The sequence below is a fragment of the Anolis carolinensis genome, unplaced genomic scaffold (assembly GCF_035594765.1).
Source record: "Anolis carolinensis isolate JA03-04 unplaced genomic scaffold, rAnoCar3.1.pri scaffold_10, whole genome shotgun sequence".
Lineage (NCBI taxonomy): Eukaryota > Metazoa > Chordata > Lepidosauria > Squamata > Dactyloidae > Anolis > Anolis carolinensis.
In genome coordinates, this window is record NW_026943821.1 from 22,285,308 (window position 1) to 22,346,255 (window position 60,948).

Genomic DNA, 60,948 nt, shown 5'->3' on the forward strand with positions numbered 1-60,948 from the left:
AACACTTCCCAAGTGTCTAGGACTGTGTGATGTATTTTCGGATAATGCGTGCAGATCCCAGCAAGGTGGCCTTTTGCAGTTGGCAGATTGTAATTTTGTCGATGTCTATTGTTTCCAAATGCCGGCTGAGATCTTTTGGCACGGCACCCAGTGTGCCCATCACCACCAGGACCACCTGCACTGGTTTCTGCCAGAGTCTCTGAAGTTCAATCTTGAGGTCCTGATAGCGGCTGAGTTTTTCCTGTTGTTTTTCGTCAATGCGACTGTCACCTGGGATGGCAACATCAATGATCCAAACCTTTTTCTTTTCCACAACTGTGATGTCTGGTGTGTTGTGTTCCAGAACTTTGTCAGTCTGGATTCGGAAGTCCCACAGTATCTTTGCGTGCTCATTTTCCAATACTTTTGCAGGTTTGTGATCCCACCAGTTCTTTACTGCTGGGAGGTGGTACTTGTGGCATAAATTCCAATGAATCATTTGGGCCACATAGTTGTGCCTCTGTTTGTAGTCTGTCTGTGCAATTTTCTTACAGCAGCTGAGGAGATGATCAATGGTTTCGTCGATTTCCTTGCACAGTCTGCATTTTGGGTCATCAGCTGATTTTTCAATCTTGGCCTGAATTACCTTTGTCCTGATGGCTTGTTCCTGGGCTGCAAGGATCAGGCCTTCTGTCTCCTTCTTCAGGGTCCCATTCGTGAGCCAGAGCCAGGTCTTCTCCTTATCAGCTTTTCCTTCAATTTTGTCAAGAAACTTTCCATGCAATGTTTTGTTGTGCCAGCTGTCAGCTCTAGTTTGTAGTGTGGCTTTCTTGTACTGGTTTTTTGTCTGCTGTGCTTTGAGGAGTTTCTGATTTTTGACTTCAGTCAAAGCAGGTTCTTCACTTTGCTTTACATATTTTGCCAGGGCAGATTATTATTATTATTATTATTATTATTATTATTATTATTATTATTATTATAAATGGAAATGAGCACCAACCCCCAGAGTCGGACACGACTGGACTTTACCTTTACCCTACATGAGAAAAACATGAAAATAGCCCCCAACCAGCACTCCAGTGACCCATCTTACTCTCATTTCCAAGGAAAACAGAGGTTTTGATGTGTGTGCTGGTGATAGTGGTGGACCATTGGGTTGGATCTGGGGGGGGGGGGTGACATTGGTTCCTCCCTGCATTTGTCCACCTCTTACATAAATGCTGTTTGCCACTCTTCCCTTGTGTGGCTGAGAAGATGGGGAGTGGGCTCATGGAGGAGGAGGAGGAGGAGGAGGAAGAGGATGTCAAGGGAGGTGTTGAGCAAGGAGAAAGAAGAGGTCAGAGGTCCCCAGCGGCCCCTCCGGGGACACGCTCCCATCCTTCATCCAAACATTTCACCTCCTGAGCTGCGAAGAGGCCCCGGGGGGCAGCTATCCATCAGGCCGTGACTGACGTCTCCGAAATCAAGGGACCTGCCAATCATCCCTGTCAAAACCATGGAGCCTCCAGCTGTTTCGGAGCGAACGCAGGCCCACCTCGGATACAGATTCCGCGCTCTTTCCAGAGGTGGATTCCAACCTTGTGCATTTGGGAAGATCTGGGCCATGGAAACCCCAAAAGAAGGGGGATTTGCATTCCTAGAAGATCTCTTTCCCGGAGCCTTGTCTATTCTGCAAATTTCCCTCTGGTCTGTGATGTTTCCTTTCTCCTCCAAGGTCACGTCCTAGTTTCCTGTTTCCTTTTTGGAGTATCTTCGCTTGGCTTTCTTTGCAAAGTCTGAATTTCACTTTTTTGCCTTTCTGTAAAGGAAAGAGATGCTCATCCCAAACAGGGCTCAAGTTAATGAATGGTATTTTACTACTAGTGCATATACCTGCCAGGTTCGAATCCCACCCAGGGAGAGTGCGGATGAGCTCCCTCTATCAGCTCCAGCTCCATGCGGGGACATGAGAGAAGCCTCCCAAAAAGGATGGTAAAAACATCAAACAGTCAATGTCATTGAGTCAATGGTCAACTGAAGAGCCAACTGTCAATGTCATTGAGTCAATGGTCAACTCAAGAGTCAATGGTCAATGTCATGGAGTCAATGGTCAACTCAAGAGTCAATGGTCAATGTCATTGACTCAATGGTCAATTCAAGAGTCGTCAATGTCATGGAGTCAATGGTCAACTCAAGAGTCAATGGTCAATGTCATGGAGTCAATGGTCAATGTCATGGAGTCAATGGTCAATTCAAGAGTCCATGGTCAATGTCATGGAGTCAATGGTCAATTCAAGAGTCCATGGTCAATGTCATGGAGTCAATGGTCAACTCAAGAGTCAATGGTCAATGTCATGGAGTCAATGTTCAATTCAAGAGTCCATGGTTAATGTCATTGAGTCAATGGTCAACTCAAGAGTCAATGTCTATCAGCTCCAGCTCCATGCGGGGACATGAGAGAAGCCTCCCGCAAGGATGGTAAAAACATCAAAACATCTGGGCGTCCCCTGGGCAACGTCCTTGCAGACGGCCAATTCTCCCACTCCAGAAGCGACTCAAGTTGCTCCTGACAGGAAGAAAAAGAACTGTCCTTGCTCAGGTGTCAGAGAAACTGCTGCCTGCTTTCTCCCTTCTTCATATCTGAGAAAGCCTACTTCATAACATCCGCATGGCAGCGCTCTGGCAATTGTGGCTCTAGACCCACATTAGCTTTGTAGGTGCCTTGCAAAGAAAGCCGATGAATCGCACCTGAGAGGAAGCCGCATATAAATCATGTGCAAATTTTAGCTCTGCTGCCAATGCGCTGCAGTCCAAAGAGCTCCCTTTGCTTGTGGGCCAAAGAGTCACTAACACCAAGGAATCCAGGACGAAAGGGTTTTCGGCCAACAGACAGACTTAAGCAGTTTACAGCTCTGCCAATTCCCTTTCTGATGGAAGCATGGCTGCGGCACATCGGCTACCCGAACAATGCTCTATTGCCTCCGCTCAAAGCCGGATCCGAAGCCGCACACACAAAATATAAACGTAGGTGAAACTGTCAGTTTTAGAGGGATCCCATAATGGAAAGCATCCCCAACAGCAACATCAATGATCCAAACCTTTTTCTTTTCCACAACTGTGATGTCTGGTGTGTTGTGTTCCAGAACTTTGTCAGTCTGGATTCGGAAGTCCCACAATATCTTTGCGTGCTCATTTTCCAATACTTTTGCAGGTTTGTGATCCCACCAGTTCTTTACTGCTGGGAGGTGGTACTTGAGGCATAAGTTCCAATGAATCATTTGGGCCACATAGTTGTGCCTCTGTTTGTAGTCTGTCTGTGCGATTTTCTTACAGCAGCTGAGGATATGATCAATGGTTTCGTCAGCTCCCTTGCACAGTCTGCATTTTGGGTCAACAGCTGATTTTTCGATCTTGGCCGTAATTGCCTTTGTCCTGATGTCTTGCTCCTGGGCTGCAAGGATCAGTCCTTCTGTTTCCTTCTTCAGGGTCCCATCCGTGAGCCAGAGCCAGGTCTTCTCCTTATCAGCTTTTCCTTCAATTTTGTCAAGGAACTTTCCATGCAATGTTTTGTTGTGCCAGCTGTCTGCTCTAGTTTGTAGTGCGGTTTTCTTGTACTGGTTTTTTGTCTGCTGTGCTTTGAGGAGTTTCTGATTTTTGACTTCAGTCAAAGCAGATTCTTCACTTTGCTTTACATATTATTATTATTATTATTATTATTATTATTATTATTATTACCACCTCCGGTGAGCACTGTGAACCTAAATGACTAGGGATCTGGAGCAAATTTGGCACAAATACCTGATATGCCCAAATTTGAATACTGGTGGGGTTGGGGGAAATAGACCTTGATATCTGGGAGTTGTCGTTGCTGGGGTTTATAGTTCAGCTACAATCCAATCGCATTCTGAACTCCGCCAACAATGAAATTGAACCAGTCTTGGCACGCAGAGGACGACAGATGGAGAGATCTAAGACCATCAGAAACATGTGTTTACTGATGATCTTTGACAACCCCCAGGTTGAGAAACACGGACCTAGGGCATAAGCACATTGGATGGTGACGTAGGAGATATCTGGTGATGTAAGAAGGGTGATGTCTCTTTGTGATGCCATTAAACAGGATGCCACCACAGCCGAGCAGAACATGCCACTGCAAAAAGGCATGTGGCCATATCTATTTTCCTCATTTGTTAGACTTGGTGGGTTTTTTTAATGGTACAATGTGGTGGCCTTCTGTTTAATGACACCACCCATAACATCACTCTTCTTACATCACCAGGTATCTCCTACGACATCACAAGGCTCTCCGATTTTAAGCCACCTAAGACCAAATGCTCTTGTTCCATTACTATAGCTTTATTATTCATTGGTTGCTTTATCTTAATCATATCTCGCCTTTTTCCCTATATAAGACCCAAGGCAGCTCTCTGTGTGCATTAAAACAAAATACAGTTCCGAACCAATGAAAATAATATATTTAAAAACTACGTAAACTCTCCTGTTGAGAATGTGAATTTGAACCGGTTTTACGTGGCTGTAAAATATTATAACGGGGTGAAAAGTGTAACATTATATAAATGTGGAAAAACATTACAGCAACAGTTAAACTTCTGTTCTGTTTTCCTTCGCCAAATGGAGATATCCAAAGCAAGCTGTTATGACCAGTCCATTGGCTTGAAAAAAGAGATAGAGGTTGGAGGCGCATATGTATGCAAGCCTGCACATGACATCTGTCGCAATATGATGCTGCTCTCTAGCGGTTGACAATGTAAGCAACAGCAAAGATATTGTATTCCAATATTAACTATTATGTTCCCACAAAGTGTGTTTTAATGTATGTAATTAAAGATATGCATTATTATGTGTTGACATTATGTGTTTTAATGTACCCTATATACTCGAGTATAAGCCGACCCGAGTATAAGCCGAGGCACCTAATCTTACCACAAAAAAACTGGGAAAACATTGACTCCAGTATAAGCCGTGGGTGGTAAATTTCAGAAATAAAAACATATACCAATATAATTGCATTAATTGAAGCATCAGTAGGTTAAACGTTTTTGAATATTTACATAAAGCTCTAATTTGAGATATGACTGTCCATCTCTGATTAAATCATTATTCTCATCTTCTTCAATGTAAATGTGCTTATGTATGCTTTTAATAATAATAGAGTAAAATAATACATGTAATAATAATAAATACAGGAAAATAATACATGTAGTAATAAATAGAGTAAAATAATAAATATAATAATAATATCAGAGTGAAATAATAAATGTATTAATAATAATAATAATAAAAATACAGTAGAGTCTCACTTATCCAACATAAACGGGCCGGCAGAACGTTGGATAAGTGAATATGTTGGATAATAAGGAGGCATTAAGGAAAAGCCTATTAAACATCAAATTAGGTTATGATTTTACAAATTAAGCACCAAAACATCATGTTTTACAACAAATTTGACAGAAAAAGTAGTTCAATATGCAGTAATGCTACGTAGTAATTACTGTATTTACAAATTTAGCACCAAAATTTCACGATGTATTGAAAACATTGACTACAAAAATGTGTTGGATAATCCAGAACGTTGGATAAATGAGACTCTACTGTAGTAATAAATAGAGTAAAATAATAAATAAAATAATAATAAGATCAGAGTGAAATAATAAATGTATTATTAATAATAAAAATAAAAATAGAGTAAAATAAATGTAATAGTAGCAACAAGAATAGAGAAAAATAATAAATGTAATAATACCAATAATAATAGAGAAAAATAATAAATGTATCATATATTCTCGAGTATAAGCTGACCCAAATATAAGCCAAACAGGACCCTCACCCGCGTATAAGCCAAGGGGGGATTCGAACACCTTTGGGTGTGCCATGAGTCTAAAATGACTTATAGGCATGTGACAAACAACTTTAGGAAGGCTTTTGGAGTGAATGTGGAGGACTCCTTGTACTCCAAGTCAATAATGGCAAATTTAATCATTACTGTCTGGACTTTCCGTATTTTCGTTCCCTGCGACAGCAAGGTTTGCCCCTTATTCCATAAACCGTGGCCATAAACTGCAATAGATTTGCACGTTTCTCAGGTTGTGCATATGCCTTCATTTCTCCAGCCATGTCCCATTTTATAGCATCCAACCTGGGTGCTCCATTGTAAGGAGGCCGAGACACTCGCCCATTGAATTTCAATTTCCCCGTTGGACTCCAGGCCATTTATTAACAAGTGCAGACATACGCCGGGAGTCCGAGGATTCACCGAGAGCCCCTTTCCGCCTCCTCCACCCAGAGCCGTGATGAATGGCGCATCCCTCCCCGGTGTCAGGCGCAGATTAATACCAGGGTCTAAATGGCCCTGACACCGCTGGGAGGCCAAACATTTCGTAGTCATTGGAAGAAGAGACACAAAAAGTCAGAAAAGGCCAGAATGCAGTGCTCCACATTCACTTAAATCCCTGAAATATCAAAACAGTCCATGCAATTCTAGGTTATAACAATAAATGCGTAATTGTTATAACCTAGAAGATCAAGGGAAGTCATGTTATGCTTTGGTTGGATATCTTCACCTGGAATGACCCTGCGTCCAGTTCTGGGCAAAGCAATTTGAGGTTATTGACAAGCTGGGATATGTCCAGAGAAGGGCAAGGAATATAATCAGAGATCTGGAAGCCATGAATCTTTATGAGGTTCTGGATATATTTAACTTGGACAAGAGAAGCGTAAGAGAGGACATGCTAGCCATGCAGATCCCAGTAGGGTGGCCTTTTGCAGTTGGCAGGATATAAATAAAGTTATTATTATTATTGTATGACACAGCAAACAAGATAGATATGCTGGATTTTGTTTCACAAAATCACAAGTCGAACACTTCCCAAGTGTCTAGGACTGTGTGATGTATTTTCGGATGATGCGTGCAAATCTCAGTCGGGTGGCCTTTTGCAGTTGGCAGATCGTAATTTTGTCAATGTCTATTGTTTCCAAATGCCGGCTGAGATCTTTTGGCACGGCACCCAGTGTGCCCATCACCACCGGGACCACCTGAACTGCTTTCTGCGGCTGAGTTTTTCCTGTTGTTTTTCGTCAATTCGACTGTCACCTGGGATGGCAATATCAATAATCCAAACCTTTTTCCTTTCCACAACTGTGATGTCTGGTGTGTTGTGTTCCAGAACTTTGTCAGTCTGGATTCAGAAGTCCCACAGTATCTTTGCGTGTTCATTTTCCAATACTTTTGCACGTTTGTGATCCCACCAGTTCTTTACTGCTGGGAGGTGGTACTTGAGGCATAAGTTCCAGTAAATCCTTTGGGCCACATAATTGTGCCTCTGTTTGTAGTCTGTCTGTGTGATTTTCTTACAGCACCTGCTTGATTGAGTCCTGTAATGCAGTCTCCCTCTTTTCTTGCTGTATTCATCTTGAGCAAGCACTATTATTTTCTATGTCTGTGTTGTCTCATTGTATGTCCAAAGTATGACAGCTGCGTCTAGGGAATATTGATTTCCTTTCCAACTCATTTATTAGTCTTTCTGATAGTCCACTCTACATGCACAACTCTCCTCCAGCCCAGATCCGCTTTGTGTTTTAGTACAAACTTGAAAGGAGTAGTTGAAGATGTCCAAAACACATCCATCGCCTTGGAAAGCTGCTTGCAGGTTCAGACTGGAACCCAAAGTAGATTAAAACGTCCAAAGATCACCTTCAAATAAGTGAATCCCTCTAAAATGCCCCCCAACATCTTCTAAGGATCACGTCTATATATATAAAAGAGTAATGAAATTTTGGCCTAGGACAAATCAACAAAACTACACATCCCAGAAACACTAAACTTGGCAGCACAACCCCTCATCCATGCCTCTACGTTCATACAACAAAAAGCTCCAGCTACTCCAGAAAACGGCCAGGCTTTGAGAGTGCAAGGCTATTCACTGCTATTCCACCTGGCCAACAAAGGATTCCCATAAGCCACAGCAACGCGTGGCCGGGCAAAGCTAGTCTGTTATAAAAATAGTTTTGGGATAGACCTATAAACATCCTACAAACATCTTAGGTTCCAAATTCTTGACCCATCTTTGTTGCCTTCTTCTGGACATGATCACAAGAGGAAAAAGATAGAATAATCCAAGAAGAATAAGAAACATACACTGGAAAAGCATCCTTTTTGCATTACCATTCTCAACAGTTTCTCGCTCCAAAACTTTTTTTAAATAACACAAAAGTTCTGATTCTTGAAGATGACAAATTCATCCCGCTCTGCCCTCCGGATCCCAGTCACATATTATTTTTTTCAGCCGTCATAGATATCAGAAAACACTCGCCAACCAGAAAGAACTCGTATGTCCATTAAGGCCTTCTATGGCTCTAAGCGAAACAAAGCAAGCTATATATGTATGCGACAACCCTTGATGTGGTTTTCTGGCTTTGTTTTTGATGAAGAAGAAAAAAATAAGAAGCCGAAAGGAGAATGGGAAGAGGTTGGTTTCCTCACCTGCGTGCCACGAACTTAAATACATATTTCATGGCTGCGGGAGAAACCGTAGCCATTCCTCACTGGAGATATTTCAAGTAATGAGATATTTTACATTGCAGTGGATTGGTTTCCTCTCTTTTTCTTTGTGAGAGAGACATAGGTTGCCTTGCCTTGCCTTTGGGGCATAAATCCTGTCCTTTAACCCCAAGGGTTTGATGGAAAGTGATGGAAAATCCCGGTGGAAGGAGCAAACATTGTCCACTCCGAAGCCATTTTTCACCCCTTGAACACACCGATCATTCGTTGCCTGGGTCCATCTGGCTTCTCAAATAGCCTGTCTCTTTGATAAATAACAGAAATTAAATTAGACAAGACAAACAAATAGGGTTTTCTGCCCCCTTCCCTCCCCTTCTCCTTCCCCATCTTTCTTTTTTTTTTTTAAATAAATTTTATTGAAATTTCAAATAAAGTTTACAGCGAAAGTGTGAAAACAAAGAGGTTTTTAGGTGAAAAGGTGAGGGATGTGGATAGAAACGAAGAGAGAAAAAATAAGGGGAAGGGACAAACAACTCAAAAAACCTCAAAAATGGACAATCACCCAATAAAATAAGAAGAAAGAAGGACAAAAAAAATTATATATAACAAACCAATACTACAAATAAAACAAATAATAAAATTGACTTCTATCTCTTACACAGATACCGTAGTATCACTTATCCAAGCTAAACGGGCCGGCAGAAGCTTGGATAAGCGAATATCTTGGATAATAAGGAGGGATTAAGGTAAAGCCTATTAAACATCAAATTAGGTTATGATTTTACAAATTAAGCACCAAAACTTCATGTTATACAACAAATTTGACAGAAAAAGTAGTTCAATACGCAGTAATGTTATGTTGTAATTACTGTATTTACGAATTTAGCACCAAAATATCACGATATATTGAAAACATTCACTACAAAAATGGCTTGGATTATCCAGAGGCTTGGATAAGCGAGGCTTGGATTAGTGAGACTCTACTGTATAACAAACCAAAACTACAAATAAAACAAATAATAAAATTGACTTCTATCTCTTACACAGATACTTTATATCTTCTTACATTTGATCTATTTCCACTGGATATTCATTTAAATTAACATCGTCATTTGCTTTTCTCTTAGAAAGTTATTTTTATCAAGTCCCAATTTGTTTGGCTTTTTGGTATGGCATTATTATTTTTTTAGTAAATACGTCAATTTGTCCATATTCATAATTTTCAACACCTTATATAACCAACAGCTTAGCTCAGGGGTTTCTTTCTTTTTCCAATGTTTGGCATATATCATTCTTGCCGCTGTGGTGAGATAGTTAAACAGAATTTCTTTCTTTTTGTCTTTTTCAATATTGAGCATCCCCAAAAGGAAATACTTTGGGTCCAGCTCTACCTTAATTTGCAACATCTCTTGTATTTTTTGGAGAATTTCCTTCCAATAATTCCTTCCCCATCTCTTTCTTTGCTTCCATCCAAGCGCTGCTCTCTCTCCAAAGCAAGGGAATCTAATGGAGTGCCTTCTTCTGGACCTGTCAATGTGATGATTGGGAACGTGTTTGCAATGTTAACCTTTAACACAGGTTATAAGCAGCGCCTGGCCCCTTTCCCCTGAGCCTTTTAATCCCTTTTTCACTTTCTTTCCTCTGATCTGGAGGTGCTAACAAGGCCAGGCAGGTAACACTTTCCCAGCAATCGAGGGCTCCCATTTCCCAAAAGTAGCAAAAGCTTCCCAGCCCTGCTCCACTTCAATAATATTATGTAACAAAAATTGAAAAATTGTCTGTTCCTGGTTTGGAAGTGTTATTTCCTGTTTAATTGTGGGGCACTTATTTTAAAAGTACCGTATATACTCAAGTATAAGCCAACCCGAATATAAGCCGAGGCAACTAATTTTACCACAAAAAAACTGGGAAAACTTTGACTCCAGTATAAGCCGAGATACCAATAAAATTACATTAATTGAGGCATCTTTGAATCTTTACATCAAACTGTAATTTAAGATAAGACTGTCCAACTTTGATGAAATCATTATTTTCATCTTCTTCAATGTAAATGTGCTTATGTATCCTTTTAATAATAATACAGTAAAATAATACATGTAATATTATTAATAATAATTACAGTAAAATAATAAATATACTTGAGCGCCCGCTGTTAGCTCCAGCTCCTGCCAACCTAGCAGTTTGAAAACATGCGAATGTGAGTAGATCAATAGGTACCGCTCCGGCGGGAAGGTAAGGGCGCTCCATGCAGTCATGCTGGCCACATGACCTTGGAGGTGTCTACGGACAACGCCGGCTCTTCGGTTTAGAAATGGAGATGAGCACCAACCCCCAGAGTCAGACATGACTGGACTTAACGTCAGGGGAAACCTTTACCTTTACCTAATAATAGAATAAAATAGAGTAAAATAAATGTAAAAGTAACAACAATAAGAGTAAAATAATAAATGTAATAATAATAATTAATAGAGTAAAATAATACTCGGGCTGTGGCGCAGGCTGGAGAGCAGCTGCAATGAATCACTCTGACCAGGAGGTCATGAGTTCGAGGCCTGCTCAGAGCCTATGTTTGTCTTGTCTTTGTTCTATGTTAAAAGGCATTGAATGTTTGCCTATATGTGTAATGTGATCCGCCCTGAGTCCCCTTCGGGGTGAGAAGGGCGGAATATAAATGCTGTAAATAAATAAATAAATAAATAAATGTAACAATACGAATAACAATAGAGAAAAATAATAAATATACTACTTGAGTATAAGCCGACCTGAATATAAGCCTACCAGGACCCTCACCCGAGTATAAGATGAGGTTTTTTTTTTTCAGTCCTAAAAAAAGGCTGAAAAACTAGGCTTATACTCGAGTATATACAGTATGTCTTTTTATGGCCTTGAGTTTCATCTATGCATTTTAACTATGTAGTGCCCCGCTTCAAGCTGCAAGGAAAGGCGGGTAGCAAATAATATAATAGTAAACATAATAGTAATAATATGGAGATTTGAATTTTGCCCACACATTGCTCTGCAAGCTTAGACCTCCTTTCTTGTGCCAGATAAAGCCTGCCCTTCATCTCTGTCTCATCTGCGGCCAAGAGCCAGAGGAGGGCTGGAGAGGGAACAAAACCAAGGGCTGTGGCACCAGTTTCCCAGGATCGCTGCCATTCAGAAACGGATGTTTGGCGAAGCTTATGATATACAGTAAAGCTATGTTTTGGGCATCACAGAGCTTTGGGATAGAGCAGCTTGAGGGCCGTTCAGCGGCTGGTGTTCTCCAACATCAGCCCTCATTCAATATAAGCAAACTCCTCACTGTGTTTCTCTTTCCTTGGACCTACTCGAATCGCTCTCATTTCCCAACATCTCCCTCCAGCGGCTGAAATAGCAAATGAGTGAAAATTTGAGAAGCAAATAATGCTGAGAACATGCCCTAAAGTCATTTTTCTTTCACTATTTTCACCTGTGAACTTAGTATCTTTTTTGGCTCAGTATGTATCTGGAGTAAACACGGTCCACATACTCATCATGTCCGATTTTAATTTTATATATTAATTATATATTATATTTTACATGCAATATTACTAATAATATTACAATATATTGATATAGTACAATATAGTAATTTATTGCCAGTATTGTACTATGCTAATAATATAATATTGTATGTAAATTTGCCATTTTATATCGCACTTTATTGTCCATTCAACTGTGAAATTTCCTTTCCCCATTTCGTAACACTCTGCACTTTGCCTGGGATCTACGACTTAGTCTCCTGTTTTTAATACTGTATCCTGCTTGTTGATTTTAATGATTGTTTTTATTGATGTTGATGTTTTTTACTGGGATAATTGTTTTATTGCTTTGTTACTGTTATTTGTTTTATCGGGCCAGGCCCCATGTAAGCCGCCCCGAGTCCCTTCGGGGAGATGGGGCGGGGTATAAAAATAAAGTTATTATTATTATTATTATTATTATTATTATAAATTTAATTTGATACACACCATGACCAACTTTAACTACTAGTGGCAATGACAGACTACGATGAGAGTTGTAGTTCACTGACATCATTACACATTTTCTAATGGGACTACTCATAGAATCCAAAACCAATGACTGCTTGTAATAGTTATCATTATTAAAGTTCTTTTTAGGAGTCAACCCAAGATTTTATCAAAGTATGTTTATTGTATGTGACCTCATTTGTTTTATGATTTGTTTTATTGTTGATTGATTTGTTTTATTATTGAGTTTTTACATTGTCTGTTTTGTGTGGGCTTGGCCCCATGTAAGCCACCCCGAGTCCCTTCAGAGAGATGGGGCGGGGTATAAAAATAAAATTATTATTATTATTATTATTATTATTATTATTATTATTATTATTATTATTATTATTATAAAGACCTAACCCAGGCATCACTGGGAACCTAAGCTAGTATATAATAGTATATAATACTATTATTGTATACTATTTTATATTAAAGCATTATATACAGTAGAGTCTCACTTATCCAAGCTAAACGGGCCGGCAGAAGCTTGGATAAGCGAATATCTTGGATAATAAGGAGGGATTAAGGAAAAGCCTATTAAACATCAAATTAGGTTATGATTTTACAAATGAAGCACCAAAACTTCATATTATACAACACATTTGGCAGGAAAGGTAGTTCAATGCGCAGTAATGTTATGTTGTAATTAATGTATTTACGAATTTAGCACCAAAATATCACGATATATTGAAAACATTGACTACAAAAATGGCTTGGATTATCCAGAGGCTTGGATAAGCGAGGCTTGGATTAGTGAGACTCTACTGTACTACGACAGAAAGCTCTGGCGTGGGCTGGTCCATGAGGTCATGAAGAGTCAGAAGTGGCTGAACCAATAAACAACAAAATACTAGTATATAATAATAATAATAAAAGAAATGACAGTATACACAGTATACAAAACCACCTGCACAAGACACAACCTGCTTTACTCATCCCGAAAATTAATATACTCTCCCACAAAATCTTAATTTTGGGCATCATAAATTCCAACTTCTAAATATTAAAAGGGACACCTTTATTAAGAAAGCACCTTTCTAGCATATCGTAAGACGTAGACAACCAATTTTATTATTTTTTTAAAGACACACACTCACATACAGTATGCACTCAGGCAAACACATCAACACAATAAATTTACAACGTAAGAATAACCTTAAGGCCTTGGAAACACATTCCTCCAAGGCCTAAATCCAATGCAAGAGTGAACAGACAGGACATTAAGCATCAGGCAGGATGTTGCTCTATAAACATTGAAGTGCAACCCATTCAAACTGGCGAGTAATTTCATTCATCTTCCAGATTTCAAACCCTGTCTCAAAACTGACCAGAACTGGAAACAGCATCTCTTTGCTCCAGAACTTCATTTTCCATTTAAAAAGTTTTGAAGTGTTTATATAAGCTTATGGACAGCTCAAAAGGAGTCACAACCGATGCAACGAGACTCTTCGTTTTTTTCCTTGACACAAATCCAAGGGTTTGTTAAGAAAAATAAAAATAAAAACCTGCTCTACAGTACACAGTTGTCTTCACAGAAATCAATTTGGTGGGGAAATAAAGAAGAAACTGTCCCATTTATCTAGCCAAGATGCTTCCCACAGCACTGGAGAAACAGGAGAAAATATATACCAGTTTCTGTAGTGGTCAAAAAGCATGGAATCATGGGCATTTAATCCAGTCTCAAAGCAAACCACTTCTTGGGAGACTAAAGCCAAGGGGAGACCAAGGCAGAGAAAAGCAGGCTCACAGTTAATGCTGGATTTGATGCGTAAGTCCAGTTTTCCCTTGTTCTCCTCTTTGTGCATGAGAATCGAGTGCCACAAACACCATCTTATCCATATGCCATTGTGTTTTCCCCATAGGTTAGGGATTTACACCTGGGAATGCCTTGCTTTCGTATCCCTGGGAAATATAGAAAGCGGATGGAATTGGACCGGATTCGGTGGCAACAGACTGTAATGTTTATCTCTCCAAATACTGGAAGATACTCCGGGTTTCTTGCGCTAAAGTGCTGTCGAGACGCAGCCGTTTGGGAGAAGGTGCTGCAATGGGAACGGGAGCTCTCTTCTTGACCTAGAAGACAGCCAGAGAAATAAAGTTTAGCTTGGAGAAGAGAAGGGTGAGAGGACATGAGAACCATGTTAAAATAACTGAAAGGACACCACAGGCCCGGGCTGTGGCGCAGGCTGGTGAGCAGTCAGTTGCAGCCAGCTGCAACAAATCACTCTGACCAAGAGGTCATGAGTTCGAGGCCAGCTCGGAGCCTGCATTTGTCTCTGTCTTTGTTCTATGTTAAGGCATTAAATATTTGCCTTATATGTGTAATGTGATGCGCCCTGAGTCCCCCTTGGGGTGAGAAGGGCGGAATATAAATACTGTAAATAAATAAATAAGGATGTCCCATTGAGGAAAGTTTGTGTTTCTACTACTCTGGAGACTAGGACACAATGGAGCAATGGATTCAAACTGCAGGTGAAAAGACCTACCAAAGTTTGGTGATAGATGCACTCAAAGCACATTTAAAGGTCTTCTTCCAAAGGCATTGAAGAAATAACATCACTCTGGGCCCATATAATGAGTGTCTGCCAATCCGCTTGCCAGCTAAAAACAAACATGCTTCTCCCATCTTGCAAAGTATCCTTACTCAAACATACTCCATTCGGGAAATAATAATGTAAACGCAAGCCTAAGCAACTACCTCCCAGTCAAATAAACCAGACTTCTACCTGAGGCTTGGGCTTCTCTGTTGCCTCTTTGCTCTTAACCGGGGAGAGCGTCTGGAAGACAAAGTTCCGCGAGTTCCTCGGGGCGTTTGGGTTGAGGCCCGACATGGCCGCCAGCTTCTGCAAGACTTCTTTGGGTCGGTTCAGCAGGGATCCGTTCTTCAGCTGTAAAAAGCAAGGAGAAGGTTAACTGGAGGCGGATGGTGCAAGCAACATGAGTTTACCGAAAAGAGGGAGCAAGCTTGTTTTCTGTTGCCCTGGAGACTAGGACTTGGAGCAATGGATTCAAATTACAGGAAAGGAAATTCCAATTGCACATCAGGAAGAACTTCCCGACTGTACGAATTGCTGTTCAACAGTGGAACTCACTGCCTCAGAGTCTGGTGGAGGCTCCTTCTTTGGAGACTTTTAAACAGAGGTTGGATGGCCATCTGTTGGGGGTACTTTCATTGTGCTTTTCCTACATGGCAGATTGGACTAGATCACCCATGTGGTCTCTTCTAACTCTTAAGATTCTATGAAAATATAACATTATAAAGCAATTCAACTTGTGAATTTTAATCTGCATTTTACCTATGTGTATTTGTTATATGTATTTTAATAGTGTTTTCTTTCACCTCAGTTTTACGCGTGTTGTACCCCGCTTCGAGCCACAAGGAGAGGCGAATCATAAATATATTATTGTTACTGTTATTTGATTTATCCTGTTGTAGTTCACCGGCTCTGCTACTAACCTGAAGGTTGCTGGCAGGATGGAATACTTCAAATGGATTTCGGGGAAGCGACTTAGACTCCTGAACAGTTGCTGAAGGGTTGGCTGGGAGGGGAGGAAAATGCGAAGTAAGCTTTGAGTCTAAAAGGATTAAACGCTACGCAGAACAGATGTCCCCATGAGTCCCACCCCATAGGTTATTTTGGCACCCACAACTTTCAGAAAGAAACAAGCCTACCTTTATTTTGCAGGGACTTAGCGGTGACTTTCCTGGCGAGCTTCATGAACTGGCTGCTCTCCTCATCAATATCTTCCTCTTCCCCTTTCTCTGACTGCAAAGAAGATAATTAGACGGAGGAAGTAAATGCAAATGCTGAAGATGCAAGAATGGAAACAAAGGCAATTTCTGCGTTGGCTTTTTAATTAAGTGTCTCAAAGACCAGAGCAGTCGAGAACTGGTTCATGGGGCCGGGCTGTGGCGCAGCTGGCTAGTAACCAGCTGCTATAAATCACTACTGACCAAGAGGTCATGAGTTCGAAGCCCGGGTCGGGTTAAGCCTCCGACCATTAATAGCCCCGGCTTGCTGTTGACCTATGCAGCCCCGAAAGACAGTTGCAACTGTCAATTAGGGAAATTTAGGGACACTTTATGCAGGAGGCTAATTTACAACACCATAAAACTGCCAGCAAAACACGAGGAAAGGAATGAGGAAGTACAGCCACTTCTGGACGGTGAAGCAACAGCTCCCCCTGTGGCCGGAATCGTGAAGCTGGAAAAATGTTAAAAAAATGCCTCTGAGTCTGTCTAATGTATGTTGTTTGTCTGTTGGCATTTAATGTTTGCCATATATGTGTTCATTGTAATCCGCCCTGAGTCCCCTTCGGGGTGAGAAGGGCGGAATATAAATACTGTAAATAAATAAATAAATAAATAAATAAATAAAGTCCCTCAGCCAGGTTTGAATCCACAATAATATCACCAGGAAAACAATACTTCCAGTAGGAAACAGTGCACAGATCATATGTTTCCCACCCTCCGCTTAGTTTTGCATTGCTTAGTTTAGTGGAAATGGCAGCAATAGGTTCGAGGCCTGCAGCCTGGAGTTTATTCATGGCCAATCAAGCACTGTTTTAATTCATACCCACATTTGCCGGTGCAAGCAAATAAAATCTTTTGGAAGAGCACCTAACGATGTTGATGCTATGACCATAAGAGGAGCCTTTGCAAAGGGGAAGATATTCTTAATTTGTCCTGCTGGGATAAGGTCTGGCAAAAGGGAGTGAATGGTTCAGGTGTAAATGTTCACCTGCTCCCGGAGCCACTGCTCCCGCTCAAAGCGCTCCTTCCTCCATTTGGCCTCCGTCTCGTCCAGCTGGTCCTCGTTCTCAGGGTCCTCCTCGCCTTCTCCGTGGAACAGATCCATCTGAGAGGAGTCATCTAAGGGACACAGAAAGAGAGTCAGTTCTAGCTACTCCAGTCTGAAAACCAAAACAAACCTATAACTACAGGAAAACACTACAGCAGGAAGGAGAAGACCTGGAACAGGGTACAAACTACAGCTCCCAAGTAGAGTGGCGATAAGAGGAAGAGGAAAAAGGAGATACATGTTTGGGAGACGTCTAGGACATCTTGTTTTTGGTTTTGTTGTAGTTCAGCCCTTGATTGTGCCTGAACCTAATGTCGCTGAGGAAGTGGATCATGGGATTTCAGCAGATTTTAAGTCCTGAAACTGAGCCGTCTGTTTCCAGAAGTTGGTGAAGGCCAGTTACTGTATAGTTTCTACTGGTGTCTCTAAGCATACTTCTGTTTCTAAAATAGAGTCTGAGTCCTGAATAATCCCAGATCTGATCACATGGTCTGCATCCCCTCCCACAACACAGAGTTAAGGAAAACTGCACACCAATATACACATATACAATACAGTAAGCAATCTGAACTTGAGTATAAGCCGACCCGAATATAAGTCGAGGCACCTAATTTTACCACAAAAAAATGGGAAAACCTTGACTCCAGTATAAGCCGAGGGTGGTAAATTTCAGAAATAAAAATAGATACCAATAAAATTACATTAATTGAGGCATCAGTAGGTTAAATGTTTTTGAACATTTACATAAAGCTCAAATTTAAGATAAGACTGTCCAACTCTGATCAAATCATTATTCTCATCTTCTTCAATGTAAATGTGCTTATGTATCCTTTTAATAATAATAGAGTAAAATAATACATGTAATAATAATAATAATAATAATAAATACAGGAAAATAATACATGCAATAATAATAATAATATCAGAGTGAAATAATAAATGCATTAATAATAATAAAAATAGAGTAAAATAAATGTAATAGTAGCAACAATAATAGAGAAAAATAATAAATGTAATAATACCAATAATAATAGAGAAAAATAATAAACGTACCATATATTCTCGAGTATAAGCTGACCCAAATATAAGCCAACCAGAACCCTCACCCAAGTTTCAGTCTTAAAAAAAGGGCTGAAAAACTAGGCTTATACTCGAGTATATACAGTATATGCATAACAAATAACTCATAGAGGCTTGAGAAGGTTTTTATTTCCAACAGGATCTTTCAAGATACCAATACTTTACCTATGTTTTTCCACCTGAACTTCCTCATCCTCCCAGGACCGTCGCTGTGCAAGTCCCCGTCGGCAAGGTACCGCTCCTGATACAAGCGCAGCTGCCGTTTGTCATCGTCCAGCATCACCTTCCTGTGCAAGAAAAGGAGGCTCAGATTAGTCTGCACTTCAAAGAGAAATTGTACCCCCATTTTACATTCCATATATGGCTGACCCCCTCTGATACTGACATGTGTATCTTATTGACTTGATCCTGCAGTTCCACATCTGTGGGGAGGGCCTCATCGAGGACTTCTTCTTCGTATTCGTCGAGTTCTTCGCCATCGTATTCATCCTCGCTTCCCACTTCGCTCCCAGATAACTCAGCCTCGTTTTCCATGAAGTCCTGCAATATGCTGAATGGTTCAAGGGGGAGATGGGAAGAGGAAAACAAGGTGAGTTCTAAAGGAGTTTAAAAAATATGGCTGGCCATGGCAGACCGAGAATCCATCGTGCTCCAAACTGCCGAGGGGCCGAATATTCAGCTCTAGAGTAAAGTCTCTTTCAGTGCTACAAAAGATTTGATGTGCAAAGCTTCAAAGTAAGCCTTTCGCTTATTGCTAAGGGAGTGTTCTGAATCTTGAGCCTCCATGCTCCATAGTCTTAGCTAGATGGTATGTCAGATATTGCTGGACTAAAACTCTCGGCAAGCCTCATCGTTGTCTATGATACTTAAAGCTGTGTGGAGTCAGCAATATTTGGAGGGCCATCTCATTCCTATATTTAGTTTTCAAAAGAGCTTTATCTGGGCCAGTCATTATTGATGTTGTTTATATTTGCTTTTAATCTTGTTTATGTTTTGTTTTATGGGCTTGGCCCCATGTTAGCCGCCCCGAGTCCCTTTCAGGGAGATGGTGGCAGGATATAAAAATAAATAATAATAATAATTTTATTATGACACAGCAAACAAGATAGATATGCTGGATTTCGTATTATTATTTGAAACACAACAAGGTGAGTCCACAGCAGACATTATTATCATCATCATCATCATCATGAAGCAACCCCAAGCTCCCAGAGCATAGTTTGTTAATCTTTCTCAGGCAAGATATTGGAAGTGTCTACCATTTGCATCATTCAAATGTATACTTCTAAGCTGGTCTCCTTCGGCTTCTGCATTTCTTTACAATGTATCAAAACTAGAAGGACTTATTATTATTATTTATTAGCAACATTTATATCCCGCCTTTCTCATCCCGAAGGGGACTCAGGGCGGTTTACAAGTTATATGTACATACAATATATTATATTATTAGCATAGCACAATATAAGCATTATATATTACTATATTGTACTATACCACTATATTGCAACATTATAAGTAATATTACATGTATTATTACATTATATTATTATTATCAATAGTATATGTATATAAAATATATTATTAGTATAGCATAATATGAGTATTTACTTACAATTTCTTCTTTAGTCCTTCTCTTCGTCTCAAAACTTCCTCTTCGTCATCAACTTCTGATTCATCCTCACCCTCTTCGTCTTCTTCCTCCTCCTCCTCACTCTCTTCCTCCTCCTCCTCCTCTTCTTCTTCCCCACATTTGCTCTTCTCATCCTGCCAATCCAGAAAATATTGCATTCAGAGGTTCAAATAATATAACAGATAATCCTTATTGTTCTTTATTACTCTCTGCCATGTCGATATCATAGAGGCACCAGATCGTGAGAGCTAAGCAAGGTCAAATTTAGTTAATATTTGGATAGGAGACCACTAACAAATCCTTGGAGTAGTAGGTTAGACTTCAGAGGAAGGGACTGATAAAACCATATCTGATTCTCCCTTGAGTAAGGAAACCCTATGAAATTGAGATGCTATAAGTCAACAGGGGAAGTTGAAGGCATACATACATACAATTTCAATTATTCTTTTATTTAACGAACATCATTAGCAGAATTGAGTGTCAGTGGGATTAGAAGAGGAAATCTATAGGCCTTAAGGTTGTAAAAATAGTCTTAAAAGAGCACAGATCTAATTTTCTGAGATCTTAACACTGTGTCGAGTGGGTTGCTGTGAGTTTTCTGGGCTGTCTGGCCATCTTCCAGAAGCATTCTCTCCTGACGTTACTCACTTCTTCACTGTCAAAAGCAGTTACAAGCTGGAAGTCTTTAAACTCATCCTCTTCTTCCTCTTCCACTTCCCTGTAAATAAACGAGTGTGAGGTGAAAAGAGGGGAAATTATGCTTTTGGGACATCTGGAATGTAACAGCAGTCAAATACTCTAGTTGCAGTTTCTATTTAACCTGCCTCATCTACTAAAACATGACAGAAAAAAAGGTAAGAATGGGGAAATACCACGAAAGGGAGTCTCCTTTTCATGAAAAGTATCCAAGATGCCGCAGCATTCAAACAAAACATGGCTCATCTTGAGAGATGAGGAATGAATTACTTTGGCATGCAGATGCAACAGTCTGTCAATTAAAACTCATTTTCCGGATGTGAAAGGAAAACTGTCAGGGGATGTTAAACGCTGCCCATCTCCAGCCTCCAAATCCTCACCTCTCTGTTGAAAATGACCCAGAGCAAAGGGCTACAGCCTCAGCCATGGGGTCCTCGGTACGACCCTCTTTTTCCAGGGGTGAAGGTCTGGAAGAGGCTCGGACGGGAGAATCTGGGAAAGCAATCGGAATTGAGAGGTCAGGCAAGGGGGCTGGGAGGGCCATGAACAGCCTCTAATTTGCCCCAGATAAAAAATGAGGGGATCCACAAATACAGTGGTAGATTGGTCTCAGAAGCTTTTATAACAACAACAACAACACCCTCCCTTTAGATGCCTCCTCCATGCTCAGCCTTAATTTCGTCCTTATATCTAGATAAAGTAGTAGGATTTTAGAGGCCATATGCTGATTTATTACGGTACTTAAATATCACTGCTTTTCTTGTACACTACCTAATGGTGTGAACTTAATAATAATAATAATAATAATAATAATAATAATAATAATAATAATAATAATAATAATCCTAGACACTTGGGAAGTGTCCAACATATGATACAATACAACAGCCAGCAGAGTGTCTGCTATGGACTCATCTTGTTGTGTTTCAAATAATAATAATAATAATAATAATAATAATAATAATAATAATAATCTTGTTTGCTGTGTCATACAACGTCGTTGTGTTGATAATAATAATAATAATAACTTTATTCTTGTACCCCGGCTCCATCTCTCTGAAAGGACTTAGGGCGGCTTACATCAGGAAAAGAGTCCATAAATTTAAAACACAATATAATAACATTGTTATAAAACAACATAACATGACAATTATTAAAACCAAGACATCAATTGCTATGTACAGAGGGTGATTAGTACAAAACTCTGAATAAAGTCCACGAGTAAAATAGAGAACAACCTAAAAAACGATTACTACAGCACAGCCTCATCGCTTAACCTGCCAATGTATTCAGATCTTTTGGTTCGGGTCACACCGACATCTAAGCTAAAATGCTCACTGATGTGTGTTTCACATGCAAATTGCAAACCCATTTCAGCAACTTTAACTAACTGTGGATATTCCATATCCAAGAAAATCATCCAAACCCCAATGTCAAACCACTCCTGTTGGTCCCCTCATTCTGTCTGCAATTATTATTATTATTTGTTTGAATTTTATATTCCGTGGGCAGAACCTACTGAACACCAAGGCTCGCCTGTTTTGAGGACCGGCACTCTGAACTCACCTTGAGTTGCAAACTTCCCAGAGCAAAGGTTGAGCAGTTCCTCCATGTTTGGCTTCTTGCTGCTGTAAGTGCTACGGGGCTTGTTCTGGGATGCAAACTGTCCGGAGCAGAGGTCCAGTAGCTCATCCATATTGGCGTCCATTGCGTTTTCGTCCATGCTGGCCAAAGGCAGGGGGTTCTTGGGTGACTGGTATTTGCTCCGTTGATGGCCGACATTCAAAAACCTGAGAGCAGAATCCGTGAGGGGTTTTTATAAGATGGTACCGATATCAAAGAAGTCTCAAATGGCTTAGTGGCATAAGACAGAAATCTGTGGAATGCATTTGTTTGCTAACAGTCCTCAGACACGGGAGAAATGCCCCACAAATCCTCTTTCAGAAAATACTTTTGCATTCTCAGATCCAGCATTAACTGGAAGCTGATAGCAGCACCTTCCGTAATATTTTGCAACAGTAAGTTTCCAGCTTCTTTTTGCTAGCAAGAAGCCAATCACAGAGCTGCAGGTGCGTTTTATTGCTCTCTTTATGTGTTCTATAGACTTAAAGATCATGCAAGACAATTCTAGGCATTGTGTTGTCGAAAGCTTTCATGGCTGGGATCACAGGGTTGTTGTATGTTTTCTGGGCTGTATGGCCATGTTCCAGAAGTACTCTCTCCTGACGTTTCGCCCACATCTATGGCAGGCATCCTCAGAGGTTGTGAGGTATATCACAATCCTCAGAGGTTGTGAGGTATATCATAATATACTTCACAACTTCTAAGGATGCCTGCCATAGATGTAAACCATCAGGAGAATACTTCTGGAACATGGCCATACAGCCCGGAAAGCATACAACCCCAATTCTGGGCACACTTACTCAGTATAAGTCCCACTTGTGCTTAATGCAATATTGTGTGTGTGTGTGTTGTGCCAATTTATGGCAACCTCAAGATGGACCTACCATCTTAAGCTTTGTTGACAAGATTTGTTCAGAATGGGTTAGTCCTTGCTTTCCTTTAAGCCTGACAGGCCCAAAATGGGTTTCAGCTAGGTTTACAAGGCAGAGATTTGAACCCTGGTCTCCAAAAACCAACTCCCAAACTACTGATGCAACCGTAGACTTAGTCTATGAAAGCTTATACTACAATTTCTTTCCTTCAGTCAGTCTCAAAGGTGCTGCAAGATCCCTTTGTATCCTGGGACACTCTTTTACGATTGCCACCTTAATTATCTTTTGAAACTGCTACCTAAGAAAGCCAGTTTTTCCCTGTTGACTTACCCATCCGCATCGAGCAGCTGGCTTTGAGTGTCATCTTCTAGGGAGAACTGGAACTGGAACCTCCCAGCGGCTGGAACTGGGCTTTTCTCTTCCGGTGTGCCGTTGTAAAGATCCAGTGAGTCCTCGATGGGGAGGGAGGGCTCGGACGCCTTTCCTGAACTCTACAAAGATGTCCCAAAAAGGAGAGTTAGGTCCTCAAAAAAGGCTGATTAAAAGGCTTACCAAAGAGAGACCAGAATTTAAATTAGGAGGATGAGAAGAGTATTATTTATTAAAGACATTTATATCCCACTCTTCTCACCCCAAAGGGGACTCAGGGCAGCTTACAAGTTAAATGTACATACAATATATTAGATTTTTAGCATAGTACAATATAAGCATTATATATTACTATATTGTACTATACCACTATATTATAATATTATTAGTAATATATAATGTAATATATAATATATATTTATAATAGTGTATTATTATTATTACAGTTGAGTCTCACTTATCCAAGACTTGCTTATCCAAGGTTCTGGATTATCCAATGCATTTTTCTAGTCAATGTTTTCAATATATAATGATATTTTGGTGCTAAATTAGTAAATACAGTAATTACAACATAACATTACTGCGTATTGAACTACTTTTTCTGTCAAATTTGTTGTATAACATGATGTTTTGGTGCTTAATTTGTAAAATCATAACCTAATTTGATGTTAAATAGGCTTTTCCTTGATCCCTCCTTATTATCCAAGATATTCGCTTATCCAAGGTTCTGCCGGCCTGTTTAGCTTGGATAAGTGAGACTCTATTGTATATTGTATTACAGTATAATATTATCAATATATATACAATATATTATATAATTAATATATATAGAGTAGAGCGGAACAATACAGAACCATAGAATTGGAAAAGACTACAAGGGCCATCCAGTTTGATCCCCTTCTGCCAGACAGAAATACACAATCCAAGCCCTTTCAACAGATGGCCATTCAGCCTCTGTGTCAGGATCAGATTTCTCATGTTGGGGGCAGGGCGGTACTATAAATCCTCCCTGGACAGTTCGAGGTCAGAAAGAGGTGAGGACTGAGAAGAGCAGCTTGGACTGAGTTGCCGTGGACCTGAGGGAGTACCTTAGACGCAGTGCTGATGAAGCTCGTCTTGAAAAAGCCAGGCGAAGGTGAGCGCACAGCTCCGATGGCCGGTAGGAAGCCGCCACCACGCGCCACTTGCTTGTTCCACGGCTGATAGGAGGGGATCATGGAACCAATGAGCTCAAAGCTGCTGTTGTGGCTGTTCTCCTTTGCCAAATTGGGCATCAAAAACGAATCTTCATCTTCTAAGGGAAGGGGGACATTGGATAAACTGATTTTAGATTAAGCATAATAAGGCAACACATGACAAATAAGACTGCAGTTGCTTCCAAGACTGATATTTAAAAAGTTTGGGTGGCTTCACCGTGTCAACACTGTTCTCAGAAATACCCAAACTGCACTCAATAAGCCCACAAAAAACTATCTTCTGAGCACCCTAATGCCATATAACTTACTTATGTTATTATTATTATACCATTTTGCTTTCCTAAAGACACTCAAAGCATCACTTTCATATTAATTTCAAGCCCAAAAGAAGAGTTTCTTAGATTCACAAGTAACGTTGTTTAAGCAGTGAGTCACGAACCCGACAAAGGCTGTTTGACTTATAGGCACTTTATGCTGGGATTTCCTCCCTGAAAAATCCAAATATGTTTATTTATTTATTTACTACATTTATATCACGCTCTTCTCACCCAGAAGGGGACTAAGAGCGGCTTACAAATCAAATGAACATACAATATATTATTAGCATAGCATAATATAAGCATTAAATTACTATATTGTACTATATCATTATATGGTAATATTATTAGTAATATTACATTTAATATATAATATATAATTAATATTATTGTATTATTAGTAGTATAATATTGTATTATATTATAATATTATCAATTTTATATGTATATACAATATATTATATTATATAATTATAAATTATTATAAATTATATATATATATGTATATGAAATTAGCATAGCATGTTGCTGTGGCACATGTTATGTTCTACTATCTCAAGATTTGGTAACATAACAAAGGAGTTAAAAAAATCTCTAGAAATATTTTGCATAACAAAGAAGGGCAACTATTCAAAGCAATTGACAGTTGTAGACGGCAGCAAGTGTTTTACCCAGTTTCTCTGGTCGTTTGCCCCCAGCTTCTTCCATCTCGGTCTTTTCACCCGGAAAAGAACATCTGTAAGAAAGAGACTCATCAATTAAATAGTATATTTCACTAAGCTTCTAAACACCTGTTTAGGAACCACCATGTCTCCTTTGTCAATATAACAATATAATAATATATAATACTAATTTTATGCTATACTAATATAATACATTTTATATACATATAATATTGATAACAATATTATAATGTAATACAATATAATAATAATACACTATTATAATTTTATATTTATATTACATGTAAAATTACTACCCTGTTTCCCCTAAAATAAGACATCCTCAGAAAATAAGACCTAGTAGAGGTTTTGCTGAATTGCGAAATATAAGGCCTCCCCCGAAAATAAGACCTAGCAAAGTTTTTGTTTGGAAGCATGCCCAACGAACAGAACACCAGAGCATGCAGGATCGGTAAATGTACGTACCATAGAGTGTTGTACATGGAAATAATGGCAGTAACAAGAAATTCTTGATAGGATTCACAGTTTGTCTGGTTTGTGATGACAACTACTGTACAGTATATAATAAATGTTCATTTTTTGTTCAACAATAAATGTGAATTCTTCTTCATGGAAAAATAAGACATCCCCTGAAAATAAGACCTAGAACATCTTTGGGAGCAAAAATTAATATAAGACACTGTCTTATTTTTGGGGAAACACGGTAATAATATTGCAATATAGTAATATATGCTTATATTGTGCTATGCTAATAATATAATATATTGTATGTACATATAACTTGTAAGCCGCCCTGAGTCCCTTTTGGGGTGAGAAGGGCGGGATATAAATGTTGCAAATAAATAAATAAACAAACCTCTACATCCTCCAGTGTGACTCTGTAGTCAAATTCCTACAGATTTGCACTGGAGAACCTAGAGATTCCTAAGAAACTACATGAATCAAATCTATAAGTTAAACCCACAATCATGGAGGAGGGCTGACTGCAAGTGGTATACAAAGAAATTAATATGAATGAACAGAACTATTGTGAAGATGCTGTTGGTACTAAGGCAACAGGCATCTTTTAGAAGATGAAGTTTAGGTGTACACCCAATAGATGTAAGTGCGTGATCCAACCAACCCTGTTTTTGAGGAGTTGTCCTTGAACAGCAACAATGTTGACTCTGTGGAAGGAGGCTTTGGAACAGCCCTACACTGGACAGGCTTGACCACTGCTTCCCCGTCAATGGACTCTTTGTCAGTTTCTTTGTCTCCATCTTGCTCTTCCTCCTCCTCCTCGGCTTCATCAAGGATATACTCAATACCCTGACAGAATAAAAGCCCACACAAACCAAAAGCAAAAGTGAGCAAAAGAGAATCGTTCACGATTGCTCTGCTTATAGACAAAACAGATCTGTGCTCAGTTGACATTTCTAGTCATCTAGGTATTTGATAGATCATTACTTCGTCCCACTTCCCAAAGGATATGTTCTTAAACATGTGATGATACACAAATCGATATAAAATTACATCTCAGGGCTTAGTCCAAGATAAAGGGACACAGGGGCCCTTCCTCACAGCCCTATATCACAGAATATCAAGGTAGAAAACCCCACATGATCTACTTGAACTGGAATATATGGCAGTGTGGACTCAGATAACCCAGTTCAAATCAGATATTGTGGGATTTTATGCCTTGATATTCTGGGATATAGGACTGTGTGGAAGGGCCCAGGACTGTAGTTCAACAAGATGTTAAGCAGCAATAATAATAATAATTATTATTATTATTATTATTATTTTATTTTTATATCCTGCCCCATCTCCCCGAAGGGACTCGGGGCGGCTTACATGGGGCCAAGCCCAGGTCACAAACAATATAAAAACGTAACAATGAAGCAATCAATCAACAATAAAACAAGTCATGAAACAAATGAGGTCAACATACTATATACAGTAGAGTCTCACTTATCCAACGTTCTGGATTATCCAATCCATTTCTGTAGTCAATGTTTTCAATATATCATTATATTTTGGTGCGAAATTCGTAAATACAGTAATTACTACATACCATTACTGTGTATTGAACTACGTTTTCTGTCAAATTTGTTGTATAACATGATGTTTTGGTGCTTAATTTGTACAATCATAACCTAATTTGATGTTTAATAGGCTTCTCCTTAATCTCTCCTTATTATCCAACATATTCGCTTATCCAACATTCTGCCAGCCCGTTTATGTTGGATAAGTGAGACTCTACTGTACTATGATAAAATCCTGGGTTGGCTCCAAAAAAGAACTGGGCCAAAAAAGTGCAAGTAGTATCAAGTAGTGTTGTTATAACAACAACAACATCTTGATATTATCATTATTATCATTATTATCATTATTATCATTATTATCATTATTATCATTATTATCATTATTATTATTATTATTATTATCTGCCAAAAAGCATTGCTACCTCCCCAAACTATACCTCCTATCATTCCATAGCACTGAGTCACAGCGGTTCAAGTGATACCAAACTGCATTAATTCTACAGTGTAAACCAGGCATGGGCAAACTTTGTCCCTCCAGGTGTTTTGGACTTCAACTCCCACAATTCCTGGCCTCAGGCCCCTTCCTTTCCCCCCTCAGCCGCTTAAGCGGCTGAGGGGGAAAAGGAAGGGGCCTGAGGCCAGGAATTGTGGGAGTTGAAGTCCAAAACACCTGGAAGGACAAAGTTTGCACACGCCTGGTGTAAACACACCCATACTTTGTAGCTTTCTGTATGAGGAACCTCAACGGCATGGCTCTTGCAAGGGATGGAGAGAAGTGAAAAATAAAGTTGGGGTTCAGGGATCAATGGTTGGATGTTTGGATTTCTGCACTACCCCCTTTTTGCCTGGAAAAGAATGGCTTCCTGATCAGCCGATCACGTCAAAGGGAGGTACACACACCCACACACAGAAACGATCCTGTCTGCAAAACAGCCAGAAACATTGCCCAAGCAGTTGTACAAAGAAAAGGAACACCAGCACTTTGTGCCTTTCTCTGGGCAGCTTTAGGTGCCTTTAGGATATTAAAATATAATGATCTGTTGGACTTCAAAGTCGCTCTTTCCCCCGCTCTTTCTCTCTCTGGCAAAGGGCCAATACGAAACATGGCATAAATCCCCAAAGCTCTGTTTGGGGACAATTTGTTAGAAATCAGCAACTCACAAAAACCTGCTGAAACAGGCAAATAGAAAAAAGAACAGACCTCCCGGTTGCCTTCCTCCTCCTCCTCCTCTTCAGACTCATCTGTCATCTCTTCCTCCTCCTCTTCCTCCTCCTCCTCCATCATCTCCTCATTATCCAGTTTAAACAATGCTTCTCGCTTCTGGCGTCCTTCCATCCGGCGGAGCTTCATGGCCTCCTGCAGGTGAGCCTTCAGCAGACATAACTTCTCACCTGGACAGCCAGGAAGGCATAAATATTACATACATATTTCATATATTTATACACACACACCGATTGTACTGCTCAAGGCACACATTTTAATGAAGCTGCTCACAGTTAAGTTTAAAAACGGAGGGCAATATGTTTTTGAAACAGGGACAAAAAAGTTGCATGAAGTGCTGATGGAGAGAGTCAGGGAAAATGAGCTTATAAGAAACAGATCAGGAAAAGCAGAATATAAAGAAGAGGAGGAAGAGAAAAAGGGAGAGAAAAGGAATTTTCCAACCACATCTCTACATCAACACAGACCTGTCTCTAGCCAAAGATAGCTCACAACCTTGGAGCAATCCAATATTCCAGACCAACATTCCCCTCCCTCCTGTCATTATTTTTCGAGAGAATGGCAGTCTCACATATCTGCAACAATTCTATGCCTTAACAAACATACATTTGGTAAACACCAACATTAAAAACATAGAATTAAAACATCTAAAAACAATTACATTATTAAAGTCACATAAAACATCTAAAAACAATTACATTAATTATTAAAATCATATTGTAAGCCGCCATTATTATTATTATTATTATTATTATTATTATGCCCAGTGGCGCAGCGTGTTAAAGCACTAAGCTGTTGAACTTGCGGACTGAAAAGTCAGCAGTTCGAATCCGGGGAGCGGAGCAAGCGCCTGCTGTAGCCCCAGCTTCTGACAACCTAGCAGTTCGAAAACATGCAAATGTGAGTAGATCAATAGGGAAGGTAACGGCGCTCCATGCAGTCATGCTGACCACATGACCTTGGAGGTGTCTACGGATAACGCCGGCTCTTTGGCTTAGAAATGGAGATGAGCACCAACTCCCAGAGTCGGACATGACTGGACTTAACGTCAGGGGAATACCTTTACCTAATAATAATAATATACCTTGCAACCCTGCTCCCTTGAGCATACCTGGCTTTGTGGGAATGGCATCTTCTGCAGACTCCGCAGCCAAGATCACAGGCACCACGTCTGCTTTCAGCTCCTCTTTGCCTTCATTAGTCGTCTCTTTGCGGATAATGTTCAAGTTCACCGTCCGCTCCATCTTTGGTTTGGCTGCATGAAAGGTGTGCTTCACAAAACGTTCTTTCAGGGCTTCGAGCTCTGGCTTTCTCCCTTTATTTAAAAACAAAAAAGAGGCAGAATAGTACAATGGGCCCTGGGCATCAGCTGAGGTTTGGTTCAAAGGAGACAAAATCTGTGGATCATCAAATCTCATTACAATGGTATAGTAAAATAGAAAAGGGGAAATTTCATTTTGGGATTTGAGTGTGTGTACATATTCAGATTTAAGTTCTTTGAATCCAGGGATGCAGAATAGGTGGATACAGAGGGCCAGCTGAATTAGAATAACTTGTTTCACATTTCTGTATCCTTCAGTTGATGTAAAGCCAATTAGATCAATAGGTTAGCAATGAGCAGGAGCCTTTCCTGTTAATATTTTGACCATTATGGCAACCTCTGTTTGGGTTTCCTTGAATTCCTATTGGAGTGGTATGGAGATTAAAACACTACTAATATGCATATAAAGAAATAGCAGATTTTATAGTAATACTACCACAACCCCCACTGTCGCAATCCTTTTAACAGAAGCTGTTTTAATCAAGAGGATATGGCAGATTCACCAATGCACTGCTGACCCATCTAATGTCATATAACAATGATGATGATAATAATAATATGAAATCCAGCATATATATCTTGTTTGCTGTGTCATACTATGTCTTTGTGTCAATAATAATAATAATAATAATGTATTTATTACCCACCTCTTCTTGTGGTTCGAGGAGGGGTAAAACATGATAAAATAAGTAAGTAGCAACAGTTTAAATAAGGATCTAGCTCGAAAAAGGGACTAGACCAGTCATGGGCAAACTTCAGCCATTTGGGTGTTTTGGACTTCAACTCCCACAATTCCTAACAGCCTACCAGCTATTAGGAATTGTGGGAGTTGAAGTCCTAAACATACGGAGGGCCGAAGTTTGCCCATGCCTCGACTAGATTCTGGCACCATACCTCTGTTAGGCTTAGGTTCATCGAGATCAATAAAGGAATCATCCTCAAAACACAGCCTGGGTTTGACAGTGAGGTCCACTCCCAGCTCCCGAAGCCGATCCAGTTTAGACTTCTTTGCCTTTTCAGCAGGAGGCACCAATGCAGTCTTTGGTGGCTCAATGGCCTCTTTGAGCTCTATGCAAGATTCTTTTAGTGGCCCCTCTCTGTGTTGAAGGGTACTTTCTTCCCTTTCATTCTCCGGTGATTCGGAACATTCAGTGAGGATTTGGTCATGCTTTTCTTGATTGTCGGATGTTAATTCCTCTATGAGGCACTCGGTTTTAGAATCACTGTTCCGTCCATTTTGCTCAAGGCATTCTCCTGCTGATTTTGCCACTTTCTCAGTGGAAGATCCACCTTTTTCTGGAAACGCAAGGCTAAGGGGAGTTGAGTCTTCCGGATCAACTCTCTCTCCCTGTTCCTGCATTTCTGATTTGCCGAGCTGTTCTTTCCCACCAGAGTTCTTTGGAACCACACTTTCTTCATCACGACTCGGTTGATATTTAGTTGATCTATCAAGAAAAACAAACTCTCATCACCTCCCTCTGCCGTGAATGCTGTCACTTGAACATGTTAGAAAATGGTACTAAATAACTCATGGAACTCATTATTACCTTGCAAAAAGAGTAAGGAAACACTTAATTCCACAGTATCCAGACACAGCAATAAACAAATTTATGTTGCGTTTGGAGCTGAAAGGAAAGTCCTCACCAACCTCTGTTTATTATTAGTCTATTTGAAAACAAGCATAACTTACTTCAGTAAAGTCATTGCACTTCCCTGGAAGCTGGGACGAGGTTTGCGTCTGAAGAATTCATGGACGCTTTTGGCTTCTGGAAGGTGATATGGGAGTGACACAGCAGCTTCTATCAGAAGGGAAAACAAGGAAAACTCTAAAATCCAGACAGTGAATAAAGAACAACATTCAGAAAACCATGGAATTCCAGATATGATTCCACGGTTCATGGATTCAGAGACAGCTAACATCTCCCAACAAAGGATTTCCCCAGGCAGTAAACAGCCATCCCTTGAAACTGAATAGGCTTATCAATGCTAATCAAGTTGATTAATTACAACATTCACACTTGCCTTCAGCAGACAAGAGTTCTTTCTCCCACCTTCCACAGATATATAAACCTCCCTTGCCTAGCTTCCAATATACCTCACAACCTCTGAGGATTCCTGCCATAGATGTGGGTGAAATGTTAGGAGAAAATGCTTCTGGAACATGGCCATACAGCCCGGAAAACTCACAGCAACCCAAAATTAGGATACTTTGCGGAGTGCAAAGAAAGAAGGCATAGATCACCTTACTGATATGGCTACCTTTGTTAAGAAGTAATCTATATCCATCTACCTATATCTATACAGGCTTAAGAGGCTGAGGGGGAAAAGGAAGGGGCCTGAGGCTGTTAGGAATTGTGGGAGTTGAAGTCCAAAACACCTGGAGGGCTGAAGTTTTCCCATTCCTGCCTTAAGAGTGTTGTCATGGAGACTTAGGTCTGTCAGGTGTGCTTACTACCTAAGGGACAGAGGAAGTTCTGCTTTTTGGTTTAGTCTGGTGACAGAACCATCCCTACAATCATAAAACAATTATTTTTATGAATCAATACCAGTACAAATGCAAATCTGAGTAACAGCAGGTATCTAACTCATTAAAAAAAAATCCCCAAGCATCTTAACATGAACATACGATGTTACTTTATGTATGTTAGACTATTGATCTGAGCTGCAGTTATCCCCAGAATCTCAATAATGTTTTTTCTCTTATTCAAGTAGAAATTATGGGAACTGAGTGCCTCAAGATCTTCTGGATTCACGTGAAGATTCTTTGTCGCCGACCTCTGGTTCTTTTCCAAGTTAAATGTAAGTCTTACCTCTAAGAAGTCGCTGGCTCTCACTGTGCAACCTCTTCATTGCTTCTTTGCTTAATTTGGCAGATTTGCGCTCCTAAAATAAATAACATGGGGTGAACACTCTCACAAATGTAAAGCAGCTTTTAAAAATAGGAAGCCAGCTTGATACTTAAAGATAACTAAAAATAAGGCATACTGACGATGAAAGACAATTACACTCTTGAAGTACCCAAATTCAAAAATCAGAATGAAAGCTAGAAAAATTACCTTTCTAGGTTGCTTTAGCAGTGGTTCCGCATTGTCATCTATCGCATGCCGGTAATCTTCGGTTTCAGAAAACAGCTACTTGGAACAACATAGAGGGAGGGGATTCAGTAAATTCTCAGATCTCATAAAACAGCTAACGTTGCTTATAGATTTACTCTGCACAATGTTAATTTCCTTGATCCCAAAGATCTTTTAAGATTTTTGTAGCACTTGTGACCCATCATAGCTGGCTTTGGCTGAGTACATTGGTCTACCACGCTTTGAAAGTGCTCCCCACCTTTGCAAGAGCCCAAAGGGACATTTCCTAAGACCCTCCACTGAATACCATATATACTCGAGTATAAGCCGACCCGAATATAAGCAGAGGCGCCTAATTTTACCACAAATAAACTGGGAAAACATTGACTCAAGTATAAGCCGAGGGTGGTAAATTTCAGAAATAAGAATAGATACCAATAAAATTACATTAATTGAGGCATCGGTAGGTTAAATGTTTTTGAATGTTTACATAAAGCTCTAATTTAAGATAAGACTGTCCAACTCTGATTAAATCATTATTCTCATCTTCTTCAATGTAAATGTGCTTATGTATCCTTTTAATAATAATAGAGTAAAATAATACATGTAATAATAATAATAATCAATACAGGAAAATAATACATGCAATAATAAATAGAGTAAAATAATAAATGTAATAATAATAAGATCAGAGTGAAATAATAAATATATTAATAATAATAATAATAATAATAGAGTAAAATAAATAATAACAACAATAATAGAGAAAAATAATAAATGTAATAATACCAATAATAATAGAGAAAAATAATAAATGTACCATATATTCTCGAGTATAAGCTGACCCAAATATAAGCCAACCAGGACCCTCACCCAAGTATAAGCCGAGGGGGGGCTTTTCAGTCTTAAAAAAAGGGCTGAAAAACCCGGCTTATACTCGAGTATATACAGTAGATTGACCTCCCTGCATCATCTCAATGCTTATCCCACCCCCGCACAAATATGTAACTAACTAACTGGTAGTTTAAGAAAACAAAAGAAGACTAACATTTGGCACATATATTTTAGGGAGATTGGGTAAACGTTACCTTCTGTTTTCTCATTTTCTCCTTCGCTGCCGCCTTGATGGACTCAAGCGACTCTTCATCTTGAGAAAGGGGATCCCCACCTTCTTCCTCCTCCTCCTCCAAGCCGTTCTCGAAGAGGTCTTTGTCAGTCAAAAGGCACCCGCTGTCATTGAACGAAAGCTCCGTGCCGTCCTCCTGGCATCAGAGAAACATAACTCAAGGCTCTATAAACTGTTTTCCCCCATTCAATGTATCAGCTGTGAGATGTTCCCCAAGCAAGAGATATTTCATCACCCAACCCCATCTACAGTCTGAAGAAACACATCGAAGACTAATGCTATATATGGCCACAGCAGCGAGAATCATCTCTTTTCGAAGATGGAGAGAACCAACTCCCACGACACAGGATTGGCTCATAAAAATGTATGAACTAGCAGAAATGGACAAAACTTACAATGTTGATGAAGGAGAAAAGCCCTAATCAATTTCAAGAAAGACTGAGGCCTATTTATTATGTTTCTTCAGCAAAGATGGTTTTTTGAATTAGAAGAGTGCCATCTCATGGGGAAAGGGGGTTCATTATGTTCGCTGTGCCTGATTATTAGTTATTGCTTGAGTTTTAATGTATTATATGTTTCATGATTTTGTTTATATATTTTAAATAAGCGCCCACTGTTAGCCCCAGCTCCTGCCAACCTAGCAGTTCGAAAACATGCCAATGTGAGTAGATCAATAGGTACCACTCCAGCGGGAAGGTAACAGCGCTCCATGCAGTCATGCCGGCCACATGACCTTGGAGGTGTCTACGGACAACGCTGGCTCTTTGGCTTAGAAATGGAGATGAGCACCAACCCCCAGAGTCGGTCACGACTGGACTTAACGTCAGGGGAAACCTTTACCTTTACTATTTTATTATGTATCGTCCATGTGAGCCACCCAGAGTCCCTTCAGGGAGATGGGGTGGGATATAAGAATAAAGTTGTTATTATTGTTGTTGCTATTATTATTATTATTTATAGGGTGCGTTCATGGTTTTTCTTTCAGTGGGCAAAGGATTTTAACTCTTCCCTTTTAAATACCATTAATATCTCATTCTATTTGAATGTTTGTATATTTTTAGGTTTTAAACTGCATTGCATTTGGTTTTACTTTAAGCCGCTTTAAGTCTCTTTTGTAGAGAGAGAAAGGAGGGTATAAATAAAAATAATAGTAATGTGGAAAACTGAGAATAAAACCATCAGGCACAGGATGGAAAGCCCTTACACTAGGTACTTTACATTTGTAGTCAATGTTTAGTGGTTCTAGTAGTGGCATGTTTTTTTTTATATTAGGAAATGTGTTTCAATTGTTTTAGTCTTTGTATTTTGGTTTGCATTATTGCTTTTTATATCTAGTTATAGATTTTGTGTCAGTTTTTTAAAAAAATAAAAATTATTAATTAAAAACTGATGAACTATTTCTTTATACTAGTCCTTATTTTTTGCATGCATTGAGCTACCGCAATGCTGAAATGGGGCACACAGAGGGATTCAAATAAATACCTGAAAATATATTTCTTTAAATATCTTCTCCTCCTTTCCAACATACCTTTCGTTCTTGTGTTTTTTCCTTCTTCAAGACCTGTCTAATAACCTTCATTTTCTTCTCTTTCTTCATTCTCCTTCTCCTTGGACTTCCTTTCTCTTTTCCTTCAGTCTGTTTCGCATCATGGGTTTTGTGCCGCCTGTGCTTCTTCCTATCCTTCTCAGAGCTTTCCAACAGCAGCTTTGGTGATACGTTTTCTGCATCACTGTCATGGACGTCCTTCACATTTTCAACACCTGTAGCCTCTGATTTTTCAGGCATGAGGTCTTCTCTTTCACTGTCACTCTCTGGGAGCACCTTCTTACCTTTTACTCTCTTGACCACGAAAATCTCTTCATCTGAATCTGTTAAAATATAAAGATTATAACCCTTATGCTTATAGCCCTTTTTTCATAACATAAATTATACCTTACTTATTACCCTCTCTTTGTTACCGGAGACTATAAAACCAGTTATATAAGAAGACCAGTGCTAAATTCAGTATGACTTTATTAAACTTTATTGGATAATTTAATTGTCTTAGAGTTGATTTAGATTGTAGAATAAATGCAGTTTGACCCCACTTTAACTGCCATGGCTCAATGCTGTGGGATCATGGGAGCTGTGGTTTTACAAGGCCATTAGACACTCCACTAGTGTCACAACAAACTACAAATCCCAGGATTTCATAGCATTGAACTATGGTAGTTAATATGGTGCCAAGCTGCATTAATTCTACAGTATAGATGCTGTTTTATTGCGTATAATCCACAAGAACATAAGCATTTTAGTTTTTATTTCAAGTCGGTTTCAATACATTATAAGAAAAGTTACTTCTTGGCCCTATTGTCCAAAAAGATTATATCAAAGCTATGCCCACAACAGTGCAGCAGTATAGATATATATATATTTCCTAAGGGACAAACAAGATTAAATAAGACTGTACATATGCTGGCATAAACAAGCTGGAACGAGTCTAGTCCCTGCTGTGAGATTCTCAAACAAAAGGTATAAGATCTTTCAATTAAAGCTCCATGTTTTCTATATGATTGTCATGGATTGCCCACCCAAATACACACCTCCATCTTCAGGAGGTGCCCTTCCCATCTTGATGTGTGCCGGGGAGCTCATTTCGCAGCTGCCTTGTCCGCTGTCCGAATCATTACCAAAGGCATCTTGCGATTTCGAATCCTGAGCATCTGAGCAACACTACAATCAAAACAATATTTGTAAGCATGAAAAGAGAGATCAAGACATGGCAATGTTTTTAATATAATAATAATACAATATAATAATAAGAATACACTATTATAATTGTATATTAGATGTAATATTACTAATAATATTGCAGCATACGGTAGTTGTATAGTACAATATGGTAATATATAAAGCTTATATTGCGCTATGTTAATAAAATAATATATTGTATGTACATATAACTTGTAAGCCGCTCTGAGTCCCCTTCAGTGTGAGAAGGGCAGGATATAAATAATATTGATAATAATATTATAATGGGATACATTACACTGCTAATAATACAACATAATAATATTAATTATATATTATATATTAAATGTAAGAGTCTCACTTATCCAACACTCGCTTATCCAACGTTCTGGATTATCCAACACATTTTTGTAGTCAATGTTTTCTATACATCCTGATATTTTGGTGCTAGATTCGTAAATACAGTAATTACTACATAGCATTACTGCGTATTGAACTACTTTTTCTGTCAAATTTGTTGTTAAACATGATATTTTGGTGCTTAATTTGTAAAATCATAACCTAATTTGATGTGTAATAGGCTTTTCCTTAATCCCTCCTTATTATCCAACATATTCACTTATCCAACTTTCTGCCAGCCCCTTTATGTTGGATAAGTGAGACTCTATTACTAATAATGTTACCATATAATGATATAATACAATATAGTAATTTAACGCTTATATTGTGCTATGCTAATAATATATTATATGTTCATTTGATTTGTAAGCCGCTCTGAGTCCCCTTTGGGTTGAGAAGAGCAGGATATAAATGTAGTAAATAAATAAATATAAATGTTGCAAATAAAGAAAGAAATTAACAATAGCATATGCTACCTATGGAGGCCTTTAGAGTCTCTTTCTCTCTTTTTAAGCAGGGGCTAGATGGCCATCTGTCTGGAGGGCTTTGATGGTGCCTTGGGTTCCCTTCCAAGTCTAGAATGCGACGACTCAATGCCAGAACTCGATAGGAAAATTGCCCAGAGAAAATAGATACATATATAGAGAGATGTATATGTATATACATCAATAAATGGGGCAAAAGGGTGAGAAGAAAACCACAAAGGCCTGGTCTCTTGAGCTCAATACTATGGACTTGGGAGTTGTAGTTTGAAGAGGTCATCTTTGCCCCAGAGTGCTGGTGCGTTACCAAACTATAGCAATCCCTTCCAATGGGGTCGAACTCACCTCCATGGTCTCCTCTTCCTCCTCAGCAGCAGCAAAGGCAGCCGCCATGACGCCGCTTCGCCAACAAACTCGCCAATGAAGCGCTCCGACCCAATTCGAGTCTTCGCGCCTTCGCTCAGAGTTTGACACCGCCCTGACCAATCAGGGCTCACTGTCCCCTGTCGCTCATCTAGTCCTGCTCACTCATTGGTTAGTATTCTGAGGCGCACGTTCTATGCGCCAATGGGGATAGACAGTTTCGGCGGAGGCACCGCCTTCCAGGCTCGGGCCTCGCCCTCTGCAGAATTCATAGAGATAGATTGGGGGAATGGAGACAGTGACCTCGAAGGCCTCTGAGGCCGGAACTTCCGAGTTTTTTTTTAATAACAACAACAACAACAACAACAACAACAGTCCTAGTTCCTTGGAAGTGTTCGACTTGTGATTTTGTGATACGAAATCCAGCATATCTATCTTGTTTGCTGTGTCATAATAAAATAATAATAATAATAATAATGTGTTCGACTTGTGATTTTGTGATGCGAAATCCAGCATATCTATCTTGTTTGCTATGTCATAATAAAATAATAATAATAATAATAATAATAATAATAATAATGTGTTCGACTTGTGATTTTGTGATACGAAATCCAGACTTGTAATTTTGTGATGCGAAATCCAGCATATCTATCTTGTTTGCTGTGTCATACAATAAAATAATAATAATAATAATAATAATAATGTGTTCGACTTGTGATTTTGTGATACAAAATCCAGCATGTCTATCTTGTTTGCTGTGTCATACAATAAAATAATAATAATAATAATAATAATGTGTTTGACTTGTGATTTTGTGATACGAAATCCAGCATGTCTATCTTGTTTGCTGTGTCATACAATAAAATAATAATAATAACAATAATAATAATGTGTTTGACTTGTGATTTTGTGATACGAAATCCAGCATGTCTATCTTGTTTTCTGTGTCATAATAAAATAATAATAATAATAATAATAATAATAATGTGTTCGATGTGATTTTGTGATGCGAAATCCAGCATATCTGTCTTGTTTGCTGTGTCATAATAAAATAATAATAATAATAATGTGTTCGACTTGTGATTTTGTGATGCGAAATCCAGCATGTCTATCTTGTTTGCTGTGTCATAATAAAATAATAATAATAATAATGTGTTCGACTTGTGATTTTGTGATACGAAATCCAGCATATCTATCTTGTTTGCTGTGTCATAGTAAAATAATAATAATAATGTGTTCGACTATCTGTCCATTCCATAATAGTCCCATTGTTGTTGTCTTGCCATTTTATACCGCACTTTATTGTCCATTCAACTGTGAAATTTCCTTTCCCCATTTCGTAATACTCTGCACTTTACCTGGGATCTATGACTTATTCTCTTGTTTTTAATACTGTATCCTGCTTGTTGATTTTAATGATTGTTTTTATTAATGTTGATGTTTTTTTACTGGGATAATTGTTTTATTGCTTTGTTACTGATATTTGTTTGTTTTATCGGGCCAGGCCCCATGTAAGCCGCCCCGAGTCCCTTCGGGGAGATGGGGCGGGGTATAAAAATAAAGTTGTTATTATTATTATTATTATTATTATTATTATTATTATTCGACTTGTGATTTTCTGATACGAAATCCAGCATGTCTATCTTGTTTGCTGTGTCATAATAAAATAATAATAATAATAATAATGTGTTCGACTTGTGATTTTGTGATACGAAATCCAGCATATCTATCTTGTTTGCTGTGTCATTAAATAATAATAATAATAATAATAATAATGTGTTCGACTTGTGATTTTGTGATATGAAATCCAGCATGTCTATCTTGTTTGCTGTGTCATAATAATAATAATAATAATAATAATGTGTTCGACTTGTGATTTTGTGATACGAAATCCAGCATATCTATCTTGTTTGCTGTGTCATTAAATAATAATAATAATAATAGTGTGTTCGACTTGTGATTTTGTGATACGAAATCCAGCATGTCTATCTTGTTTGCTGTGTCATACAATAAAATAATAATAATTATTATTATTACTGGGAAGAAGCCTTAAGCCAAGGCCATTGCACCTGGCACCTGAATGGACGCCTCAGCCCAAAAGGGGCGGGGCTTAGGGCTGTATTGACAGCTGCGGAGGAAAGGAGAGAAGCACGACGACGGGGGCGGGGGCGCGCACGCAGGCACGCACGCACAGCGCGCCCTGACGCACGGCGACGCAGCTGAGGGCCCTGAGGGGAACGGCTGAGGCGTTTGTGTCCCTTGCTCGCTTCCTTCGTGGCGGGGGCGCGCAAAGGCGGGTGTGCGTGCGAGCGAGCCTGAGGGAAGGGAGAACCCGGGGCTCCGTCGGTGGAGCCCGAGGAGGCAGAAGGGAGCAGAGCGCGAGGGGTCGCCCCTCACCCCGAAGCCAATATTCCCGAAATCAAGCGCTACGCGGCGGGGGCGGCGGGGCCCGGGGCGGCGGCGGCGGCGGGGGCCGGAGGAGGGCCCGGCGGAGACCGCAGCGAGGCCTCCAACGCCGCCAACGCCTCCGCCAACGCCGCCTCCGCCGCCATGGAGGCCCTGGGACCAGGTGAGCGCCAGGAGGGGCCTGCAGGTGAGGCGGAGCGGGCCCTCGCGCCCTCGTCGTGCGGGCAGCAGCCCAGTCGCCCTCCCTCTCCCTCAGAATAATAATCATAATAAAACTTTATTTATACCCCGCCACCATCTCCCCACGAGAGACCCCAAGCATGGGCCAACTTCGGCCCTCCCTCCAGGTGTTTTGGACTTCAACGCCCACAATTCCTGAATTGAACTACTTTTTCTGTCAAATTTGTTGTTAAACATGATGTTTTGCTGCTTAATGTGTAAAATCATAACCTAATTTGATGTTTAATAGGCTTTTCCATAATCCCTCCTTATTATCCAACATGGGCCCGTTTAGTTAGGATAAGTGAGACTCTACTGTATTATAAATATATATACATATATTATGTGTGTGTATGTATATATATAATGTCTGTATGTATCTATCTCTTCAAAAACAGATAATAAAGACCTCCCTCACTCTGACTCCCTTAATATGCATAAAACAGTATATGAGTATGGATGCAGATATGTATACACATTAATAAATACATGAAATACATAAGATATTCATATATGTGTGTATGCACAAATACTTCATACATATGCGTTTACAACCTATGATATGCACTTTGCTAATCTACTATTACAACCTCACTGTTTTTAAATTCTATGTTTTAAATTCTACCGGCTGTTAGGAATTGTGGGAGTTGAAGTCCAAAACACCTGGAGGGAGGGCCGAAGTTGGCCCATGCCTGATATTGACATGAATGCTATATATGTGTGTCTGTGTATGAGGGAACTTTTAATGTATATTGTACACACATAATAATAATAATAATAGTATTTCTTTCCCGCCACCATCTTCCCGTGAGAGACCCCAGGCATGGGCCAAGAATTGTGGGAGTTGAAGTCCAAAACACCTGGAGGGAGGGCCGAAGTTGGCCCATGCCTGATATAGACATGTATGCTATATATGTGTGTCTGTGTATGAGGAAAGTTTTAATGTATGTTGTACACGCACATAATAATAATAATAATAATAATAATACAGTAGAGTCTCACTTATCCAAGCTAAACGGGCCGGCAGAAGCTTGGATAAGCAAATATCTTGGATAATAAGGAGGCATTAAGGAAAAGCCTATTAAACATCAAATTAGGTTATGATTTTACAAATTAAGCACCAAAACACCATGTTTTATAAAAAATTTGACAGAAAAAGAAGTTCAATACGCAGTAATGCTATGTAGTAATTACTGTATTTACGAATTTAGCACCAAAATATCACTATGTTTTGAAAACATTGACTACAAAAATGCATTGGATAATCCAGAACGTTGGATAAGCGAGTGTTGGATAAGTGAGACTCTACTGTATGTGTGTCTGTGTATGAGGGAACTTTTAATGTATATTGTACACACACACAATAATAATAATAATAATAATAATAATAATAATAATAATAATAATAATAATAATAATAAATTTATTTGTATCCCGCCACCATATTCCCGCGAGAGACCCCAGGCATGGGCCAACTTTGGCCCTCCCTCCAGGTGTTTTGGACTTCAACTCCCACAATTCCTAACAGCCGGCTGTTAGGAATTGTGGGAGTTGAAGTCCAAAACACCTGGAGGGAGGGCCGAAGTTGGCCCATGCCTGATATTGACATTAATGCAATATAAGTGTGTCTGTGTATGAGGGAACTTTTAATGTATGTTGTACACACATAATAATAAGAAGTTTATTTGTATCCCGCCACCATCTCCCCCGAAGGGGACTCAGGGCGGCTCGCAGAAATATCAAATACAAAACAATAACAATATGCAATACATCAATAAACAATAACATGCACCAATTGTAATATTTGCACATTAACCAAAAAGAATAAAAACTCATAGAATTTAAAAACAGTGAGGTTGTACAGTAGAGTCCCACTTATCCAAGCCTCGCTTATCCAAGCCTCTGGATTATCCAAGCCATTTTTGTAGTCAATGTTTTCAATATATTGTGATATTTTGGTGCTAAATTTGTAAATATAGTAATTACAACATAACATTACTGCGTATTGAACTACTTTTTCTGTCAAATTTGTTGTTAAACATGATGTTTTGGTGCTTAATTTGTAAAATCATAACCTAATTTGATGTTTAATAGGCTTTTCCTCCTTATTATCCAACATATTCGCTTATCCAAGCTTCTGCCAGCCTCTTGTACCTTTGCTTTGTTCCTTTGAGTACCTTTGCTTCGTTCCAGAGGGGCATTTCTTTGCTTATTTAGCTCAGCCTCACCCTCAGTCCTTATACCAGGGCTCAGTAAGGAGCTGTAGACAATCAGAGACCTTGTTTGTTTGCCCCTGTATGATAAGCCTATGTATGCAAATCCAGGGCACATGACATTTTGAGGCATCTTGAGTTTTGCAATGTGTGGTGCAAAGATGCTCTTGCAGATTGGCTGGGAATGCACCCTGGTGTGAAATCAATTGTTGTTGCATACCTTCATGTTATCTCTGGCCTATGCTGCCATGCTTAATTTTTAGGAGGGATGTTCAAGTTGGACTGTGTCTTTGGGAGGGTGAGCAAGAATCTTGGGATGAAGAGCCTAAAGCCTGTCAGACGTCAGTATGTTAATAGTATGCATTTCCCAGTGGGCCTGAGACATGAAAATATGAAGCCTTGAGCCACTTGCCTAAATGCGGTGTTCCAAATTAATGTTTGCTTAATAATTAGGAAAACTGTTTTTTTTAAGTTGGCACCAAAATTTTTGCCCCCTGCCCCTGAATTGATTTACAGACCTGTGGACTATTTTTCACATGTCCTATATTCAATAGCTGGCGGTTTTAGGCATTGGTTAATACTTAAATATTGCCAAAATGGGCTTGGCTGGACCAAAATTCTTATTTGTCTAGTGGTTTAAATCCTGGACCAGAAGCTTGCCATCTTTAGCTGGTTCTTGCATATAACTGCAAAATCTTTCAGTTGCTAAACTTAACTGTTCTCCAAGATGCATCTGAAATGTGTGAAGGCTAAATGCTGTTACTTGCTGTTGCTAGATGAGTCACTTGTGTTTCCTATCTTCCATTTTTATCCTACTTTTCAAGGCATGATGGACCCACAGTGCATAAAAATAAAACATGTCTATGTTTTAGAATGATCCATGCAGTGAGGGAATGAGAACCTAACCACCTTGAGTGCTCTTCATGGTCGCAATTAGCTTTCTAGCATATTTTAAAGTTTTAAAGTGACTAAAATAGAGGTGAAATATAACATTCTTCAATAGTCCTGTCACTGATACAATGATGTAGGAAGAAATTAAGCCAAACCAATCTGTTGTAAGACCCTTGATTCTACAGGTGGGAATGCAGACTGAGATGTCATATAATTACTGAAATCACATTGATGATGTTCCTTATTGTGTTTGTACTTTGCAAGTGAATATTAGGTGGAATTGTCAGGTTTGTGAAGTTGTGGCAAACCTTATCACTAGAACAAATGATTTCAAATGTTACTTTTCTCACATGAGATATAGCCTAAAATGAATTGGAATTGATGGGTAGAGTGCATCCAGTTGTAAGTAAGGTCTCTCCCCTCTTGCTCTGCTTCCCTAGGGCCGCCCACCAGCCTCTTCCAACCACCCCGCCGTCCTGGACTGGGAACAGTGGGGAAACCGATCCGTCTCTTAGCCAATCATTTCCAAGTCCAGATCCCTAAAATTGATGTTTATCATTATGATGTGGATATCAAACCAGAAAAGCGTCCCCGGAGGGTGAACAGGTAAGGACTGTTCGACAACCACATGCCTTTTATCCTCAGTAACTGAACTGCTATAAGTTGCAATGCTAAATGGACTGTTTTGTTAAAGAGAGCTATAATATACTTGAACTTTTGGACATATCATTGAGCACCAAACTCCTCTACAATGACAATCTGATACTGTTTACACACTTGTTCTTGTAATAAGATTGTGTTTCTTTGTAACTGTTCTTTGGCTCTACCACCTGTTTATGTTGTATACAAATGTAAACTAGATTTAAAAATGTATCACTAGCTCAAGTGTTACTAACTTTGTTGTGTCTTTATTAGCCTCTTCTTAACTTGCAACTCTTTTCAGGGAGGTAGTGGATACAATGGTGAGACATTTCAAGATGCAGATATTTGGGGATCGGCAGCCTGGCTATGATGGCAAAAGGAACATGTACACTGCACATCCTCTGCCAATTGGCAGGGACAGGGTGAGTGCCTTCATAAATGACCCTCAGAAGATGCTGTGCTCAAATCAGTGGCCCAGTGCCTGCTTCTTAAGGATATCATGCTTAGACTGGCCATTGACATTACGGGAACATGGAGTGTCAAAACATTGGGTAATTTTAGAGTTTAAAGCAATGGAGTCTAAATGGACTATTCTGCAGGAGCTTTAAATGATATTGAAGCTGGCATTCGCAGACATTGTCAGGAGGTAAGAACTCATTAGCATGTGTGTTGTTCTTTAAAGAGGGCACTTCACTTGCTTGAGTTGTACCATTTTTATGCTAATTGGAGCCTGTGAGTGCCATCTGAAGGCCATTAAATCTCTACTTAAACGTAGTCTATAGTGTTTATATCAAGTAATGATGTACTGTTTTGCATGTAAGTTAGTCTTAGACAGCTTAGTAGCTGGAGCGTTGGACTAGGGACTGTGGAAGACCAAGACTTCAATTCCCACATTGGGTGATCCTAGACAAATCACACCCCCTCAACTTCCTTTCAGTAACTGTTGGGGAAAAAAATCTGTGTAAATTGTTCCATAACAGCAGGATGGTATCTGTAGTCCTTGTGACCTTCTGGGGTCAGGGATTCTGTGGCTTTTTCCATGAATGTGGTGTTCCCATAAATGTTTTTCAGATGTCAATCATAGAAAGGGAAGGGATTAGTCTTGTTGCCTGTGCTAGTTTGTTGCACCTTAAAAGTGAATTGTGTTTTATTGACAAATAAGGCAGTGCTAAATAAAACCGGTTAGTCTTTAGGACTCTTTAAACATACAACAAAAAAGCACACCAGATGTCTGCTTATACAGTGCTGACCTCTGCCCTGTATCTTTATTCTTTTAATGTAATTTTCCTTCAGAAGTATCTGCTTGTAGCCAAAATTGCCAAAATTGATAGATTGTGGGAATTTCAGCCTTAATTAGGATGACCTATTGGAGTTGGAGAAACTTTTCTCATCATCAGTTGCTTGCCTAACCTTCATCGTCGCCATTTCAGGTGGATATGGAGGTCACGCTCCCAGGTGAAGGGAAGGACCAGACCTTTAAGGTGTCAGTTCAGTGGGTGTCTGTGGTCAGTCTCCAACTGCTCTTGGAAGCTCTGGCTGGGCATCTGAATGAGGTCCCAGAAGACTCTGTACAGGCTCTAGATGTCATTACACGGCACCTTCCCTCTATGAGGTGAGCTCCTCTCATATACTCTTAAACAAGCTTTTGATTGTTTATGTGTATCAAGATTTTACACTGTATAGGAATACACAGTAAGCAGGCCAAATATTTACACTTTTCAGCAGACTAGAGATATGTGCTTATCATATGTATGCAAATTGCAAATTCATACCCTTATGTAGGGGGAATGGTAGCACCCACTCAAAATAGCAGTATCAGTGGGTGTGCAGAAATACAGCTTTTTAAAAAGGAAGGTAAGGGAAATAAGACTGTATGTGCTTGGTAAGAACAACATGCTGCCTGGCTCAAGGTGTGTGTGACAGGAGAAATGAAAAAAGGAGATAGTATATTATGAAAGGGATATATGATTGCTTGTGGAAACACTAATATATGCAATGTAATTGTACATCCCACTTTTTAATAATTATTCTGATGTTCTAGTACATTCACCCATATGGTTTCTTTGTGAGAAAACTCAATAACAACAACAACAACAATAATGGTTTGGCTGTTCCCTGTTCTTCTCAGGTACACCCCAGTGGGCCGTTCCTTCTTCTCTCCCCCTGAAGGATATTATCATCCACTGGGAGGAGGTCGGGAGGTCTGGTTTGGATTCCATCAGTCAGTCAGACCTGCTATGTGGAACATGATGCTCAACATCGATGGTACGGAAAGCCTCTGTTGGCTTAAATGGCTGACAGTCGCCTCGGGTCCCACTCTGGGAGAAAGGCAGCATACAAAATAAACTGGTCTTGCCAGTCTTTTCTCAGCCTCTTTTCTTATTCCTGTTTCAGTATCGGCGACTGCGTTTTACCGAGCCCAGCCGATTATTGAGTTCATGTGCGAAGTCTTGGACATTCAGAACATCAATGAACAAACAAAGCCCCTTACGGATTCCCAGCGTGTTAAGTTTACCAAAGAAATTAGAGGTGAATCTTTGGAGCGAATGCAATCAACTTTATGTCAACTGAACTGTGATAATACAGAAAGCTTGATTTCTGAATTCTTTTTAAAGGAGTGCATCAATTGCCTTGACCATTATTACAGTTGAGGGAGGCATTTTTTCTAGATTTAGGTTTAGTCCTATTTACTGCAGACCCACTAAAATCATAGGGTTTCTGTTAATTATTGCTAATGCTCATTTATTTTATTAGATCCATATAGTATGTAATTAAATTTGGGTCTCGTTCACAATTGGTTTTTTTCCTCATCTTTTATATTGGAACCCATTTCTTGATTAGCAAAATTTATTGGCGCTAAAGCAAGCATCTTTTAGCTTGGGTTACTTCTGTAGAAAATCAAGTGATTTATCTCAATAGGTGTGCTATAATTTCAGTCTGGGATTTTGTGAAATTGTAATATATTCTGAGCTGTTGAGATGATGGACTAGATACAGTAGGAAAATAACTGAAGTGCAACCACGTGCATAAAGAACCTTTCTCCACTGTGTCATGCTGACCTCTACTTACCTCTGTCTTTGTGGTTTTTTCCTGCTGGATTTCCAGGTTTAAAAGTAGAGGTTACTCACTGTGGGCAGATGAAGAGAAAATACAGAGTTTGCAATGTCACGAGGCGACCAGCCAGCCATCAGACGTAAGTATTCCTGTTTAAAGAATGTATCTAGAATATCTCACAGTCTGCTTCTTTAATGATGGTGCTTTTATGCTGGCCATATATACATACAGTGACTGCAAAGTAAATTAGACAGAGCCATTGAGGCAGCTGCTCACTCCAAGGAGCACAATTGTTCATTACTTGGCTTTCTGAGGAATTCTTAGAGGTGAGACACTTGGATAAGCGACTTGGACTTCATTTCTTCATCTTCATCTGAGAGGGAGGAGGCTAGAGAAGAAGAAAATGATGCTTCCTCCTCTTTGCTTTGTGCTTCCTTTCCATAACTTTGTACTTTTGTACTTCTTTCTTTTTATTGTTCCTTGTGAATATGCATTTAGACATTATTTGTTATTTATAAAATGCAGCATGGAAGGGAAAGTAATCTTCAGGGAGATACTGTAATTGGATTTGGGTCCAAATGATTGGAGTATTCTTTTGAAGTCATTTCCATGACTGAATAATGTGAACATGTAGTTTAACTGAACACATTTTTCAAAAACTGAAGATCAACCTATCCTTGTACAAATAGCATTCAGAGCTGCCCCCATTAGGTACAGTTGACAGCACCTCACGCCAAAAGCTTAACTTACCATGGTATTAGTTAACAATGAACAGTAAAGCAACAAAGATCAACAGTTGAGAGAAACCACCCTTCATGATCAATTGGATTAACTGCCCGATACGAGTGAACAGAATGACTCATGATAACTGAGAAAGAGACAGAGATGCTTGAAGGGATGTGCGCCATTGTCTTATTTTGAACAGCCATCCTCCATCTGTTGCCAATTTGAGCACCTGGAGGATTGGCTGGCAAACAGGTTTGTATGGGAATAGTCAGGGGAATAGTGTGACTTGCACAGGCCCCCTTGTTGTGTGTGGTTTTCTAAAAAAAAAGAAAGAAAGAAAGAAAAATATCAGAAATGGAGAATCTCATCTCCAGAGACTTATTGGGTGTCATAATTCTTCATTTAGATGCTTCTACCACCTAGACGCACTTCATCTAGGCTCTGATTAACATTTTTTATAGAAATGAAATTCTGGACATTTCTGATCTCATAAGAAAGTGGGAGCTGTGGCCCGTGGGGGTGGAAGAGGAGACAAGTGTGGCTCCCTGGGCCAGTGATGCCCAAGTTGGTGTTGATAGTCCCTCATCTTTGTGATGGTCTTCTGTATCACTCCTTTTGGTGCCTGTGACCTATGGCTTTTGAATGACTAAATTGTCCATAAGCGTTTGTCATGCAGGATCACACAAGAGAACCCGCAATTTGAGTGTTGGACAAGGACTTTGGGAGGCCAGGGTTTGAATCCTTGCTCAGTCATGAAAATTCACTGAGCAATTCACATACACTCAGGCGAAGTCAGTGGCAAAGCCCCTTTGAACAAGTCTTGCCAAGAAAGCCCTGTGATAGCATCATCACAGGTTGGGGAAGAGATGAAAGGAATGCCAGAAACAAACCATACCAAACCAATTTCTTAAATATCTGCAGTGATCAACTGCTCTCATTGAATGTCTTGCTGCGTAAGGATTTGAACCAGGGTTCCTCCAGCCCAGCCCTATCTCTTACACAAGGCTGGCTCTCTAATCCAATACTTGTTTCCTCCCACAGGTTCCCTCTGCAGCTAGAAAATGGTCAGGCCATGGAGTGCACCGTTGCGCAATATTTTAAGCAGAAGTACAGCCTGCAGTTGAAATACCCTCACCTTCCATGCCTCCAAGTGGGACAGGAGCAGAAACATACATATTTGCCTCTAGAGGTAAAACACTGTGGCAGTTCTCCTTCTAACTTTCGACTATGTTGCTTTGTGACTTGTTTACAATGTTGTGCTTCTGATCCTAGGTGTGTAATATCGTAGCTGGACAGCGCTGTATCAAGAAGCTGACAGACAATCAGACATCCACGATGATCAAGGCCACAGCACGCTCTGCACCTGACAGGCAGGAAGAGATTAGTAGACTGGTGAGTAGCTCAGACTTGATCTTACAGAAATGGGAAGGGTCAAAGAGGACTGGCAAAAAGAAGCAGGGATCCCAAACACTTCCTTGTCTTCAAAGCAAAAGGACATTTTTCCTTCACTAGATTGTGGCCTGAAGCACACAACATAGGGCAACAGCACATTAACATAAACATAAACGCCAGTGGATAAAGTCCCGGGCTTGAGTCATGCTAGTACTAATAAAAAGATTGGTATGCCTGGGAGTCTGGTGGAGTCTTCTTCTCTGGAGGTTTTTAAGCAGAAACTGGATGGCCATCTATCAGGAGGGGTTGGATTATGTCTTTCTTCCTGGGAGAAGGCGGTTGGACTGGATGGGCCTTGTGATCTTTATGATTCTATGAGTTGCCATGTTGTTTCTCTCTCTGTGGCTAGGTCAAGAGTAACAGCATGGTCGGTGGGCCTGATCCATATCTGAAGGAGTTTGGGATCGTTGTCCATAATGAGATGACGGAGCTGACAGGCAGGGTGTTGCCTGCACCAATGTTGCAATATGGGGGCCGGGTAAGTGCTTATGCCTTTGTAGAAAAACAATAAACATTACAGAGATCAGGGATGAAATGCTTAACCTGCATAGCTGTGTTAGAGGCTTGCAGCTATTTTAAAATGATTTTTCTTCTGCCCAGTCAATTTTTAACTATGAATTTTAAATTGCGCTGCATATTTTAATATGTGTATTTTCCAAAAATATGTTATAATATGTGTATTTTACAGATATGTATTTTACTGAACTTTTGTATGATGTGTTTTAACTATGTAGTACTCTGCCTTGAGCCATGAGGAAAGGTGGGTAAGAAATAAAAATGATGGTGATTATTATTGTTATTATTATTAAAATAAAGATATACTAAATCTGTAGCTAAAATTCCACCAGTCACCAAAAGACTGCACAGCATTTCCACTTTGTTTTAAAGTGTTTCATAAAATACTTATTTGGAAGAACTGTGTTTCATTTCTGAATCTTCTTCAGAACAAGACTGTGGCTACACCAAATCAGGGTGTCTGGGATATGAGAGGAAAGCAGTTCTATGCTGGCATTGAAATTAAAGTTTGGGCCGTGGCCTGCTTTGCGCCTCAGAAACAATGCCGGGAAGACCTCTTGAAGTAAGTCGCTTTGGTCTCATGGTGTGTGGAGTACGTTTTGTTTTGCTTAGCATCACTTAATGGTATGCAATAGCCTTTTGTTTAGGAATCTGTATATGTGGATTAGTAGACTGGCTGAACAGGAAGGCACAAAAAGATGTATATGGAGAATGTCACTTCCAATGATGGCCATTGTGCCTCATCCCTGTGAATCCCATTGTGCTTAGCGCTGAAACGGAAAGGGATTTCAAACTGTTGGGTTTCCTGTGCCGTTGGCTTCAATGGCTCATTGTTTCTCTGCAGAAGCTTCACCGACCAGCTGCGCAAGATCTCCAAGGATGCAGGGATGCCCATCCAGGGCCAGCCGTGCTTCTGCAAATACGCCCAGGGGGCTGACAGTGTGGAGCCCATGTTCAAACACTTGAAATTGACTTATGTTGGGCTGCAGCTCATCGTAGTGATTCTCCCTGGAAAGACGCCTGTCTATGGTAAGAGAGAGCATTTGGCACAATCCCTGATGTGTTTTTGGGTGCTTGGCATCTCGTTTTCTCCTACAGTGTTGCTATGCAACCCAGCAGTCCCACTCGTTGCGGAGTCTTAACAAAAAGCCAAACTGAAGCAAAGCTATTTCTCCCCCCCCCCCCATCCTCCCATTACAGCCGAAGTCAAGCGTGTTGGGGACACCCTTCTCGGCATGGCCACCCAATGCGTCCAGGTGAAAAACGTCGTGAAAACCTCACCGCAGACTCTGTCCAACCTCTGCCTGAAGATCAACGCGAAGCTCGGCGGGATAAACAATGTGCTGGTACCACATCAAAGGTCAGACTAACGGCACTGCGAAGGACAAAGTTCTCATTCCCCAGCATCAGAGGGTTCAGGAAACACCACTTTAAATCATACTTTTGACTGTAACACATGTGGGAATTGTGCAGCTGACAGTTCACCCGCTTTCCCAAAAGTGTTGAATGCTTTGCCAGATTTATCAATGTATGCATTTCATAACCACACCAATCATAGAATAATAGAGTTGGAAGAGACCATATGGTCCATCCAGTCCAACCCCATGATGCTGTGCAGGAAAAGCACAATCAAAGCACCTCCAACAGTTGGCCATCCATCCATTGTTTAAAGGCCTCTCCTGGACCCCTTTCAGCTTAGAGTCAATATCTCTCTTAAATTGTGAGGCCCAGAATTGGACACAGGGTTAGGTCTGACCAAAGTAGAATAGAGGGCTACCATGGCTTCCCTTGATCTTCACTATACTCCTTCTGATGCAGCCCAAAATCCCATTGACTTTTTTAGATGCAGCATCATATTGCTTGCTCGTGTTCAACTTGTCCACAAAGACTCCAAGATACTTTTCACAGGTGCTGTTGTCGAGCCAGGAATCACCCATCCTGTATCTTTGTATTTCATTTTTTCTGTCAATAGGAATTGGTGATGGTGGTGCCTCTCTCTGGTTTCCCATTGCCTCTCCCTGTTCATTCTTTTTCACAGACCCTCCGTCTTCCAGCAGCCGGTGATCTTCCTAGGGGCAGACGTCACTCACCCGCCAGCCGGGGACGGGAAGAAGCCCTCCATCGCTGCTGTTGTGGGCAGCATGGATGGCCACCCCAGCCGCTACTGCGCCACGGTGCGGGTGCAAACGTCCCGCCAGGAGACCTCCCAGGAGCTGCTCTACAGCCAGGAAGTGATCCAGGACCTGACCAACATGGTGCGCGAGCTGCTGATCCAGTTCTATAAGTCCACGCGCTTCAAGCCCACGCGCATCATCTATTACAGGGGAGGGGTCTCCGAAGGCCAAATGAAACAGGTAAACCCCCAAATGACCCCCGGAGGCATGGAAGTATTTCCGCCACACCTTGGGGCACCTCTTAGTGGTTTACAGCCCAGGAGAAGGCTTCATGTTTATATATAAGATTGTTTTTAAATTTGTATGTTTATCAAAAAGAACAACGATAGATATACAGAACAACCAACTGGGAACTAATTGTTAAACTGTCTTATTTTCTTTCTGGGAAGAATTGATCCATTTCCGCTATTCTATAAACGTTTCCATCTTTGGTCTATGTGTAATGTTTTAACAATTTATTTATGTATTTATATGTTAGTATTTTATGATTTTCATGATTTGACGCACAATGTATATTGTGTTTTGTTTGTCTTATGTTAATATGGCATTGAATTATTGCCAAACTGGAAGCCGCTCTGAGTCCCCTTCGGGGTTGAGAAAGAGCAGGGTAAAATACAGTAAATAAATAAATATTCTTGTAGGCCTTCTCTCAAGGTCTGTATCTAATCCATTGTCTCAAAGAGACTAGGCAAGCGACTGAGGTCAAGCCCTCACCTTTTTCTAGGTCGCCTGGCCAGAGCTCATTGCCATCCGAAAGGCCTGCATCAGTTTAGAAGAAGACTATCGGCCTGGGATCACCTACATTGTTGTGCAGAAAAGGCACCACACACGGCTCTTCTGCGCTGACAAAACAGAAAGGGTATGTAAAGCTGAGGGGAGGGAAAGAACCACCCTGTTAAATTGGCCCACTCCCAGGGAAGGATTTTTACTAGAGATGGCCCCAGATAAATATGTTTGTGGGTTTTGTCTTTCCATCAGGTGGGGAAGAGTGGCAATGTCCCAGCAGGCACCACTGTGGACAGCACCATCACGCATCCCTCTGAATTCGACTTTTACCTCTGTAGCCATGCAGGAATTCAGGTAAAGGGCAGTTTTGGTTGCAGCATTGCTGAGGATGGCTTGATATTTGAGGGTTCGTTTCTTTACCTGAAAGTAAGAATAAGGGTAAATCATGCCACAAAATCCGAAAAAATCAGAACATGGGAAAAAAATAGAGAATTTTTCAATAAAGAATTGGTTATATGTTATATGAGCCATTAACCCTATTGAAAAATTTGATCTATAAATTATGATGAGAAAAAGAAGAAATAAAAGAGGACCTATTTGAAAATGGAGATGAGCATCAACTCCCAGAGTCAGTCACGACTGGACTTAACGTGAGGGGAAAACCTTTACCTTTTTACCTATTTGAAAATACATGAAAGCCATTTATTAGCTCCATGTGTAAAAGTATCCTAATTTTCTCCATTGCATATAATGGTTGTGGTATGTTTTTCTAATTGTTCATAATTTTTCTTGCTCGTTCGATAGTTTAAATTTGCCATTACAGGCAGTCCCCAAGTCACTAACAAGATAGGTTCTGTAGGTTTGTTCTTAAGTTGAATTTGTATGAAACAGGTACATTTTTAATTGTAAATCCAGCTATATATATTAGCTTTGGATAGCATAGGTTAGCACCCCTGTGGTGTTTGTTTTACTGTCAGTGCCTCTGTTCAAAAGATCTCACCTGCATGGCCGGCTTTCCTTCTCCCAGGGAACCAGCCGCCCTTCCCACTATCAAGTCCTGTGGGATGACAACTGTTTCACTGCAGATGAATTGCAGCTGCTGACCTACCAGCTCTGCCACACGTACGTCCGTTGCACACGCTCCGTCTCCATCCCAGCTCCCGCGTACTATGCCCGACTGGTAGCATTTCGGGCCCGGTACCATCTTGTGGACAAAGACCACGACAGGTGAGTCAGCTGGGATTCCTTTGAGGCATGCGCCTCCCTCTTGGGTGAATCCCAGCATTAGGGTCTGTAGGGTCTCAGGGATGTCTCTTCTCTGTTGGCCACCCTTAGCTGGCCTTGTGAGGCACATGAAACAGCTAAATGATCCATTTGAAATCGGTCTCGGAGGTTAAATTCTCCATTTTTACTCTTCCCCCAGCCTGGATTTGTATGGTAAGGAATCTGGGTGTTGGTTATTATGGTTTCTCTGTTTCTTGGCTTGAAAAACAACACTTGCAGTAGCCAACCTGTTTGACCATTTGTCACTTGGCACACTCAGTCCATAGTGCTGTATTAAATAATTAAGACTCCATCCCTTTTGAAATTGGTCATAAGATTGTGTTGACAGTGTGGTGCAGTGTGGGGCCGCCTTGCAAACTCTGTCTCTGTTTCCTTTCAGTGCCGAAGGGAGCCATGTCTCGGGGCAGAGCAATGGCCGCGACCCACAGGCGCTGGCCAAGGCAGTGCAGATTCACCACGACACCCAGCACACCATGTATTTCGCCTGATGGGGACCCTGTGGAGGCAAGGTAACTGGGATGCGGCCTCCGCCAACTGACTGACCGACTGACCGGCCGGCCGGCTCTTGGGGCCCGGTTGGATCCCCGGTGGCCCAGCAGCAGCAGCAGCAGCTTGGACAATTGCACTGAACCGACGGCGCTGGCGGCCCCTTGGGAAGCAGATGCAATTGAGCCATTTTTATTTTGTGATTTTCAGCAAACGGAAATTTCATAGACAGTCTTTGCATCGGACTGAATTTTTACCTCAAAAGCGCAAGAGGCTGATTCTTCTGGAAAGGAGAATTTTTAAAGGACCGGGCACGTTGTTTTAAAAAAAAGTTTTTATTGGAATATTTTGCTAATCTGTTTTAAGTTACCTCTTTGTTCCTCTTAAGCTCATCGAGACGCCAGATTCTTCCTCATCCCTGCTTCGTGAAGCCTCTGGATGCGGCAAAACATCGTGTTCCCCTCTTCTTCTTTTGCGGGGGCCATACATATATATATATATATATATATATATATATATATATATATATATACACATAGACTTTAACCACACAGAACTTTTACTGTAAATGCCTTTTAAGAAAGCATTAACTTTCAGAGGTATCGCTTGGGGAGGGGGGGGGGGGTGTTCTGTTTTGTTTCCGCTTGGTCCAGTTTTACTATCTCTTTTTGTAAATCTCTCTGCAGTCAGTCAGTCACGGGCTGCAAAGCAATTGCACTATAACGGCGCATTCAACTCGGTGGTTCTAGTTCTGTGAATGTGTGACGTAAGCGGTCAGCGAGGGCCTTTGGCAGATCTAACACAAAAATCCATATATATATATGAGTTACAACTGCCACTGGATGGCTCTGAATGCCGAGCCTCTTTTCCCTCTTTTAAAACATGTGACAGAGTCCTAAACTATTAGTTCTAGGTATTTTTCAGACATGACAAAAGTGCCCATTTTATGCTGCTGTGTTTGATGACGTCATTTTTAATACTCTTTTTCATAGAAGGTTTTAACTTTGGCAATAACTTCTTTTTTTTTAAAATATATACCCTGGCTGTAACTTTTCTAGTCAAATATCCTTTACGCGAGTTACAGCCGGCCTTCTTGTGTAGATTGACTCAAAGGAAAAGAAACTGGTTCTAAACGAGAAAAGAAGATCGGCCGAGGCTCCCTTCATGCTTTTTACGGATGATTATTTTTAACCGTTTTGTATCCGCTATTGGTCTGTCCAGCCCCCTTTTTTTATAAAGCTTGCGTTCCGAATAGGAGAAAGGCTCGGTTGCCAATATGTACAGCTGTGTATAGTGTTGACGGTAGCAATCAAAAAGACTTTTGAACCAGCATTTTGAAAAAACTGTTTGTTTCTCTGAGAAATTTAGGTCGCCCGCATGTACCGACAGCACTCAGTAGCATGTGTGAAGTGTACAAAAATGTAATGTCTCCTTTCTGCTTCTATAAATTGGGGGCTCTTTCCTTTCCACTGAGGTGTGCAATGCAAAAGAAAGGCTGAGTCCGGAGGGAAGACGAGGGCCGTGTTGTGCAAATGAATGTTGGCACATGATGCATGGAAACGGGATACCACGGCACCACTGAGAGAGAAAGACGTGGGCTTTTGCCAACGCTTGACTCTCAACTTGTGCACCTTCCGACTGGAGACCTCAAGGCCAGCAATAGGTTCTGCTTCATTAGTATTTAGTTCTAACTGTTTCTCCCTCAGGCTTTTGAGGCAAAGCTTGGAGGCAACTATTGTTATTATTACTACTACTTGGGACGTTTCAGCTTCCAAACACTGTTGTTTTGGCTGCACCAGGGTGCACTGGTGTAAGCTGCTTCTTCCAAATTTCATTGGAGATAGGCAAACTGATTCTTCTTTCTTTATAAAACAGGAGGGAAGCAGTATAGCCAGGCTTAGAGACTAAGTGTATTTAACTCTTATCTTCCCCTCCCCCTTAAGATACCTCACCTGGGTAACAAATATCAAGAGAAAGAGAGAATGACCGCTGCTTTTGTTCGTCTGTTGCTTTCCTTTATTTCAGATTTCCTCATCCTTTTAAAATAATACTTGTTCAGGGAGAAAACAACGGCAAGACTTCACGAAACTCCTGCTGCCCCAAACCCAAGGAGACCTGAGGCACCTTGAAGAGGGTTGAAAGCCCCTGTTTTAGTATGTAGCGGTTTTAATTTTTTTTTTTTTTTACTTTATTGCACTAGGAAAGGAGATGGCTTGAGAGACGCGGGGTGGGATGTGCAGAGAATGGGAGTCAATGCATATTGCTCTGTCCATCAGTAGATGATGGCATCCAAGTAGCATCGATAGCGGAGAAACGTGCCCCCGTTTCCTAATTTAGACTTGATTCTTCCAAATATCAGTGGAACAATATGACAAAGCATAATATATATGAATTACATGCTTTTACTTGGCTACTTTTGTTGAAGAAAAGCAGAAGTTGCTCCCAGATTTGAATCTTGGTCCAGGAAAAAGAGAGCTTTGGCCTCTTCCCATTTTGCCCCTTTCCTCAAAACGCCACTGAAATTTGCCACTGAAGGTGGTATTTGCAGCAAACCTATATTCACCCCCTTCCTTCCCAGTTTGGCTGCATTTGCAATAATGATGATGATTATGATTATGATGATAACTGGCTTTGGCCCCACACTCTGCAGATAGGAACCTTAACAAAGCCCTGAAATGGCTTTTCTGACCTATTTGGTAAAACAAAGCCAAGGAGAAATGACACGGATCAACTTTTGCCTTTTTTATCAGAGGAAAACATAATCCTTACATGTATGTATATATATTTTTCCCCTTCTGTCTCATGAGCCACAGCTAACTTTCAAAGTCTTCTTTATTTGTGATGAAAAAAGAAAATATGGCTGCAGTATATTCTTTTCGATGCAGTTTATGGTTTTCCTCCCCACTTCTAACCCCTCAAAATATGTTTATGGAAAGAAACTTCTTTGCCAACTTTTTGCACTTTCTTGGGATTTCTTTCATGGCTTCCCCCCCCCCCCCTTTATTTGCCCTTGTCGGACATTGTCTGCTGTGCAAAAATCAGAATAATAATAATGTTTGGTCGCTGGAGAGCGATGATGATGTCTTTGGGGCAACCTTTCCAAAGCCGAGGGTCGATGGTAGGAGAGGGCAGCTTTTTGGTGACCGGAGCAGCAGAGGAAATGGCCTCCGGAACCCATATTGATAGGATCCGGCCCTAGCTGTCATGTATCGGAGGTTTGGCCCCAGAGATCAACTGGCGCATGTGTCAATCAATGGGAAGATGTGCATTCGGTAGCTGTAGGTTTAAGAGTGTGTTTGGGTTTTTTTCTTTGGATGCTTTCCCCTCCCCTTTCATTAGCTGCATGTTGTGGAAGGTTTTAGAAAGTAGCCACTGTGGGTCCTTGAGATACCGGGCAAGTGGGAGCAATGGGCGGCTCTCCATCAGCCAAGGCTTTGCCAACCATTAAATCCCCCCAAAGAGAAGGCCTTTTAAGCCTGGCTCCCAAAGAGGGATCCAAGGGAGGTGAAAGTCAGCCTTCCTGGGCCTCTCCTCCGATCGACATCACAAGCCTCCCTCCGACAGACGGATGGAGACCTGGCCCAAGTCCCAGTGAGAGGCGAAGGACCCCCAAAGTCCCCCCAAAAGAGAGACCCCCTTCCCCTTTTGCTCCATTGCCGCCCGGCTTTCATTTTCGGAAAGCGGGGCTCAGAGGGCATTTGTATCAAGACTTAATTCCAACTGCGAGGGTTTCCCCCCTTAAAGCAGTCTGAGCAAGAAGAAGAAGAAAAAGGATCATCTGTGAATATCACTCCAGAATTTTCTTTCTACCTTGCTATATGGACACTTTTTTGGTGATATTTCTATGTCTAGAGCCGGAAAACTTGTATGTAAAACTTGTTTGCGTTTGTTCATTTTTTGACTTCGGATGTACTATTTTATTATTATTATTTTTGCTCTCTATATTGTTAGACTTGTAATGTTTTAAAAACTGTATTTTATGAAAATGGGACTTGGATGTATGTCTATAGCAATACGAGGTACTTTTTCTGTTAAGGAAATGAAACCCCTTTTTTGGGGAAAGGGGTCTAGCAGCCCCTCCGACATGAAATGCTGGCTGTGTATTAACTGCAGTGTATTTTGATTTCTTGTTTTCTTTTTTTTTTTTAGCCTGCAGGGATTTTGTGTTTATGTGTCCAAAAAATAAAGGCCTTTCTGTGCCAAATGTTCTTTTCTTTCTTGGTGTATAATAATAAAAAGCAACCTAGCCTGCCATTGAGTTTCTTTGCATACAAGAGGAGTATCTTTCCCTTCAAGTATTCTGGGTCCCCATCAGTCCCCATCAGTCAACTTTTAATATAAAGACATTAATAACACAATTCTAGTAACACAAGACTTCCTGGAAATACTGTATATACTCGAGTATAAGCCTAGTTTTTCAGCCCTTTTTTAAGACTGAAAAAGCCCCCCTCGGCTTATACTCGGGTGAGGGTCCTGGTTGGCTTATATTTGGGTCAGCTTATACTTGAGAATATATGGTACATTTATTATTTTTCTCGATTATTATTGGTATTATTACATTTATTATTTTTCTCTATTATTGTTGCTACTATTACATTTATTTTACTCTATTTTTTATTATTAATAATACATTTATTATTTCACTCTGATATTATTATTACATTTATTATTTTACTCTATTATTATTAATACATTTATTATTTCACTCTGATATTATTATTATTGCATTTATTATTTTCCTGTATTTATCATTACATGTATTATTTTCCTGTATTATTATTATTATTATTATTATTATTATTATTATTATTATTATTACATGTATTATTTTTCTGTATTATTATTAAAAGGATACATAAGCACATTTACATTGAAGAAGATGAGAATAATGATTTGATCAGAGTTGGACAGTCTTCCAAATTGTCCCGTGACAAATAAATGGATTATTGATATGTAAATATTCAAAAACATTTAACCTACCGATGCCTCAATGAATGTAATTTTATTGGTATCTGTTTTTATTTCTGAAATTTACCACCCTCGGCTTATACTTGAGTCAATGTTTTTCCAGTTTTTTGTGGTAAAATTAGGTGCCTCGGCTTATATTTGGGTCAGCTTATACTCGAGTATATACGGTAAGCTGTTTGTAAATGTAAAGGTAGTAACATGTAAAGGCAGCACAAGGAACTTGCAACAAATCTAAAATAACCTTCGAAAGGACTACTGGCACTTTCTTTTTGCTTTCTCCTTTGATTTAATAAAGGATTATAAATTAATGCACTGAACAGCACAATACTATGCAGGCCTATTCAGAATACAATTCTATTTAATTCAATGGGATTTATACATTTATGAATGCTGGAAAAGTGGGGAATGCCACGAAAGACTTTGGCCACTAGATGGCACTGTTTTGCTACCAAAAAATCCCATTAAATTTGACTTGTGCTGAATTTCTATCTATCTTCATAGGTCATTCATCTCCAAGGTGGACTGATGGGCACCTTTCATAAATATGTTAGATTAATCTTCTCACTGCTGTTTTTTCTTTTTCTTTTGTTCTCCCTTTCTCTTTCCTTCTTTTTCGGGCAACGGCACACCTAAGGCCCCATCTATACTGCCATATAATCCAGTTTCTG

The 60,948-nt window shown here is 40.1% G+C and overlaps 2 protein-coding genes and 1 long non-coding RNA gene across 5 annotated transcripts; 2 read left to right on the plus strand and 1 right to left on the minus strand.

Annotated features, from left to right (window-relative positions):
• Positions 1 to 13,561: 13,561 nt before the first annotated feature.
• On the minus strand, positions 13,562 to 38,624 carry clspn (claspin). The gene is made up of 25 exons (XM_062962263.1): positions 38,506 to 38,624; positions 37,132 to 37,261; positions 36,077 to 36,417; positions 34,511 to 34,684; positions 33,405 to 33,479; positions 33,159 to 33,231; positions 32,039 to 32,147; positions 31,243 to 31,793; positions 30,139 to 30,342; positions 29,007 to 29,197; positions 26,905 to 27,089; positions 25,770 to 25,834; positions 24,674 to 24,879; positions 23,547 to 23,707; positions 22,288 to 22,511; positions 21,102 to 21,213; positions 20,674 to 20,743; positions 20,008 to 20,159; positions 18,781 to 18,945; positions 18,561 to 18,682; positions 17,256 to 17,386; positions 16,187 to 16,280; positions 15,971 to 16,053; positions 15,240 to 15,401; positions 13,562 to 14,586 (listed from the first exon to the last, which is right to left on the minus strand). The coding sequence occupies exons 1-25, from the start codon at positions 38,551 to 38,553 to the stop codon at positions 14,476 to 14,478; spliced, it is 3,939 nt and encodes a 1,312-aa protein (XP_062818333.1). The 5' UTR covers positions 38,554 to 38,624; the 3' UTR covers positions 13,562 to 14,475.
• LOC134293740 (uncharacterized) lies at positions 18,845 to 35,938 on the plus strand. 2 transcript variants are annotated; one of them, XR_010000704.1, is made up of 3 exons: positions 18,845 to 18,984; positions 33,061 to 33,147; positions 34,559 to 35,938. It is a non-coding gene; the product is annotated as an uncharacterized LOC134293740 (long non-coding RNA). The 2 variants fall into 2 exon arrangements; XR_010000705.1 differs by having other exon boundaries at positions 18,847 to 18,984; positions 33,058 to 33,147.
• Positions 38,625 to 40,718: 2,094 nt separating the features above from the next.
• Positions 40,719 to 59,566, plus strand: LOC100554595 (protein argonaute-4). 2 transcript variants are annotated; one of them, XM_062962192.1, is made up of 18 exons: positions 40,719 to 41,116; positions 44,693 to 44,858; positions 45,196 to 45,316; positions 46,325 to 46,506; positions 47,023 to 47,159; positions 47,289 to 47,423; positions 48,000 to 48,087; positions 49,716 to 49,863; positions 49,947 to 50,066; positions 50,476 to 50,604; positions 51,071 to 51,204; positions 51,487 to 51,671; positions 51,843 to 52,002; positions 52,681 to 52,996; positions 53,541 to 53,675; positions 53,795 to 53,896; positions 54,570 to 54,769; positions 55,206 to 59,566. In XM_062962192.1, exons 1-18 carry the CDS (start codon positions 41,074 to 41,076, stop codon positions 55,312 to 55,314), a joined length of 2,610 nt encoding a protein of 869 aa, XP_062818262.1. In that variant the 5' UTR covers positions 40,719 to 41,073; the 3' UTR covers positions 55,315 to 59,566. The 2 variants fall into 2 exon arrangements, with proteins under 2 accessions (XP_062818262.1, XP_062818263.1); XM_062962193.1 differs by having other exon boundaries at positions 40,719 to 41,092.
• The last annotated feature ends 1,382 nt before the right edge of the window (positions 59,567 to 60,948 follow it).

Excerpts from the sequence above, each read along its gene's own strand:
- clspn (XM_062962263.1), bottom strand. The coding sequence starts at position 38,553 with ATGGCGGCTGCCTTTGCTGCTGCTGAGGAGGAAGAGGAGACCATGGAG. Across the intron at positions 32,148-33,158 it reads GAGCCAGCGACTTCTTAGAG|AAGCTGCTGTGTCACTCCCA; the intron begins GTAAGACTTACA and ends CCCTTCTGATAG. Across the intron at positions 20,744-21,101 it reads GGGTCATTTTCAACAGAGAG|GGAAGTGGAAGAGGAAGAAG; the intron begins GTGAGGATTTGG and ends GTTTATTTACAG.
- LOC100554595 (XM_062962192.1), top strand. The coding sequence starts at position 41,074 with ATGGAGGCCCTGGGACCAGGTGAGCGCCAGGAGGGGCCTGCAG. Across the intron at positions 48,088-49,715 it reads CGACCAGCCAGCCATCAGAC|GTTCCCTCTGCAGCTAGAAA; the intron begins GTAAGTATTCCT and ends TTCCTCCCACAG. Across the intron at positions 51,205-51,486 it reads TGCCGGGAAGACCTCTTGAA|AAGCTTCACCGACCAGCTGC; the intron begins GTAAGTCGCTTT and ends GTTTCTCTGCAG.